Genomic DNA, 66293 nt, shown 5'->3' on the forward strand with positions numbered 1-66293 from the left:
TAACAGTGAATAATGTAACGTTGACAAGTTGTGAGCTGCCTTGAGCAGATTATTATGGAAAGGTGGCATACAAATAACCATGATGATGAACTTCCTGAGATTAGATTTAACCTTTTACATAAATTTTATGTATTTTACATACAATTTCATCTAAAACTAAGGGATAAGGAAATGTCAAATGTGTAAAAGTCTGATTTGGCTTGCCCACGTTTTGCCTCTGGTCTTGCCCAGCACTGAATGCAGCCCTGGAGGGTTTGAGTCTGGCCCTTGGATTGAAAGTAGCTTGCCACCCGTCCTACATCATATATTTGATGAAATGATCTCTGGCCCACAAAAAAACTGCTACAAATCTCACAATTTAAAATGCCACAGGAGTAAAGTGGTGTTATGTTTTTATTTTTGCCATTTGAGACTAAGCAGCCTTTATTAATACTTTTTTGGAATCTAGGCCACACCCACACCATACATTTAAAGCACATGGCTTCCCCCAAAGAATCCTGGGAACTGTAGTTTCTTAAGGGCACTGGGAATTATAGCTTTGTGAGGTGTAAACCACAGTTCCTAGGATTCTTCAGGGAAGTCATGTGCTTTAAATGTATGATGCTGGTGTGACCAAAGATATTCCTTCTCTTAATCTGAAATAGCAACCCTCGTTTACCAATTGTTACTAACAGAGCAGGCTGACATAGAACACCTCCTGACAGAATCAGTTTCTAGTGCTCTGTTTACACACTGAGAAATATTAAGGCATACAAGCCTATCTAGGAACCATGATCTCTGTGCTATATAGGAAGTGCTAATGATACCCAATAAGGAGGGAAAGGTATGCTGCTGCAACTGACTTAGAGAAATGATTTCCTAAATGTCGCTCAGGACCTAAATCAGGGATGGACAACTTGTGGCCTTCCATATGTTGTTGGACTCCAACTCCCATCATCCTTGACTGACTGTATTGGCTGGAGCTGAGTCCAACAACATCTGTAGGTTCACCATCCCTGATTTAGGTCCTCTTCGACAGTCACACCAGTAAGTTAAATTGTGTAAGATGGTATTTAGAGGAAATCATTTTCTTAATGAGGGTGAGTGACACTAACCAACACCTTTGAAGGAGATAAGTCTCTCCCTCCTAAGGCCCCAGATGCCCAGTTCCACACTCAATATGGATTAGATTGTAAAGGGGCCAGCAGGGATAGGGAAAATATTTTCAAAACAAGAAAACATCTATGTTGAAATGTGGCAAATTATTGTAAGCTTCAAACCTTCCATTTCTGGGTAAAGTTACTTGAGAACATGGTGGCTATGTAGCACCATTCATTTTTGGATGCTGAATATTTGCTTGTCATGTAAATATTAAAAGTCCTCGTAGTAGACCAAGAAAGAAATAGAAGACAGGGCTTGCTGTAAAGCTGAAAAATTGCATGCTTTTATGTTTAAGGAGCTGGCTTCTGCCCTCCCTGCAAAACGCTCTGCTCCAACTGTGAGTTGCCCTGGGGGCTGAAGCAGCGAGGGGGAACACAGTCTAGTCTCTACCATTAGTCAACTGCAGGACCTGTACCCAAGCAAGACCACCAGTGTGGCAAGATCAGCATGGCCCCAACTGGATGTATTATAAATGCCTGTTTACACAGCTCATCACTTTGGGTTGTGTCCAACACAGCAAGTGCAACTTATACAACGGTACTTCCTCTTCCTCTCTTCTCCCCATGCACCCCCCAAATCTGCTATGGATGGTCCCCCACCTCTCTGATGCAAATTCTGAGGGTGTGTAGGGGGCTTGCAAGGGCAAGGAGTGGGAAAGTTCTGTTGTGCAAGCAGAAGAGTTACAACCCATGGTTCTGATGTTGTCAAACTTCCCTCCCTCCTCTACCCCCCTGCTTGCCTTTCCCTCCCCTCCTCTCCCCTCTCTTATGTAAGCCTGAGAGCAGGGCCTCTCCTTTTTTTAGATAACGGAAGCTTCTTTGGGATACATTATTTCCCTGAAAAGCGGGATTAAAAATGTAACAACCAAACAAATCTTTTGTTTTAAACAAAGATGTTAATTATTTCAAGTTTGTTATTTTCTATTTTTAGATTTTTTATATATATAATAGAAATAAAATGAATAGAGATTTGGAGAAAGTCTGTAGCTCAGTGGCAGCTGCCTTGTATGTAGAACCAAGGTCTCAGGTTCAAACTCTGGCAGGTAGGGCTAGGAGAGACCACTGCTTGAAATCCTGGTGAGCTGCTGCCAGTGAGTGTAGAACAAGGGTTCCTAAACTGTGGCCCACGAGCCATCAGCTATTTTCAACTGGTCTGCGGGGAAACAAATTTGGGAACTACTGGTGTAGATAACACAGAGAGGTCAGTAGTCTGACTAGGTATAAGCTAGCTTCCTACGTTCCTAACTGGATGTGACTCTTAAACACATTTTCTCTCTCTCAACAACAAATTCTCTCTTTAAAAGCTACTAAAATATTTCAGATTTTGAAATATAACAGAAATAGAATCAACTGGAATAAAATACAGAGAAGGGGATTGGTTTAGTTTTAATCATAACGGAAGTTTGGGCTTTAGAATTTTGGGTTTAGTGTATAGCTTGCTTTTACAAAGTCCCACAGTACACAAGCCACATGAACTGAGAGATGCAGAGATGGAAAATCTGGACACATTACTGTACAGTTAATCTATTCTACTTGCAGATATTTTTCTCTCATCTGTGCCAAAAAGCAACGAAGTATCCTGATATTTCTCTGGAAAAGTCATAGCTTTCCTAAACTTTTTCAAACTCAAGTACTGCAGAAGTCACTTTGGCCCAGAATTACACCTGATAAAAATGTATAAGCTCGGATGTAGCTTCCATGTAGTTTTCCAGGTGTTGTTTGTGCCCTCTAAGCAAGGGTGTAGTCTTGCAGGGTCTCAGGGGGTCTTACACACCTTTTTTGGGAGCCAGGTCTCAGTAGGGTTCCTATGTCTCCAGCATCCTGTGAGCCAGTCAGCATGAAAGGGGAGTGTGCTAGCCACTGAGAAGAGTCTTCTAACTTGCTTCCTAGTTGGTTCTTACTGATTGGAGCCACAGTGAAAGGCGTTCCTATTCGTTCCTACATCAAAAAGCCAAGTTGTAGAGAGTGAGAATTCTGTAACGGCAGAAGTGTGTGTGTTATGTGACTTCAAGTGGATTATGACTTATGGTGACCCTATGAATCAGTGACCTCCAGTAGCATCTGTTGTAAACCACCCTGTTCAGATCTTGCAAGTTCAGGTCTGTGGCTTCCTTTATGGAATCAATCCATCTCTTCTTTGGTCTTCCTCTTTTTCTACTCCCTTCTGTTTTTCCCAGCATTGTCTTTTCTAGTGAATCATGTCTTCTCATTCTGTGTCCAAAGTATGATAACTTCATTCATCATTTTAGCTTCTAATGATAGTTCTGATTTAATTTGTTCTAACACCCAATCATTTGTCTTTTTTGTGGTCCATGTTATGCGCAAAGCTGTCCTCCAACACCACACTTCAAATGAGTTGATTTTTCTCTTATACACTTTTTTCACTGTCTAACTTTCACATCCATACATAGAGATCGGGAATAGCATGGTCTGAATGATCTTGACTTTGGTGTTCAGCGATACGTCTTTGCATTTGTAGAGACATTTAATCCTGATGATAGCATCCCATCTACACCATCACGTAGTTTGATAACAGCAGGAGATAAATGTGTAGACACTGAATTCAGTAATTCCAGCAATATCTCCGACAGAATGGACAGTCAAATGGTGACAGTGACAGAGAAGTAGAAAGCAGTATTCAAGCCTGGCCAGATTATTCTATAATCTTAGAAGGGCGAGTGGCTGCGAGGGGGCATGGCGGTGACTATTATGAAGGGACCCTGCATTTCTGAATTTGCCACTACACTGCTGCCTCCAGACGTCAGCTAAATATAGGATAAGGTTTGGAACAAGCAAGTGACAGCACAGGTTCCTCTTGCAGACTTCAGGTTAAACCATTTTAACTGAAATTCACTGCAATGTCCTTAAGTCCCATTTGCTACTAGTATCAGCCGGGCACCTTTGTTGTACTGTTTGACTCCTACTATAAAAAAAAAAAAATTAGGCAAAGCCTACCAGAGTTGTAATTTTATTAAGCATACTTATTTGCCATGTTACCTCTATTTTGATCATTTTATTGGGCTGTTTACTCTTAGGACTAGCATCATCACCCATTATGTCTATTTCTTTTTAAAAGCTTGTTGACTCAATTTTTAACTGTATATCTTTTATACTATTATATGTAAACCTCTTAAATATTAAGCAGTCTATACATTTTGTTAAATAAAATATATTTAAAAAGAAGAGAAATACTGGGCTAAATTTGGGCTGGAAGATGCCTTTGGGCAGCATTTTGCATCTCCGCCTTTCTGCAGGCAAGTCCCCTCCATATAATGTGTTCATTAGCAGGAGAAGACAGGCAAGATGCTTGAATTCCCATTTGCTTCTGAATGGGGAACAGCTGGTATAGCACAGTGGGGAGGAGAGCTTGGCTGGGAATCCAGAGTCTGTGAATTCAAATCCTGCTTGAGTCTCCTGGGTATCAAGGGCCAGCTAAAGATCACCCCCACAGTGAGTGGCTTAGGGGTTATGTGCCCTGCCACCTGGGCAGCCATGGGCAAGCTGCATAGTCCCAAGGAGCCCAGTTGCCCCCCAGCTGGCAGTTGTGGACAAGGAAGGGGCTGGCTTGTGCAGCTGTGGCAAGCTGAGCAGGCCCTAGCCAGCTGGGAAGGACTAACCTCAGAGGGAGGCAATGGTAAACCCCCTCTGAATACCACTTACCATGAACACCCTATTCATAGGGTAGCCATAAGTTGGGATCAACTTGAAGGCAGTCCATTTCCATTTTTTCTGAATGGGGAAGGACCATATCTCAGTGGGAGAGCATCTTCCTTACATGCAGGAAAGTCCCAGGTTCAATCCCTGTATCTCCAGGAAGGACTGGGAGAGAACCTTATCTGAAATCCTGGACAGCTGCTGCCAGTCAGTGTAGACAATTCTGAGCTAGATGGGCTCGTTATAAGGCAACTGCCTATGCTTGTTCCTGGTGATTAAACCCGACTGCTCTTACTCCTTTGTTGCCAAGTTGTTCTCCTGCTCTTTGTTCCTAGGTCAAGATGATTTAATCAACATCAGCGTGGACACAAGAACCATTTATTTTTTACGGTGATCACCAATGGTTTACTGAAGCAAGCAGAGTGTCAAAAGCTTGCAAAGGTTTTCTAAGACAGCAAAGAAGGAACAGTAATTTCACAGGGGGTGAACAGGCTGTCTGGTTTTGGAGCCTAGTTTTGGAGTCATCAGTCTTTGACCCCTCTCTTGAGCCAAAGCAAAAAAAAAAAAAAAGGTTTTTGGGGACATCCTTACTCATCCTGAGTTAGTGGACAGATGCAGGGTGTGTGTGTTGCCTCTCTCTTAACCTTCAGCAATGACCACAACCCTGCTATGACCTTAGTCTGAACAGCTTTCCCAGTCAGTTTGGCCTCAATAGCTTTAATATCATTACACTGCTGCACAAGCTGAGCCTTTGTATTTCGGGAGGTGTCTTCCAAGTCAGAAATCCTATGTTCAGCCTCATCTGTACATCCAGAGAGACTCCCTAGGGCATTCTGGATGCCAGTTATTGAGGTGTGCAGGCTTGAGACTGCAAACTTAATCTCTGCAGTATCTGCAGCAACTTGCTCTAGAACAGCCATTAATTGCGCCAGAGTAAGCTCAGCCGCCATTTTGTCTAGAGTTGGGGATCTTGGCTCAGGTTTCTGTCCTTTGGGGTTAAGAGAGGAAAATGCAGCCCCTGAGGTCATTCTGAACATCTCTGGAGTCAGATGCAATGCTTCATGAGTCTGGGGGTTGTGCTTTAGGGATTCCCTGAGTCCTTTTCCCGGTCCGAGAAGCCTGCATCTGCTTCGTATGTAGCGGCCCTTGTCCTTCCAGGTCAAACATCTGTGAGATTTGCCTCCTACCAGGATTCTTTGATGTGCCCCAAGAACAGTCTCGACACTCATGCTTTTCCCATTAAAATACTTTCCTCTTTTGTAACATCTTCTGCGTTTTATAAAAGCCAAGAGGCCATTGGGCTTCTCCCCTGGATCAGAACAGCCAGATTGTGTGACAGGATCTGAATTTTGGGTGAACTGTCCATCAGACTTGAGACTTTTATACAGGCCTTGCCTGTGACCTATTTCCTGATTACCAATGCGTTCTGAGGCTTGATCATGCTCCCTACAATGACCCTCCAGTCCTGGTTGGGCATCTAGTTGAAGCATGCCTTTTGACAGATCCCGCAAACCATTTCCCAAAAGAAGGCATTTCCCCTGTCCTTCATTTCCTGAGCTGCTGTTCTGATGGCTCTCCAGAATGTTCTGGTTTTCACCAACTGAAGCTGCAGTTCTACACTCACTTACCTGGGAGTAAGCCCCATTGAAGACAGCGGTATTTACTTCCGAACAGACATGTTTAGGATTGTGCTGTAAATCTGCAGTCTCATTCAATTCAGCAAGGCTCCATTTTGTGCAAACCTGCATAGGTTTGGGCTGCAAGTCCTGCTCAGGACTCTGAGAAATTCCCCCCTCTGACATTTCCAGTGACTCCTCACATAACACCACACATTCAGAATCTTCTCTGCTTTGGATTTTCTGATTCCTGTCAAGTGTTAATGATTTCTCTTCTGCAGCTTCAGCGCATATGCACTCAGGCTTCAGACCTGATTTAGGGTCTTGATGAATTGGGTCCCTCAAGCTGTTTGTAAAAAGAGTGGATTTCTCTTCCTCTTTCCCTGAGTGGTTTGTCTGTAGCCTCTCCATATTGTTCTGGTCCTCTTTAATTAAGTTTTGCTCAAGATTCTGGGGGTTTTTCTTCTCAGATAATGCATGTAACTTCCCAGATACATCCACAGGCTCAGGACCCTCCACACTGGGGCTATCCAAAGTAATGATCAGTGCCAAGGATTCAGCTTGGTTCTCACAATCAGCACATATACACCACGTCTCCAGCCCTAGTTCGGTACCAGGATGTCCCGTGTCTCTGACTAGTTCCCTCAAACCCTTTCTAATGAGAGCAAGCTTTTCTTCTTCTTTTCCTGAGCTGATTTTCTGCTGCCTCTCCTGACAGTTCTCCCTCATCACGTCTTGTTCAGGACTCTGTAAAATTGCCTCCTTGGATTTTTCCATCACCACCAATTCAGGGGCTTCCAGCCAAGGATCCTCTCTTTTCCTTTTGCTGTTTGTCACATCACCTGCTGAAGCAAAGAAAACAATTGTATCACCCTCTAAAAACCTGTAAGGATGTGTCCTGCTGCAACAGATGCTCTCTATTACAATTAAATAAGTAGTCATAACGTTACATCTTATCTACTCAGAAGCAAGGCCCATTGACAAAAATATTTCTATACTGGTAACTCTTATAGAAAATATCTAAGCAGTGTAAATCACAAGAAATGCAAGAAAAATATAAAAGCAGAAAATGTCATAAAGAGTGACTCAATTGCATAAAATTCATCTAATTGAAAATGCCTGTTGACACAAGAAACTCTTTAAGACGTCTAAAAATAAGAAGCGAGGATGCTGGACAAATTTCCATCAGGAGGGCATTCCATATTGCTGGACCACCCACGCTAAATGTTTGATTTCTCATAGCTATCAAGCGGGCCTCATTTACACGGGATTTACTCCCAGGTTGCATAGCAAGGATGGAGGACCTTTTATTGCCTAAGGGCCACATTTATCCTTGGTTTACCCTCCAGGGGCTACCTCACACGTGTCTGTGTGTGTGCGTGTGTGCACGCACAAGCATGGTAACGCACATGCGCGCACGCGCACACACACACACACAGGGTCACATGCACACGAGACAGGCACATACATGACAACCCCTCCCTTTCCTTAGATGATTTGGGCAGATCAGCTGAGGTGGGAGTTATCATATCCTCTGCTCATAAAATGATCAATCTGATGGGAGACAAACTGTATCCCATCAGAGTGCTGGACTCTGACCACCCCTGGGCTGTTTCTACTTTATAATTGTTTTTACTTCTTCCTGCCGTCAAAGTTTATGGGGTATGGGGTGGGGGCAGAAAAAGTAGCTTGAGCAGCTGCATCTGATTTCCTGAACTGGGTGGCAGCCTTAGTATGATTTATAAAGCATCTCAGACACGAGGGCATTATTCAAGCATTTGAGTTAAAGAGATTGAGTGGAATCCACAGGATAGCGTTTTATCTTGTGTTGTACTGCATTGTTCTTGAGCTGCTCTTGGTGTCTTAACAGCAAAACAGCAAAGAGCAGCACAGGCAAAATATGCCATTCCAGATAGACGAGAAGCAAGAAGAGACAAGCCAAACCCAGCTTGCAATTTATTTATGCATGGCTTCCTAGCCAGCAACTTCCAAGGAGCTCAGGGCAGTATATATGGATTTAGGGTTAGGACAAACAACAGGCCTATGGTTAGGGCAAACAGTGCCACTTTTGTTGAGCTTCACAGCCATGCAGACATTTAAACTCACGTCTTGCCAGTCTGAAGTCCCTTTCCTCTTTGGCACTTCTGTCTTCCAAGGTACACTGCCATACTAATCCACAAAAATGTCAGCATCTTGCCACTTGAAATGGCATAGGAATATAAGATTGATTCATCCGCCTCCATAGAGTCGACACTGACTGAAATCCTGGAGAGTCACTGTGACGCAGGGGACATTTCCAACTCTACCTGGAGGTGCCAGGGATTGAACCTGGACTTTCTCCATGCAGCGCAGATGCTCTACCACTCAGCCACAGCCCTTTGCCTATTGCACACTGACAACTGAAACAGCAGCACACTTTGAAGGACAAGGACAGGGAACCTGTGGCCCTCCAGATATTGTTAGACTTCAACTCCCATCATTCCATGGGGGCTGGGGGCTGAGTCAGGGAGCTGAAGACCAACAACATTTAAGGCTTTATTTATACAAACATAATTTGAGTTGATTGTAGTAAAACCTCAAAGCAGGCTACAAAAAAACCACACACGTTAAAATTATCAATAAAAGACAGTAAAAAAGTATTTTAAAAATTCAAAAACTAATTAAAATCAACAATAAATTAAAAGCAGATGAAAACACATATAACTTCTACATGTCTGGACAGACTCTTGACATGCTTGCACAGAAATAATATGGCACACATTCTATTCCTTAAACCACAGATCCCCTGCACTAGGATTTTCGAGGAACACTTACCCAGCCAGGCTACATTATCATAATTCTGATTTGTGACATTCCAGTAAAGGGTTTTCTCTCTACGGTCCAGCAGAGCCCATTCTTCCTCAGTGAAATGCACAGATACATCTTCGAAGGTTACAAGACCCTGAAACAGCCGGAAAGATATACTGTTGACATGCTATTCTGCAAGGCTTTGGGGACAGGAGTACTGAGCAAATCCTTGCTATCATAGATTTCCTTCATCATCTTGGGACAAGTCCACTTTCTTCAGTCACAGTCCTAATCTGTAAAATGGGAATAAATGATGCAGCTCACACAGATATGATAGATATGAATGTTGGTTGCACCTTAAGCCAAAGGGAACAAGAGTGATGATATAAATAACTGTATAAATAGTAGTACAATGCAAATTTAAAGAGAAAGAGAAAATTGCAAATCTAATTCTATTGCCATCTAGAAAATAGTTCTATTCTGAACTATATATAGTCATACACCTCACTGATATAAGCGGTAGGTAAATCTACGTCCTTTTAGAACTGTTTTGCTACAATATGTAGCGATGGCCACTAGCCACTAGCTTAGACGGTTTGAGAAAGACTCAGACAATAGATCAACTGACATCTATTGGCCATGATAACTAAATGGAACCTCCATGTTCGGTAGTATACCTCTGGATACAACATGCTAGGGCAAACAAAAGAGCAAGGGTATTTTCTACTCATACTCTGCTTTTGAGCCTCCTTGATGCATCTAACAATGCACTGTTATAAACAGATGTTGACCTAAATGGACCTTTGGTCTGATCCAGAGGACTCTTATATTCCTCTTAGCCATCAATCGTTTTTCATTACTTTTTAAGTGAGGGGCATGGGCAAACCTGTTTGAATGGGGAAATTTTTTTAGAATACAGTCTAAGGTAAATCAAGTGACCAAATAAGGCCATTTCCTTCTGCTTTTAGGGAACCCAGCTCCAGCCCCTGCCAAAGCTTGCATACCTTTAAAGCTTGCCCTCCAGACATTGTTGGACTTCAACTCCCATCATTCCACGGTGGCTGGGGGCTGAGTCAGGGAGTTGAAGACCAACAACATTTAAGGCTTTATTTATACAAACAAAATTTGAGTTGATTGTAGTAAAACAAAAAGATGTAGTAAAACAAAAAGATCTCACACTAAGATTATTTGATTTATCATTTTAAAACAATTTATTATTTTTATCATTTGATAAAAAGCCACAAGGGTTATCACTTTTCCCCCCTTTTGCTTTTGTACTTTTTACAAGAGCCTGACAACACAGCACTTTGGGCACATTAACTGTACACACAGCTTTTTTGATTAATCAAGACCCAAACCATTTATCATTAATTTCTGTGAGATTCCGTATCACAGCACCTTGAGAGCCCTCTTCATCTTAGTTTCCTCCCACATTTATCTCTTAATCACACTGAATGAAAGTAAAGGGAAGAACAGCACGGGGCTTCACATTTTTTTTTGCTTAAGGGTAGAGGATTCACCTTACGGGCACATCTATTTGACAAAAGGCACAAAACTATATGCATCAGTCAAGATGCTAAATCAGCAGCCTTCAGACTAGTGACTCAACCAGATTATGAATAATAATTTGCAATCTGTGCATGAGCCAGGAAGTACTGGCTAGCTTGTATCAACATGGAGAGACCAGCAAGCATTTTCTTCCGAAAGGGCTGTCATGCTCTTTAGTGCTGCATGACCAGCAGGAAAAGCTCTTCCATCATGACGTCTGCAATGTTTACTAGGAACAGCTTTATCTCTACCTCATACACATTTTAAAAGGAAGAAGCCTTACCAGCAAGAAAAATAAATGAAAAAAACAGGAAAAGACAGAAAAGACAAGTGATGTTGTATGATGTGTCTAGATTACCAGACTCCTTTTTCAATAGGCTCCAAGTAAAACCTTTGCTGCAGGGCAGGCCCAAACTAATCACTGCTATGACTTCACCACCAGTTCATAACCCTTTGACTGAATGCATTCTAGTGGATATTCTAGCTATCAGAAAAAGATTTCCCCAGACACCAGTTTCTGGCCAGGGAGACAGGACTTATTGGTCTCTATGGCATACGGCGGGGAGCCTTTTCCAGGCCAAGGGCCGCATTCCACCATGGACAACCTTCCAGAGGCTGCATGCCAACGGTGGATGGGGCCAGAGAGGCAAGCGCAGGTAAGGCAACAGATATGGCTCTAATCTTAGCGCAGGAAGGATCCTTACAGGTCCAGGAGACATCTCAGCTGGGCAAAAGCACTCGAGGAGGGCATGGAGCAGGACTGGTGAGGGTTGTGGCCTGGAGAAAGTCCTGAGGGCCAGTTTGAGAGGCCTGGAGGGCCACATTTGGTCCCTGGACATGAGGTCCTTCCCCCTCCTAGCTGCCATAGCAGGTCTATCTGCACTGCTTGCTGTTGGTCAAAAGCACTCAAGGGCAACACCCACCAGTACCAAATTTTCCAACACTACTTTAGAATCAAATACATAACTGCTTTCCCTTCTTAAGCAAGGTCCACTCAATGCTCCTCTTAGCATATCCCATCCCCAGCACCTGAACACCGTTGGCTTGCTCCTGTTCCCTACAACAGGCCTCGATCAGTTGAACCGCCTCCTTGCTGCTGACGGGCTCCCTGGCTCTCACCCACACCTGCACATTCACTGGCAGCACAGTCAGGAACTGTTCTAGGATGACCATGTCCACAATCTGGTCCTTGCTGTGCTCCCGAGGACACAACCACCGTTCAGCTGCCTCACTCAACCGGGACAGAATCTCCTGGGGGGCGTCTCCAGGCGGGACAGTACCCAAGCGGAACCTCTGACGAGCAGCTTCCTGACTAGACTGGGTCATGGATGCCTTTGTCTCCTTACAGAGACCAGGGGCAGCCACAAAACTTCCATCCACAAATCCATCAGGCAGGTCAGGAGATGTCAGAGATGGCGGATCTTCAGCAACTGTTTCAGCAACAGCAGAAGCCACCTGCAAGCCAGGTATACCTTGGCGTGTTGCATTCAGACGTGCTCTCAAGAGCTGGATTGTCTGTTTTGGATTGTTTTGGATACGGGGCTTCTTAAAAGCAGCAGGCCCTGGCAAGGCATCACAATCCAGCGTGGCCACTTTGTGGGTTGGTTCTTGGCTAGAGGAGGCCATTTCCGTCATGCCATTCCCCTTGGCTTCTACAGCTGTCTTGTTGGGAGGATGACTATGTGGCGAGTACTTTATAACTTTGCCATTGCACGTATGGGCCCGCCCTGTGCAATGGTACTTTTGGTAGTCAGCGCATTTCCAGAAAATCTTGTCCCCACTGGCCCGCTCTTTCTTATGCAGGTATCCTTCATGGAGCAACTGGTCCCTACATTTCTGACTCTTGACGTATTTCAGTGGCATTTTCATGAAAGGAGGATAAAATAAAATAAAATGAGATGGATAGATTCAAAAAGGAGAAAAATGCCAACCAGGGAGGAAAACGAAAAGTCGTCCAACGAACCCAGAAAAGATTTATCTTGAGGAGATGCTGTGCCCAAACGGCTCCTTCTGTGAACAAAATCCTGGGCTACCTAACAATTACCGGAGAAGACAGGGTCGCCTTCTGGTCCAGTTAAGCTTTTCTGGTTCCGACGCCGATCCCACGCACAAGTCAAGCTACGCCCATTTTCTTCACGTCCTCTTCACGTGTTCCGAACGAAACCGATTAGTCAGCATCCGTCTGCTCCCTCTAAAGCCAACGAGAAAGCTGTGTAGCACTGAGAGACTGGGTTGACTCTTTCCCTCATTGTGGCCCAGCCCTTTTTCTTTCCGGCGTGAGCAGCTCTTAAAATGCTAATAGGAGATAAAGAGCCTGGAGCCGTCTGGCGGCGCTCTGACAGATAGTTCTCTCTCCGGTCTGAATAGGCGAGGCCTTAACCTACAAGAACGCCAGTTCACGGTTGACGAGGAGATGCTGCTTGGACTTGCCTCCTTTCATTTATAACGGACTAAGGCGGAGTCAGCGTCTGATCAAACAGGGCTTCGATTGCACAGGCTCGGTCTGTGGTCGACTGGAAGTAAAACACATGCAAAGAGGAAGGGATGGGGAAGACTCTGTTCCTTTCGGATAGAGATGCTGTCCTAGAGCCCTCTAGTGGAGGAATCACGCCAACTAACAGGGCAGTCCTATACATGTCTTCTCAGAAGTAAGCACCACGAAGTGCTTACTTTTGATGTTTTAAAAAATGCTTTGTTTTTTAAGATGTTTTAAAATTTTGTTAGTGTTTTATCATTTGTTAATGAGAAATGTCTGGTGCCCTACGCTCCAATATTAAATATACATTTAGTATTACATAATAATAAATAAATATAATTTAATAACAGTTTAATAAATAAGCTGTTTCCTCGCAGGTCGGACTAGGACTGGGGAGACTAGGGTTCAAATCCCCACTCAGCTATTAACCTCATAAAGTGACCTGAGATTGATTTGGTATAAGCCTCCTATGTTCCAAAACTGACATAATTTTGTTCCGGCAGCAGGACATGAATTTTAAGGGCTGGGAAAAGGGCAGAGGCTGGCTTCCTTACAATTTGTGATGGCTCACTTAGCTGCTGTTTTTAATAAACTACCAGGGGTAGGGGCTGATGTGGCTCAAACTGGAGGTAATATGGGTATGCAGACTGAATTTCATTAAGAGCCCTGTATCTTCCACTCCATAATTGCAGTGAATTATCTATGCCCTGGTGACCTCCTGTCTGGACTACTGTAATGGGCTGGATGTGGGGCTGCCCTTAAAAACACTCTGGAGGCTGCAGCTGGTGTAGAATGCTGCTGGCAAGCCGGGCAGCCCAATAGGACCATGTGTCACCCATCTTGAAAGCACTGCACTGGTCACAAGTAAGCTACCAGGCTCAATTCAAGGTGTTAGTGGACTGCCTTCAATTCGATCCTGATTTATGGCTACCCTATGAAAAAGGGTGTTCATGGTAAGTGGTATTCAGAGGGGGTTTACCATTGCTTCCTTCTGAGGCTAGTCCTCCCCAGCTGGCAAGGGCCTGCTCAGCTTGCCACAGCTGCACAAGCCAGCCCCTCCTTTGTCTATTACTGCCAGCTGGGGGGCAACTGGGCTCCTTGGACTATGCAGCTTGCCGACGGCTGCATAGGTGGCAGGGCACGTAACCCCTGAGCCACTCACTGTGGGGGTGATCTTTAGCTGGTCCCTGACACCTAGGAGACATGAGCGGGGATTTGAACTCACAGACTCTGGACTCCCAGCCGGGCTCTCCTCCCCACTGTGCTATACCAGTTGTTTCAAGGTGTTAGTACTAGCATATAAAGCTCTAAATGACATGGTGCCCAAGTACCTAAAAGAGCACCTGCCTCAGTGTCAACCACCTCAGACCTATAATTGGCAAGCAAGGCCTTGTCAGTGGTGCTGCTGCTGGAGGCTGCCCAGTTGCTGTTGACTCGTGACAGGGCTTTTTGCAGTGGCAGTCCCCCATTTGTGGAATATCCTCCTTGGTGAGGTGTGTCTGTCGCCTTCATATTGACCTAAAGGAGGAATTTAAAAAATTCCTGTTTTACCCAGGCATTTGATGACTGAATGACACTTCCTGGCAACTCTGAGATTACTGGTTGAGAGAATGTTCTTAACTGTTTATAAAATGTTTTTAAGTGTTTTAGAATGCTTTTCTAAGAAATGTATAACTATTTTAAAAAAACACTTTTTATTAAATTATCCAAACATGAACAACAAAACTATGCAAACTACATGAAGTGCCCTCCGGCAGAGTTTCAAAATTCTCACTGCTTGGAAGCTATTGTCAAAATACATGCTTTTATGTACATAATTTTAATAGAAGTTGGAGTTAAAAGCATTAACTTTATTGTTTTACTACATATATGTTCATGCAACATACAAGTAAGTTGCTCAAAAACACTGCCTTCGCAGAACCTCCTTTCCTTCCCTTGCAAAACCTCTGATGCCGCCCCAAGCTCTGGAAGTTTTTGTCACAATGAAAGCATGTCATCTCTTTCCTGTGGTTGTTCTGATGCGCAGTAAAATAGGCTTGGGTGCTGACTTTTCTATGTGGTTTTTCCTTTGTCCAGAGTACCCCAAGCAGCTGCTGGAGACTTCTGTGCATTTGGGACGTTGTTCAAAGTGATTGTGGGTTGCCTCCAGGTGCCCAATGCAACTTGCATATAGGTCAAAGCTTTTCCTGCAGAGTGGACACCCAAAGGAGGTTTTGCAGCTTGCTTGATGACCAATAAGCACAGAAGGACATTTAAAGGATTGTCCACATTGAGTGCATATACAAAAGGCACTTTCTGGTTCAATATTTATCCCTTTCCCATAATGAGTCAAATTCCCCCCTTCTTCCCTTGGCTGGTTCCCCATGGACTGCTCCTCTGCATTGTGCCGCACCTTCCCGAAAAAGAAAGCGGGCTGGGGAAGAACTTTTTTTTTTGCCGAATGGGGTAGTCTGTAGGGACTCACAGACCTCTTAGTTCCTTCCTGAGAAACAGCTTGGGCGGAAGTCGATGGCCCGAAGACCCTAACCTGACCGGAGACAAGTTTCCACCTTGGTCGGATGCCCTATATTACGGTAGCAAAGACTTTCCGCTTTAGGGCGCGCGATTGCTGTTCAAATGTCTCAAATGTCCAATCATCACGCTCAAAATATTTTCTTCCACTGTGGCACAGATGCAGGAGCAATGATTAATTCCTTGTCCAGTAGGTGGCGGTCAAAAAGCCCATTCTGACTGCAGCAGAAAAAGAAGCCCGCGTCCCGTTTCCTCCTCCTATTCCTCATTGTTGCATAAGCCGGGGGAGGCTGGTCCATTAGGGCGAATGGGGCACTGCCTCACTAGCCTCAGTCTGCCTTCAGCTAGTCCCCACGTGCTTGCCTTCTTACAGCCTGTCTAGAGGGTGGCATTGGCTGTCTCAGTGAGGCATTTGTAGAACTTACCAGGGAACAGGATGGGAAGAGAACTAGAATTAGTTGCCATCCTGTTTTCCACTCTACCGTGGTGTATAACCACCCTGCAAACAAATCAGAACAAATGCTCTGTAGAGACCAGATATAATCTAACCTCCATGTAAATTTTGTGCAAGTAAATTAGGATCAATGCTCAGTCTGGAGGAGCCTTGCATCAGTCTTTCTCTGGATTTTTTTTTCATATTTATGACCATACCCCACAAATCAGTAGTGTAGTGGCAAATTCAGAAGTGCAGGGTCCCTTCATGATAGTCATGCCACACCCCCTAGCAGCCATTCCCTTTTCCACTTTCTCTCATCTCTGTTGCTCTGTGTCTCTGTGTTGTCTCGCAAGTCCACAGTCCACTGCAACAGGAGCCAATCAGCATGAAAGGGGAGACTATGTGTTGGCTACTGAGAAGAGTCTTCTCAGTGGCTGACTCGCCTTTCACTCCGATTAGCTCCAATCAGCATGAAAAGGCAGACTGTTTTCAATGGCTAATACACTCCCTTTTCATGCTGATTGGTTCACACATAGGGACCCGGTTGGGACTCTGCTCCCCCAAAATGAACAGGTCTGAGACCCCCCACGGCCCAGGATGGCTACACTACATGATACATCTGATGAAGTGAGCTTTAGTTCACAAAACACATGCCATAATAAAATGTACTATGCTTAAGGTGCTCCAAGACTATTTTCCCTCTTGTGTATTAGTTGTTTCAGAATGCTAACTTATTATCATTCTCTGAAGCCATCTGGTGATGAGTTGACTTTTGTTAGGGCCTTGTTCCAATATCTTCACTTGATACACCGAAAACCCCTGCAGATAATTGTTAAAATAGCATGGGCAGACTGAAAAGTGCTTTGACTTGTTCCTTAAGCAGTTGTGGAAGAGGGAATTCAATGGCAAAAGACACTAGTTGAAATTCCCTCCTGTACACAACTAGTAATCGTACAAAGAGTCCTCTTCGCTTTGCAATTGGACACTGTTAAGTAGATTTCAGATGATGCACAGGGTGCATGGAAATTTTATTTAATTAAAAAAATTGTATTCCACCCTTCATTCAATCAATTCCAGAGTGGTGAACAACAAGTAAAATAACTTACAGTATTGGTAAGACACTAAAAAATACAATGAAATCATAACAATAATATGAGGCAGCAGCTAAAAATATACAGCAGACTAAGGAATTTCACAAATTAAAATGCCTTGGAAAATAGGAATGTTTTTACTTGGTGCCAGAAAAAATTGTAATGGAGGTGCCAGATGCACTTCTTTGAGGGAGGACCTGCCATAACAGGTGCCACTTCCCCCAATGTCCTCTCTATAGTTGTTACATAGCACACCTGTGATGATAGAGAAGGCATTTGGAGCAGAGCATCAGCAAAAGAACTCAAGACACGGGCAAGCTGGCACAGGAAGAGGTGCTCCTTCAGGTTTTTGGGTCCCAAGCCTCTGAGGGGTTTAAAGACAAGTCCAACCACCTAAATTGGGCCAAGAAGTGAATAGGCAGCTAATGCAGTTCAAGACTGGTGTAATATGAACAAACTTGGCTATAAGGTTCTGGCACCTATATTCTGCACTACTTTAACATTTTTTTTATTTATTTAACAAAATCTATGTACTGCTTGATTGTAAGAAAACCTCTAGGCAATTTACAATAACTTTCTGAGTCATTTACTGATTTAGACATTTCTAAATGTTCAAAGTGCTTTGCATGCATTCTCTCAGTAATCTGTACAACACCCCTGTGAAGTAGATTAGCAATTTCAGGTTTGGTTTGGTAAGCAGCTAAAATTTGTGGTTACCAAGACTCTACCTCTTCCAGCTCAGGGCAGGGGTGGGGTCTGGCCTCTAATGTCACACTTCTTGCGATGCTCAGAGCACCTCCAAAATGTAGACATAATGAATGATCCCAGAGTCATCTGGGGACTTGGGGTGGTGGTGTCTTAGACACCTTACTTTTTTGTGAGCAAGGTCCCAGCAGGGTCCCTATGTCACCAGCATCCTGTGAGCCAATCAGACTGAAAGGGGAGTATTTTAGCCACCGAGAAGAGTCTTCTAACTTGCTTGCTTCATTGTCCTTTTCTTGGAGCCAATCAGAGTGAAAGGAGGTCAGGCAGCCACTACTCTTCTCAGTAGCTAACACTCTCCCCTTTCAAGCTTATTGGCTCCTAGGGATGTCTGTTGTTGTGGGAGAAGGCATTAACAAGGATCTCATTCTCAACCCAGCAGCGCAAAAAAAAAAAAAAAAAGGATGAGAGGGGATATGGCTGTGACTATCATGAAGGTACCCTGTACTTCTGAATTTGCCACTACACTACTGCCTGCTGCCAGATGTTTTGGACTACAACTGCCATCATCCCCATCATGCTTGCTAGAGTGTCCAAAATTATCTAGAGGATACTGGATTGGGGAAGGCTGATAAATTTACTAGTAAATTAAATTACTAATTAAATTTATTAAATTACTAAAATACTAAGCTAGAGGGGCTAATACTCTGACTAGGTATAAGGCAACTTCCTTTTTTCACCATCAGCATCCAAACATCATTCAGTGGTCTGACCCAGTATACAAGGCAGCATGTGTGTCTTGCACACTTCCAATTGAGGAGCCAGACTTTACATTTTCTCAAATAAAATGTTAAAATAGATTCAACATTATTTTATTAACAAATATCTGTCAAGATTATTTTCCTTTTCACTTTTTATTTACAACTCTCATGGACAACCTCTCCCCCAATATATTTTACAATTACCTACAAATTTTAAATATTTTGCAACTTGTCAGCCCCAAAGAGGAACTCAAAACAGCAGCAAACACCTAGTTTTGGCATTACAGGGTGTTACCTCAATTAGGAAAATAAAATCAGTTTTGTTTTCAAAGGAGGGTTAAAAGTTTAAAACTTTTAACTTAAGTCTGTTTTAGAATGAAACTATTTTTAGTTGTATTTCAGTAAATGGCTGTGGGTTAAAACATTTCACTAATTTGATGAAGATGAGCCGTAGAATGAAGCCTCTTGTACTCTGTGTTGCTAGAGATGACATCTTTCCCACTGAACTTGGCTTCAGATTATGCAACTTTCCTGGTTGAAAACAAGAATTGTTAGCGCATTAGCTTTCTGTTGATCACCAAGGGAGTAACCAGGAGTCTAGCTGAGCATCCTGAATCCTCCGGAAAGCCTGCAAGCCAAGTATGAAAGCAACAGCCCTCCCCTCTTCCCAGTCCCCAGCATATAGGTATACTGCCTTTGAACATAGAGGCTCTATTAAATTCTCATGGCTAATCACTATAAGTTTGTCTCTGCAACCCTGAGACTAGATATTTAACTTTCTTTAGATCCATGCCAGTCATGCTTAAGTCCACCTGAAACCCAGTAAGATTTAATCACTCATGACTAATTTGTCTTCTCAAATTGTGAGATTATTTTATGACTGAGATGAAGAGATATTACTTACCTAATTATGCTGTGTTGAGAGGAAGGATTCTAAAGCCCTGTCACTTGCTGATAAGATTGAGGGCTAATGTTGATTTCAGTTTGGCAGACATATGAGACATCTGGACTTTTAAACCAAATTCATTTATTTACCACACTCTTCTTCCAGTGATTTGAGAGCAGCATATGTGGAGGTTTCCCCACTTAGCCAGGGAGAAAGTGACTGATTCAGAGTCACCCAATTACTCTGATTGCAGAGACATAATCAAAACCTAGTATGAGGAATTCAGGGAAAACCAGACAGGGCTGTGTGATATTTTGCAATTCTAAGCAAGTGCACAAAAATCACAGAATTCAGCTCCAACTTTATTTTAAAATCTCGTGGCTGAAAAATCTAGTGTATGTGCAATGTCTGGTAAAGATAGACAAATTCATGGAGGATATGGCTATCAATGGCTACTAGTCATGATGGTTTATATACCACCTCCAGGGTCAGAGGCGCCATGCTTATGAATACCATTTGCTGCAGATCAGCAGCAGGAGAGACTTATTGCCCTCAAGTCCTGCTTGCGGGCTTTCCATAGTTTTCTGGCCACTATGAAAAATAGATGCTAGACTAAATAGGCCTTTGATCTGATCTAGCAGGGTTGCCCGTATGATCTCTCATGTCTCTAAAGCAAGAAGAGCTGCTGAATAAGATTGCCAGAGGGTAAGACTTCAGTCCTCCCTATAACTCCTTCTCCATTCCCATGGTTAGCAGAAGCACAATAAAATTTTGAAAATCAAAGCAATGCATATGTGCAGAATTTATACCGGTTGCAAAACTCAGTTTTCAGTGTCAAAATCTGGGTTAATCCTAGTTCAGGATTTAGACTTTTATTTTGTGCATGGTGCACACAAGTGATATATTTGCAGGGTAGCTGAAAACTCTTTGTATGAGATGCTACCCCTCAGATATGCAAAATACATTTTGTTCTTTGTTGCAAATGCAATTCCAGAGTGGCTTACAACTACACAAGACCACAATTCCCAGGGTTCACTCTGTGTGTGACTTAAAATGGTGAAGTCCATAGGGTGGGCTTAAATCTGCACTCAACCATCATTTCATTATGTGCCTGGCCTTCTCTTTCAGCCATGAACTCTCCATCAATATGGGAATTACAGTGCTCCTTCACAGAACGCTCCAATAAACTGTGAAGAAAAGGCAATGATAATGTGCTTTGCATACTGTACATGCTGGACCACTATTTCCCAAAATTAAGATAGCTAATACATACTTATTTTCTGAATGCAGTATTATAGGAACCATTTCCGCCATACACCTCAGGAGACATGCTCAAAGAAGCAGCTTGTGCAGAGATGCAGTACCCTCCTTTGAGTGAAAACAGGCAATCACAGCTGTTGCAGCAAGAGCAGAATTACTTATCCTCAGATGATGCATGCACAGCGCCTTACAGGAGTCTTTCAATGAATCTATCTTATGGCAGCCTAGCACTTCTTCTGGGTCAAAAGTAGGAGTGAGCTAGACCAATAATTCCTAAATCAAGGACGCATGCAATCTGGGTCTCCTCGAAAAGGTAGATCCAGACTCCTATGTTATTTATATGATTATCTTGACATTTTCATCACGGGATTTCTTGCCTTGAGACAGTCGAGAGGAGGAACAAAGCTGCCTTGCAGTTATTGCCATGTGAGATGGCTCATCGGAATCTGCCCTGGATAATGAAGCTCAGAGAGTTTGCAGGCTGCTGCTGCTGCTGCTGCTTTTCATCCTAGGTTGAAGGACAAGAATATCCAAAAAGAAGCAGGAACATCGGTTCCAGCCCAGAGGTCCCTGAATACGGCACATCAGGAATGAAAAGTCAAGAGTGCCGCAAAGGCCAGGATCCCCCCCCCCCGGTATCTAGATAGCAATTTTGTTTTCTTCAAGTTTTGAACCACAAATTCCCTCCTGCCAAGTCCTTATTGTTAGAAAATTCTATGAGTTATGGCAAGATGTCTCCAGATGATAAAGAAAAAAACGGCAGTTTCAAGCTGGATGATGTGAAACATCTCACTGGCTGTGGAGAACAGACCAGTGAAGGCTAAACTATTAGCGTCTCACAAAATAATTAAAGAGCTGTGCAAGCTAGGCAGGCATGGAAAGCGGCGATAGCCAGAACAGTGTGTATTTTATAACAATACATAAGCAGAGGAAAAAATGCAGGGTGTGGAACTGGCTGCAGAATCTAGTTTTCTGAGAACTTCAACTTTCAATAAAAATAACCACAAAATTCTTTCTAGCCTCTATGCATCAACAAGGACTAGAAACTTGCTAAAAAAAATAGGGTTGAGAGTCGGTGGGCAGTGCCTGTGGAGCCCCGAAGCATAAGATTTCCAGCAGCTGGGGCAGGTCTGAATTGCCCTGTACAGCTCCTTGCCATCTCCCCAGAACAGTCCATCTCCAAGACTAGCAAAACATAATTTTGTAAAATAAGTACATAAAGATGTGCATAATTTATACTGGTTGCAAAATCAGCAGAATTTTGATATCTTTAGCACACAATATCTCCAGCTCTGATCACGGTTCTATAGCAAGCCCATACCTTGCATGTTCAAGGCCCCTTGTTTGGTGCCTTGGCTCTCAACTAACATGATCTTAGGCAGCAGGACTGGCTTTCTCAATCATATCCCAGAAGAAACACAGACAAACTGATCAGTTTGATGAACGGAAAAAAGGGGAAAGGATGGCCACATGGGACACTGGCATCTTTTAAGGTTCCCAAAAGGAAAATGATTTAAAAACAACAACAGGACACTACACATCTTTCATCATCATCAGTCCATGCAAGCTAAATCCAGAGCTATTATCCAAGCAAAGTGAGAACTTCAGAGGTACGTGTAGTAGCTATCCAGACCTCCTTAGTTCCTCTCATACTTGGAGTCTGAACAGAGGTTTGGGATCCAATCACCACAAAGTTAAAACTTCCAAGGGATTCCTACTGGACTACTCTTACTCATCATGTAACTAAGTAACGCTGAGCCCACAACTGTCTTGTGTTGCAAGTACTGAGTCAAAAAGGAGCTGTGCTGAAGAAGTGTGCTTGGTGAGACACTGCTACCTGGCTTCAAGGCTTTCTGGACCCCCATCTGGAGTCTCAGTCTTGCATCCTTATTGGTACTCTGCAACTGAGAATAAGTCCCCAGAGTCTATTTACGTTGCTAACAGGATTTGCCAGGAATCCTCTTTGCCATTTTGCTTCTCGATTAGCATAGTCCAATTACTTGATTGTGACTGCGATGACAAGGGCAGACTCCTCCACTCTCCTCTCTGTGTTGCCAGGCTGGCTCTGGATGGGGTTTTCCAGCTGCTCCATAGCAAGTGGGTGGCCCAGGACTGGAGGCTCCTGCACAGGCTGGGGAGGCCCAGTGACCACCTCTGGGTGACTCTTGCTCTTGTGCGCAGTGACGTTGTCTTTCTTCTCAAACTTCTTGCCACAGAGGTCACAGGAAAACTGATAAAAGGAGTCTGCATCGTGCTTCTTCATGTGCCAGTTCAAGGAGGCCTTCTGGCGGCAGGTGAATCCACAGATCTCACACCTGTGCAAAGAAAGGAGGGCGTTTAGCAGCATGAGAGATTTAGGGCCAAAACAAATGGGGAACTGGAAACTTATGACTGGATATCCCCACTCCCACCCCCACATACTTTAAAGCAGCTCCATGGGGCTCCAATTTTTGTCCTAGCAGTAGTGCTGGGGGAGAAATTATTTCCTTGTGCTTTTCCTCAACATAAACCACCTTCTGAAGTTTTCCTCCCTCTTGTTAAACTAGAACTTGGGGCCATCCTATTAAACTGATGGATAGACATTCCAGAGACCAATTAAATAAGGTGTTTTTTCACACAATGTATACAATTCACTGCCACAAAATGTGAGGGCCACATATTTTCAGGATGGTTTTCAAAGGGGATTAGACAAATTAATGGACAATGGCACTATCAATGGCTACTAGTCATGACAGCTACATGGCAGGAGCTGTTGCTTGGAAATTGCCAGCCAAGGAAATCGTGGCTTCATCATGGACGCAGTGAGGTCCAGCTGCTTAGCCTCAGTCTGCAGTGGGCCTGCTGCTGGCAACACCAGGAAGACCAAGAAATGCTGCCTGAATAAATCTGGTGCCATGTTATTTCTGATGACATGTGCAAATCTTTGTGAATGTGATTTTACTGAGCAAATATTTTGGAAACGGCTTTGAGCCTCTTAGGGCTATAAAGCGGGGTAGAAGATTTCAAAATAAATAACTATATGGAACCTCCAAGTTCCAAGGCAGTATATCACTGAATACTGCTTGCTAGAAGGACAGCAGGAGAAGACTACTGCCATTGTGTCCTGTTGGTGAGCTTCCTGGAGGCATCTGCTTGGGTCACCATGGGAAACCAGGCTCTGGACCAGCTGAGACCTTGGTCTGAACCGCCAAGGCTCTTCAGATATTATTGTGCCATTATTGAGAATGAAACATGATGCAGAAGCACTCACTGTAAGGGCTTTTCTCCAGTGTGGATTCGTCGGTGGATGATCAAATTGCTGCTAGTTCGGAAGGAGCGAGCACAGAACTCACATATGTAGTCCCTTTTATCTGCAGGTAAGAAAAATGCATCTCATTGGTTATTCTGGGCCAAAGGTAACACGGGTATTCTGCAGTGAGTGTACTCCATAGTACATGCTAGTGCCACATCAGCTCCCTTCACGCATTATCTTTGCAACAACTCAGTGAGGGAGGTTCGCCTGAGAGGCAGTGACCTGCCCCAAGCCCCCAAGTAAGCTCTCTTACTGGGCAGGGACTTGAACCCATTCAAGATCAGTCTAAGACCCAACACTCGAGCAATTATCCCACACTAGCTCTCAGACGGAACCAGGGGGCACTAAAAAGGGTGTGGGCTGAAAGCAAGTCCAAAGCACTTAGAGAACTGGGGTGGTAGTGATCCTACAAGGTAGGATCTTAGAAGGCACCCTCTGCTATCCTCACCGCTATGCAGTTTCTCGTGCTCCTTAAGGTGTTTCTTGAAGTTGAAGGACTTGCCGCAGCTGGGTTCAGAGCAGGTGAATGTTTTTTGGTGAACGTGCTGATATTTCTTGTGGTGCTGGGATAAAAAGAAAATAGTCGAAGTGGAAGAAATATCTACCTTTTGTGGCAAAAACACAAAAATCTTCTTGAATGGACAATCTGTCACATAAACAGTGAGGACAATTTGCACTCTCTGAAGCATGCACATCTGCTGCCTCTTTGCATGGCTTTTACAAAGCAAGGCAGGACTTTGTTGCATTACAAACACTTTTGCATGCCCACCTACTCCAGCACTTTGGGTGGGTGCCAAACAGGGACATGGACAAGATGGAAACAGCCACGCTGTTGTTTGTCCCTGGAATATGGCCTTGGAAGTTCGAATGGAATGTGCTCAGTCACTGAACAATCCTCCATGTTTCTTTCTGCCCAGATCCCTGGGGCATGCAGCCACTGAATGCATGCAAGGTGTGGGTTCCCATGGAAAGTTTCTGCAGTAAACTGGTGATGGAGTTTATGTGGACATAAGCTGCTCCTCAATTGGTGGGCCAAAAGGCCACACTAAACCTGTCAATCCTCTCTAATCAGAAATCAATATGGTTGCCTTTCCTCTTCTATTTTATTTCTTCCTGCTGCTGATAATCATATAGTTGTTACCTTTTTCCCCCCTGAAAAGATTTCATAGAATTACAGAATTTTAGAGATGGAAGTGACCTTGGAGGGCATCTAGTCCAGCCTCTTGCTCAATGCAGGAATCTGCAAAAGTGTCCCTAACAAGTGGCGATCCAGCCTCTGCTTAAATATCTCTAGCAAAGGAGACCTCACCACCTTCCGAGGCAGTTTGTATCACTCTCTTAACAGTCTTGGCTACTCAAGTCAAGTTGCTCTGTTTCTGCAGGATTCCACAGATATTAAATACTATCAGGAAACATGGCACGCAGAACTGAGATTCTAGCAGCCACAGGGAGCAGGAAGCGACAGGCCAAGAAGTGGAGATGGCCTGCCCAACAATCGAACATTGCGCCAAAGCATTCAGGTCTGTTTTCAGAACGAGAAAGTGTTCCCCTGTATGGGGAAATGCTTCCTGCTACTAATACATCACTTACATTCAAGTATTGGCGGTTGGAGAAAATCTTCCCACAGCCATCGTAGTCACAGAGGAGGATCTCTCGCTTGGCTGCTTTCCTGTGAAGAAAGGCAAGGGTGGGAATGAGGGGATGGACGAGGCAACACACAAAGCCTCTGCCTTCAAAGATTGCAAGGGAGAACTACAGAACTACACTAGATTGCTTCCATCTCAGTACAATCATGGGGAAGGGCCATAGCTCAGGGGTAGAGTGTCTGCTTTGCGTGCCAAAGGTCCCAGGTTCAATCCCTGGTGTCTCCAGGTAGGAGTTTGCTGTCTGAAACCCTGGAGAACCACAGCCAGTCAGTGCAGACGATACTGAGCTAGACGGACCAGTGGGTCTGGCTCAGAATAAGGCCGCTTCCTCTGTTCCTATCCCTCGGGTTGGGCACTTGATTACTCAAAAACGATTTGCTCAAATGTTAAATACTGGCCAAGTATCTTTAAAGCATTAACTTCCTTGGTACAGCAAAAAATATCCTTTAAGCAGATTTGATACTTAGGCTTATTTTTAAAAAAGAGCTGTGGGTGAGATCCAGCATAATACAAGTGGGTGCAAAGGAACCCCCCTTTCTCCCCTCCACATTTCCTGCTCTGCTTCCTGCTCTGGAAGGTCCCCCAACTCTCCAGAGCACATGTTGGGGACATGCAGGGAGGAGAGGGGAGGGTTAGGGTATGTCCCCATTTGCACAAATACACCCTAATTGGATCTTACCCCTTTATTGCAAATCAATCAACTTTTTAAAAAACCCAGGGTACTTAACTATTATAACTTTTAACAACGTTAGGTAAGGTTTCTATAAATGGGAATGATCCACAACAGTCCTTCCCCTTGGCTTTTCCCCTGGAATACCATGGTCAACCTTCAGTTCCAAAAAGTAAAAAATATGACAGAATTAAAGCAAAGAAACAATGTTTGAAAAACAAAAGGCAGTTTTTAAAAGGCATTTGTGCTTAGTAGGCAGCAGGCCAGCTCTTCAAACATCATCAGACTCACAGCTTCATGAAATATTTGACCCTGAGCTATTCTCAAATATAAAGAGGTAAAAAGACTCCAAATGGGGCAACTGCCCTTAGCATCAGCTAGGAGTTGATGAAATGGAATGCAGTGGATATTTGTCTAGGGCAGCCTTTCCCAACCGGTGTGCCTCTAGATGTTTTTGGACCATAACTCCCATCAGCCTCAGCCATTGGCAATGCTGGCTGAGACTGATGGGAGTTGAGGTCCAACAACATCTGGAGGCACACTGGTTGGGAAAGGCTGGTCTAGGGTATTCACTACCCTATTGGTTCTCAGACTCCCCTGGAGTTTTTTGTGGCTTTGAACAACAAGCTGCTGACAGGTCAAGACTTTCCACTCCTCCAAGGCATTTTAGCATGCGTTTTTAAATGTTTTTTAAAAAATATGTTTTTAAATTTGTATATTAGTTTTTAATGTTTTTAATTGTTGTAAACCGCCCTGAGAGCTTCAGCTATGGGGCGGTATACAAATGCAATAAAATAAATAAATAAATAAATAACACATGTTCAGTCAGGATCGTTAAAACAAAGGGCAGAAACACACTAGTTCCGGTGTGTCTCTGCCTCTCTCTTCTGAAAACCAGGGCACACAATGCTACTCAAACCCCACCCCTTTTTACAGTAAAACATGGTGGGAGCCGCCTTAGGGCGTTTTTTAAAAAAATCGCAAGTGATTTCACAACTGATTGGAAGATCAACCCGTTCCCCCTCTGGGTGTGGCTAATGGAAACGCTTTAATCTAGCAACTGATGTGTTTACAGCCAAGCAGGGATAGCAAAGAGCTTCAAAAAGACCTCTCCAAACTGAGTGAATGGGCAGTAAAATGGCAAATGCAATTCAATGTAATTAAATGTAAAGTGGTGCAGCCTATCGGGGCAAAACAAATTCACATACATACTTATGAGGTCTGAACTAGTGGTGACTGGCCAGGAACGAGATATTGGGGTTATAGTTGATGGCTCGATGAAGATGTTTACCCACAAACTTCATGCTAGGGATCATTAGGAAAGCAACTGAAAATAAAACTGCCGCTATCATAATGCCTTTATACAAGTCTATGGTGTAACCGTATTTGGAATACTGCATGCAGCTCTGGTCGCCTCACCTCAAAAAAGATATTGCAGAGTTGGAAAAAGTTCAGAAAAGGGCAACCAAAATGATCAAGGGGATGGAGCAACTCCCCTATGAGGAAAGGTTGTAGCATTTGGGGCTTTTAAGTTAAGAGAAAAGGCAAGTAAGAGGTGATAGAAGTGTATAAAACTAGGCATGGTATGGAAGATGTGGATAAAGAAAAGTTTTTCTCCCTCTCTCGTAACACTAGAACTTGCATACATTCAATGAAGCTGAATGCTGGAAGATTCAGGGCAGACAGAAGAACGTACTTCTTCACACAGTGCATAGTCCCAGGCTATGGTCTGAAGGCACATAAGACGAGCTCCCTGCTGAAGCTAAGCAGGGTCAGGTCTGGTCAGTGCCTGGATAGGAGACCACCTGGGAACCATATGTAAGCTGCCTCGTGTTTCTATCATGAAAAGAATGGCGGGGTATAAAGGTAATAAATAATAATAATAAATAATAATAATAATAGTTAAACTATGGAATTTGCTCCCACAGGAGACAGTGATGGCCACCAACTTAGACAGCTTTAAAAGAGGATTAGACAAATTCATGGAGGAGAAGGCTAAATGGCTACCAGCCATGACATCTGTGCTCTGCCTCCATAGTTGGAGGCAGTATGCTTCTGAATATCAGTAGCTGGAAACTGCAGGAGGGGAGAGAGTGCCCTTGCACTCAGGTCCTGCTTGTGGGCTTTCCACGGGCATCTGGTTGGCCACTGTGAGACCAGGATGCTGGACTAGATGAGCCATTGGCCTGTCCCAGCAGGCTTTTCTTATGTTCTTAATTGATCAATTTGTCTAGCATGAGCACCCTAATCTAGCCTTGAATTAGAGACCCATGCTTCCTACACCTTCTACCTATTGCTTATTTCTAAGGAAGTAAACAATGTGCCCTTCAGGCTTGAAAAGCCAACACACCAGCACCTACCTGATTCTCTTTGGACCAATCTGGGCCACATCCTCATCACATGGCTGGGCCCGTTTCTTGCAGCTGTACAGCAGGAAAAAATATGCTTGGTAAGAGTAACAGTGAAAAATGTTCCCCAGAAGGACTCTCAGGCTGCCATTGTGGCACGGATGAGGGAAGCAGTTGTTTTGAAAAGTGGTGGGATAATGGAAGGAGCAAAACTTGACTGGTTAGTATTTGAGTCTAGAATAGCTTCTCTGGTCAACCTGGAACCCAAACCAACCTTACAGTGAAGCCTAGGATGCAACTCTACCCTAATACTACTGGACTCTAAAGGAATGGGCTACATATCACAAGATCTGATCAGCTGTATGGAGTTTGGCTCTTTAACCAGCATTGTGCAGTGGTTAAGAGTGACCAGGACCTGGGAGACAGGGGTCCAATTCCCCACTCAGATATGAAGCTTTCTAGGTGACCTTGGGCCAGTCAATCTCTCAGCCGAACCTACCTCGCAGGGTTGTTGTGAGGATAAAATGGCAGGGGGGGAGGGAGAACCATGTATGCCACCTTTAAGTCTTTGCAGGAAAGGTGGGATATAAATGTAAGGGCCATAACTTAGTGGTAGAGCATTTGCTTTGCATGCAGAAGACCCCAGCTTCAATCCCTGGCATCTCCAGGTAGGAGTGGGAGAGGCCCTTGTCTTAAAGCCACAAGAGCCACTGCCAGTTAGTGGAGACAGTGCTGAGCTAGATGGACCAATGGGCTGACTCTGTATAAAGCGGCTACCTATGTTCCTCAAGAGGCTTGTAACTCAGAGCCACAATCATTGGTTATGGTGGTAATGCAGAGAAGTAACTGGAACATTCACAAGACTAACTCTGGTAAAAAAAAAGGCAACTCTTGGGTTTAACAATATGATTTAGCAGACAAATCTGGGAGGCAGAGGGAGGTAAAGTCCTCAGCTCCTGCACTAAATACTAAATGTCACTGTTGCTCAGGGCCAAAGTATACAAGGGAGACACATGTCGACAATACTGAGCTAAGCAGATCAGTGGTCTGACAGTGTAAGGCATCTTCCTATGTTTCTACATGATTCATTTATTACATTTACAGCTCATTTTTCTTTCCAGGAGCTTAAACACAATTGTTTCAAATGATTTTAACATTGCATTTTTACACTGCTATAATCTGCCCTCGGACCTTACGGTGGGTAAGAAATCTAATAAATAATAATAATAATACAAACTGCCCCCTGAATGCCCCCTAACGTTCATTTACCTGTCTAGGGAAGGATGATAATTTTCATCTTGCAGGTCATCTGTGTACACCAGATTGTCTTCCTCTGCCAAATCCTCTCTTTCGTCATCTTCCTGCTCTGGTGGCTCAGGCACTGATTCAGGCATCCCCTCTGGTGGAGTCAAGATGCTGCAGAAAATCCAACAAAAATAATAATGCTAAGAAGGAAAGGAAGGGGCACAGAGCACAAAAGTCCTTGGAATTCATCATCAGTTCATCCCCATAACTAAGCAATCACTGACAGATGCCTATCCAATCTTTTTTCTCACCTCCTTCCCCCTTCCGCACAAGTGGATGTGGTGTCAAGACTGCTACAAAGGCATGTGACTTTGCTCTCAAAGTGCCTTGCGCATAAGTCACAACAGGCTTCCAAAGGATATAAAACTCCATTGCTTAGAGCAGGTGTCAACAGACCCCCAAACAATGTAAAAACACTTAGAAAATTAAATAAATAAATAATCAAGAGATACACATTTCATCAACATATATACATATCATCAGACAATCATAAATGCTACAAGGCCCAGCCAATCAGCATTCTGCCCAGTTGGCTGGGAAGCATGACAATTTTGTGAATGCCAGAAGGGCCAGCCAGTCTCCAATTTTGCTGGCCCCTGTAGCCAGCTGCTTCTGTCAACTAGGAAAAGGTGATTGTTCCTGAGCTCAGTCATATGAAGAAAGTTGTACATCTGACCAAAGAGGGCTGAGTGGAGATCCACAGTGAGATTATCATTTAAGGGTGCCCAGAGAGGCAGAAATGAAGACGCTCAAGCCAGGGAGCTTAAGCCATCTTGAGAGAACTCTCTTGTACTACATTTTGTAACGTTTGTTTGCTGTAGTACTTTAAAATTGTAAACCACCTTTTGTATCTAGGCAGAAAGATGGTATAAAAACTTACCTTACAGGCTCTGTGACTTCTGTGCTAGCTGGAATCTCTTCAGAGGAAGAATCTGGAAGAGAAGACATGCACAATCAGAATTGGGTGACAGAGCCACAGAATGTGATCAGCAGTATGGCAGGCTTTGAAACCTGGGCAATGAGGGGGCGTCCAATTAGTGAACCAAAACAAACAGGATTTAAAATAACCCATGGAAACCAAAGTATAAACTAGCAACATTACAAAATTATTTCCTTTATTGAATAGAGGTGGTTTATCTGCTATCATGCAAGCAGAAGGCTTTCTATAAAGAAAGCCCCACCTTAATATCAGCATTTCCCCTTTTTTGTATCCTATAATAAAAAGGTACAATATATTTTCTAATAGTCATTGCCTCTCTTCTTCAGGCTCTGATTACAATTAACGCAACAAGTTTGACTGATCTTGCATTCCATCTTCAAATCAAAAGTAACACTGGTAAGAATAATGGGGGTAGATCACACACAAACAATGACTATTTTAAAAAGCGTATCTAGATAGAAATTTCATGACCGATGCTCTTGGAGGTCGCTGATTCGTAGGGTCGCCTTAAGCCGTAGTCGACTTGGAGGCACGTAACAACAAAAGATAGAAATTACATAGACATGGTATCCAAACCTAAAATACTAATTAAGATAGCCTCTCTGGTATGTGCCTCTGGAATAAAATGAGATGTTACATTTCTCTTTGCTCCAGCATCCTACAGACCGCAAGCTCCCTCACCTGTTTCATCAGCGTTGTTGCCACTCAGCAATTCCTCGCACGGGCCTGTTCCACTGCCGGGAGACAAGCATGCTGTTCTCTCTCTGTCTGCACTGCCCTCCCCATCCTCTTTGGAAGGTGGCTCTGCCTCGTCCACTGGACATGGTGAGTTGGAAGCAAGCGCTAAGGAAAAGGCATGGGCTGCTGCTGCCCTGCGGAGGGAGCGCCGGCGTCTGATGATGGGGGAGGGTGGGGGGCTGGGCTTGGAACTCACTGCTTTCTCCTCTTGACATCTGGAGGCTGCTTTGCGGGGAGGCAGCGTGCAGGTCTGTGGGGTGGGGGGGCTCCAAGAGAAGGTGTGGCCAGCCAGGCACTCCCAGACCATGCTATCTGGGATTCCTTCCTGCTCCGGCAATGCGGACTTCACGTTAGGGATGAAGCCACATTCCTGGCTGTGATTGTGAGAAAGGACAACAAGGTGCTGCAGTGCATCAGAAGGAAGAGGGCTGGGGATAACATTGGAGATATTCGGTCCTGGGAAAAAGAATAAAACCAATTTAAGACTGGCCTGCTTAATGGGATGCAACATTCCCCCATAGAAATTTCCCACGCGCACACATGCATGGTTTTTATTTTGTAGTATTCTGTATGAATGCTTGATATTAGGATGTTTGGGCATCAAACTACACCACAGCTCAGCTTAGAAAAAGTAAACCATAGCTGCTGGAACTTCTGCTAACCCATTCCCCATCCCAAGAGGTCACCTTAAATGAATGTAAACATTATAATTCAAGCCAAGTGCTTTGTTCAGCCACATTCAGCACCTAAAGGCCAAGAGGTCTGAAGCTAATCTGCAGATTTGTGTGAGACAACTTAATTTACATAACTTTTTAATGAACCCAAAGGATGCTACAATGCAGCAGTGAACACTACTATTATACAATATTTACATTAACATTTATACTAGAAATAGGGCTGATCTACAAATCCAGAAAAAAAGTCTTCCTGGAATTGTAGCGCTTCAGAAAGCAGGCGAAGAGCTCTATCCTATTTTTCCCCAGGGGGCCAGTTTTCAATGTGCAGGGGCTTCATATATGGTGGGAGTAGTCAGCTGGATAACATATGTCCTATACACTTGTGGGTGTAGAAAAAATCAAGCAAACAGTGAGATCAGATGGACATTAAATGCCCTGCAACAATTACATTAAACCTCAAATGTATGCAAAATAACACAGTGACCATGAATTCACGACGACAGTAATTGATAATAAAACAAACATTCTAGCAGTGCTAAGTTAATAAACACCTGTAGCAAGATAAAAGTCTGCTATCTCTATCCAATCCAGAGGTGATAGAATTGGTTTTCGCCATCTCGTAGGAACTTCAGCTATTCCTGAAGACATAAGTTGTTTTTTGTCCCAGTTTCAATGAAGCATCACATGTCCGAAAGCTAAAACCTGCTCTTTCTGTTTTTAAGTTGCTCTCGGCACAAATGTGGGTTTTAAAAGACCTACTCATCTTTTGCATATCTATGACTATGAGCCTTTTAACAGGCTGAGCTTAGTCTCCTTCCCCTTTTAATGCCATATTGTAAATGTTTGTGCAGCTTGTCAGAACTTTTGAGATAGCCTCTCCTATGACACATCTTACAATTAACATTTGTCCAGTTGCTCCAGTAAGTAGCATCCCTCAAGCTACTGTGAAATATTCATTAAAGTGGGCAAGAAGGCAATCTGGTTTAAAAACCCACCTATTGTTGTTATCTGCAAGACTGCTAGAAGATTAAATTAATTAATACTAATAACTGGCCTCTTCTGATCTACAGAGAATCTGCGATGGTTCTTACCTGTTTTCAGAGCTGAGCCTTGTGAACTGTACCTGAATGAGAAACAGAAGAGGCAGGGAGGTAAGCAGGCAAAACAAAGGGGCCTGCACTTGGTTCAAAATAAGATATGTAGTTGCTTTTAGCACTACTACTAATAAGGAGAAGCATTTATTAGAGCAGGGCAGAGGAACATCTATGGTCCCCCAGATGTTGTTGGACTCCAGCTCCCATCAGCCCCAGCTAGAATCCTCAATGGTCAGGGATGATGGGAGTTGAATTCAAGTGACATCTGGAGGGCCATAGGACCACCATCCCTGATGTGGAGCATTAGAAGTGCTTCAGGGATTTTATCTGGGGCACAATTTAAATGTGACGCTAGATGTATAAATCAACTTCCCCATGTGGGGTTGTTTGTGCCATATTAGCAAGCTACAGAACCTTGATATGCTTCTGCCACAAGTGTAGGCACCAGCAGCACTATTTGAATGAAAACATCATGCGGAGAGCCCTGCACAGCTAAGTATTTTGGTACACCTGGCATCACATTTAAACTAGGCCTCAGTAATCCCTAACACAATCACATGAGTTAGGTCCATATTATCTCCATATTGCACAGTGGTGAGGATGCTAAAACTAAGACATTGTAGCTTGCCTAAAGCTAACCATATTATTTATTGATTAAATTTATATCCTGTCCTTTGTCCCAAAAGCAGCCCCATCAATCTCCTATAAACCTGCCTCCCTACCCCTTGAAAGGTTGCCATTTTTCACCTGCCCATATCAAATTACTTTAAATGCATGCAGATCTCATATTTGACCATCATCTAATAAGTAGACAAAACTAACACAGAAATAGGCAGGTAGAAGTAAAATCATTTGGGAAGCAAAGGTCTGCAGACATAGATTCCTCACCTGTCAAGCAGGTACTTGGCAAGCTGGGAGTGCAAAGAGAAACCCAGTTGCTCCTTGAGCTGACACCATTGCTCCAGGTGGCTGCCAATACGGATGCGGCACTTGCTGCGCCGGGCATCCAGCTCCTTGCGTTTTTGCTTGCGAATCATTTCGGAGGCCCGCTGACGGCCCTGGCGCCCATGTTCCATCATCTCAAAGTCACCTTACTGGAAAAGACTACTGAGTTATGATCCACAAGGAACCCCACCTGAGCCCCACAAGCAAGTTACATACTAGACACTGCCAAGAGAAGAAGACTTGTTTCCTCCGTCATCGGCTGAGCAAATCATGCCGCTTCATCCCACTCCCTTGTCTGAGGGTTCTCAGAAGGCGCTGCTGCCTGAAAAGTGGTCACCAAAGTACGACACCAAAGCATTTCAGCTGGGGAAGAAGGCAGGAAACTCTCCTTGCATGTTCCTGACACCACACAGAAACCACATTGTTTCTATTTTGGATACTAGTCTTGAATAATGTGATTTTAACCTAAGAGGTTTTTTTTTTGGTTAGCTGCTTTTAGAGCTCATCAGGGCAGAGACTTGTCTTCTAGATGTCCCTCTCTAAAGTGCTATGTTCATTGATAGCACTATTATTAATTAATTATGATTAATAATAAACATTAATAATTAATAGTACCCTTTGGCAAAGGATCTTCACCAACCCACACTGGATTTGTAATAGTGACTGCAGTCTCACACACACACACCCGCGTTGTCATCACAACCTGATCTGGGAAGAAGGGAGCTCAGGAATTCTTGCTGCTTCATCCTTATGATAGTTCTCTGTGTGTAGCTGTAGGAAGAGAACAGAGATGTACCTCCAGGACTGGGTTAGAGCCTCAATCTCACATGCAGAAACAAGGCAAGGAGATATAGACATGTGAATCTCTCCATGTTTACTTGTGGAAAACATGATTGATGTTGGGTTGTGGCGGGCACAACACAGAGCAGAAAGGGGTGGGAGGCAAATCCAAGAAACATAATGCTGTGCTCAAAGAAATTTGAGAAACGCTCAGTCAGATGAAGCAGGGGTGGGATGGGGCTTCAAGTTAGAAGCAGGCTTGATTCTAAATGGTGTGGGTGCAGATTTAGTCCCCACCCCTATGTTTCCCAGAGTGCCTTTCATATATATGAGTGAATGGTTGCCATTCACTCTCATAGCACTTTATTTGGGGACACTGTTGAGGTATGAGCCAAACTGGGTGCCCCAACTCTTAGTGATAAGGAACCCATAAGTGGAAGTGCTGCGTGCATTCCCAGGTATTCCTGAAATACTAAACATCGCTTTACATATCTATATGTATATCATCTCATTGGGAGGTCCATTCCACACAACATAGAAAGAGGATCATTAGTGTTGTGGTACCTACCCCTTTGGAATTCCCTCCCCTTAAATATTAGACAAGCACCCTCTCTGTTGTATTTTCGGTGCCTACAGGAGACCTTCCTCTTTCAACAAGCCTTTTTAGTAGAGACCTTATCCCAGTCTGCATCTGTACTGGAATCGTTTTTGAACTGTTTTTTAAAACATGTTAAAAATATTTTTTAAAGTTTTAAAGATGTTTTGTTTTAAAGATGTTGTTTTTATTTTTATGTTTTTAGTGTTTTATCATTTGTCGTTTGCTGTCCTGAGTTCCTTCTGGGAGGAAGGGCGGGATATATATCCCGCCCTTCCTCCCCCAGGACAGCAAACAGCAAACAACAAATGATAAAACACTAAAAACAAAACAACATCTTAAACAAACAAACAAATAAATAAGGCTTTAGAAAACAAAATAGTTCAAGCTTCATAAATATTGTGGAAGATCCAGGTTTTAAAGGACATGTTAACTGTGTTGTTTTTAATTAGCAGTATCAGCTTTAGTTGTCTATGGTTCCTATTGATAGAAGGAAAGCTACAGAAGTTTAATCCTGATGGGCAAACTGTCTGTTAGCTTTGGAGACAAAGTAAAATGAAAACTCATCTTGAAGTTTCTTTTTCATTTCATTTGGTACTGGGAGAAAAGTAGCCTGTTAATGTATTTGACTGAATGTTCAAATTCCTCTGTAGATATAAGGGGCAGCTGGTTGAGGGGAAAATGTACATAGGTCCTAGAAAACTAGAAGGACTGACTGAGTGTTATTGGAAAGAAGGAAAGTCAGAGAAAGAGGCGCTGCAGGGCGAGATCTGAATGACTGATAGCCCTAGATGGCACAGGAACTAAATTAATCTCTCAAGAGCCCTGTTAGGTAGACTTCCTTACTCCCACTTTCCACATGATAGAATAATAATGAGAGATCTTACTTAGTCGGCACAGTGAATGTGCGGAGGAGTGTCCCGTGCACATTAACAGTATAATATTCAACATCTAGCATTCTTTTAGTATCTTGACCAAGTTACCCTTTGGGGTACCAGGACCTGGTGCGAGATGTAAGTGTTGTTGAACCGATTGGGAGCAGTGACCACAGTGCTATTAAATTAAACATACATGTAACTGGCCAATTGCCAAGAAAATCCAACACGGTCACATTTGACTTCAAAAGAGGAAACTTCACAAAAATGAGGGGATTGGTAAAAAGAAAGCTGAAAAACAAAGTCCAGAGGGTCACATCACTCGAAAATGCTTGGAAGTTGTTTAGAAACACTATATTAGAAGCTCAACTGGAGTGCATACCGCAGATCAGAAAAGGTACCGCCAGGGCCAAGAAGATGCCAGCATGGTTAACGAGCAAAGTCAAGGAAGCTCTTAGAGGCAAAAAGTCTTCCTTCAAAAAATGGAAGTCTTGTCCAAATGAAGAAAATAAAAAAGAACACAAACTCTGGCAAAAGAAATGCAAGAAGACAATAAGGGATGCTAAAAAGGAATTTGAGGAGCACATTGCTAAGAACATAAAAACCAACAACAAAAAATTCTATAAATACATTCAAAGCAGGAGACCATCTAGGGAGACGATTGGACCCTTGGATGATAAGGGAGTCAAAGGTGTACTAAAGAACGATAAGGAGATTGCAGAGAAGCTAAATGAATTCTTTGCATCTGTCTTCACATTGGAAGATATAGGGCAGATCCCTGAACCTGAACTAACATTTGCAGGAAGGGATTCTGAGGAACTGAGACAAATAGTGGTAACGAGAGAGGAAGTTCTAAGCTTAATGGACAATATAAAAACTGACAAATCACCGGGCCCGGATGGCATCCACCCGAGAGTTCTCAAAGAACTCAAACGTGAAATTGCTGATCTGCTAACTAAAATATGTAACTTGTCCCTTGGGTCCTCCTCCGTGCCTGAGGACTGGAAAGTGGCAAATGTAACGCCAATCTTCAAAAAGGGATCCAGAGGGGATCCCGGAAATTACAGGCCAGTTAGCTTAACTTCTGTCCCTGGAAAACTGGTAGAAAGTATTATTAAAGCTAGATTAACCAAGCACATAGAAGAACAAGCCTTGCTGAAGCAGAGCCAGCATGGCTTCTGCAAGGGAAAGTCCTGTCTCAGTAACCTATTAGAATTCTTTGAGAGTGTCAACAAGCATATAGATAGAGGTGATCCAGTGGACATAGTGTACTTAGACTTTCAAAAAGCGTTTGACAAGGTACCTCACCAAAGGCTTCTGAGGAAGCTTAGCAGTCATGGAATAAGAGGAGAGGTCCTCTTGTGGATAAGGAATTGGTTAAGAAGCAGAAAGCAGAGAGTAGGAATAAACGGACAGTTCTCCCAATGGAGGGCTGTACAAAGTGGAGTCCCTCAAGGATCGGTATTGGGACCTGTACTTTTCAACTTGTTCATTAATGACCTAGAATTAGGAGTGAGCAGTGAAGTGGCCAAGTTTGCTGACGACACTAAATTGTTCAGGGTTGTTAAAACAAAAAGGGATTGCGAAGAGCTCCAAAAAGACCTCTCCAAACTGAGTGAATGGGTGGAAAAATGGCAAATGCAATTCAATATAAACAAGTGTAAAATTATGCATATTGGAGCAAAAAAATCTGAATTTCACATATACGCTCATGGGGTCTGAACTGGTGGTGACCGACCAGGAGAGAGACCTCGGGGTTGTAGTAGACAGCACGATGAAAATGTCGACCCAGTGTGCGGCAGCTGTGAAAAAGGCAAATTCCATGCTAGCAATAATTAGGAAAGGTATTGAAAATAAAACAGCCGATATCATAATGCCGTTGTATAAATCTATGGTGTGGCCGCATTTGGAATACTGTGTACAGTTCTGGTCGCCTCATCTCAAAAAGGATATTCTAGAGTTGGAAAAGGTTCAGAAGAGGGCAACCAGAATGATCAAGGGGATGGAGCGACTCCCTTACGAGGAAAGGTTGCAGCATTGGGGCTTTTTAGTTTAGAGAAAAGGCGGGTCAGAGGAGACATGATAGAAGTGTATAAAATTATGCATGGCATTGAGAAAGTGGATAGAGAAAAGTTCTTCTCCCTCTCTCATAATACTAGAACTCGTGGACATTCAAAGAAGCTGAATGTTGGAAGATTCAGGACAGACAAAAGGAAGTACTTCTTTACTCAGCGCATAGTTAAACTATGGAATTTGCTCCCACAAGATCCAGTAATGGCCACCAGCTTGGATGGCTTTAAAAGAAGATTAGACAAATTCATGGAGGACAGGGCTATCAATGGCTACTAGCTGTGATGGCTGTGCTCTGCCACCCTAGTCAGAGGCAGCATGCTTCTGAAAACCAGTTGCCGGAAGCCGCAGGAGGGGAGAGTGTTCTTGCACTCAGGTCCTGCTTGCGGGCTTCCCCCAGGCACCTGGTTGGCCACTGTGAGAACAGGATGCTGGACTAGATGGGCCACTGGCCTGATCCAGCAGGCTCTTCTTATGTTCTTATGTTCTTTCATTCAAACCATGAGGTTTACTATTCATGGAATCATTTAACTGTGCAATTGTCGTAGAAACTACAAGGAGACAACAAAAAGAATATTGATTCAACTCACAAGTCAGGGGAGGACAATAAAGCATATGGACACCTTTCAACCAGGGACCGATGGAATGAACGCAGGTTTGTCTAGGATGAAAGAGATCGGTGCTAACATAAAATAAAACACTATAAAGCCTTGATAACTTTCCCAACCTGGAATTGCTGGATTCAAACAGGAAGCCAATCCAAAGGCTTCACATGCTGTAGAACTCAGTCTTAAAATCTTCTGTGACTAATTGGTATAGATTCAATACAGAACTGATCAGAAAAGCTTTCATTTCAACATCTTACTTTCAGATCCAAAGTTTTATTTTCTTTAGATCTCCACATCATCCAACTAGAATTCATACTTTGAAAACTGTTTTCCTGCAAGCTCTAGGGCCAATTTCAGATAGCCCCCATCTTGCAATATCCCACATGTAGTGGGAGAATCAAACTCAGCATGGCTTGTGCTTGTTATAACTAGTATTGCCTAACAGCAACCTAACACACTGTATCATAAAAAGCTTCGCTGGCTTAATGTTTGTATGCGGCTTGCAGTTAGGTACAGGAGGAAGTCATTTAAAAAAAATGGCAACCCTACCTTTGGACCATTATATGTGTCCTCCTGTACACACAAACCCAGGAAACTCCTCCCTCTCACCACACCCAAGAGTATTACTAGATATTGCACCCTAAACCTGCTGGCATTAATTTTTTTATTACTGGAATGATGCTGGAATTCCCATCATACTGGAATTTGATCATGCCACTTCACTGGTCTATAAAATAGGTAGGTGGGCAGAATCTACTGGAAAATCCCATGATATGGTTCATGGGCTGCAGTAGGTAACTGGTTCTGCCCCTGGACATTTTGCATCTGGCTCCTCTCCCGTCCAATATTTTGCATCAGGCTCTGTTCAGTGGACCTTCGGTTCTGGTAAAACCAAAGTAGTAGCAGTGAAAACACAGAAGGCTGAATGTTATCTTGCAGTTTATTATTCCTGAAAAATAACAATACTTTTCTTGATAAAACTTCATCTAAAAATATAACGATTCCCTCACCAGCACCCCGGAATAATAAGCTTCAGAACAACATTCCTCCTTACATAGTCTTCTCAGTGCTATAACCTGTCTGCTTTTCTAAACAATGTAGAGATGCCAGAACTCATTGCTGGGGCAGGAGGGGGTTAATGAAAGAAATCGCACATTCTCCAGCACCCAAAATTTATGAAATTCTCATGCATCTGTCTATAATACAGTATGTTGGCTATGCCTCAAGCCACGCCCCTTCCAATCATCATCCTCCAATCTAGACTCCCACCTCCTCTCGCTCCCTTAAGCCAACGACTACCAGCTCCTCTTGGGCTCTGGCCAATCAGAGGCCAGCGCGCCGTGGCAGGCAGCGTTGGAGCGTAGCTTTCCCTCCGTTACTCACGCGCCCCTCCTCCCCCACCAACCGTTTTGCTCAGGCTTTGGTCTGAAGCACAAGATTTCTCGTCGTCAACGACTCCATCCTCGTTGGTGCGGACAGCGCTGTTCTTACAGTTGCGGGTTCCCGATTGATACAGGGAAGGTGGGCCCACCCCATGGCACCGTGGCCCCTTTAAGAGTGATAATTTCTCCCCCCGCCCCCGCTCGCTTACACACAGGAGTCAGAGCAGCGAAATATGGCGGAGGAAAGTGGGGGAACCTTCTTGCGCTCGTGCGCGTGCGCCGGTGGCATCTTCGCCCGTAGTTGGATCAGTGGGTCCCCGGTGATTCATGGGAGTTGTAGTTCAACAGCTATGAGAGTAGGGCGGGCGAGCCGCTTCACCTTTGGTAGAACCACGTAGGAATGCAACGATCTGTTGGTGGTTTTAATTCACAGAGCCTTTTTCTCTCTCTTCTAATTAATTTTTTCGCAGGTCTTGTGTCTACCACCGCCTAAAATAAATTCGGGCGGCAATCCTATACACACTTTACTTAGAAATACATACGTTTGAACGTTTGGACTTACTTTGGAATAGGAAGAGCATTCAGTTGTCAGAATCTGGCTCATAAAACACTAACTTTCCAGATCATTAGGCGCCTCATTGCTTCATTAATCCATGCAAAGAACTTTCTCATAGCTAGAACCATCTAGTGAATTCTCAGATTTCCGAGAAAGGTAATTTAATGCAGGTACAGCACTGTGGTTAAAAGACAATATTCTCTCTTTTGAGAGGTTCGTCGTCAGGAAGTGAGTGATATTCAATTATATACAAATGAGAAACAGTATTGAAAGCACTAATGAAATATGACCCAAGAAGAAACTTGATAGAATTTGAGAACTAAATATATATGAAATAGTAACTGATTCAACAGATGGACTGATTCCATAAAGGAGGCCACAGACCTGAATTTACAAGATCTGAACAGGGTGGTTTATAACAGATGCTACTGGAGGTCTCTAATTCATAGGGTCTTCATAAGGCGTAATCAACTTCAAGGCATATAACACCAACAAAGTAACTGATTCAGAGATGGTAGTGGAATTTTTTTGGCATAGTTGGGAAAAATTATTTACAGCTGAACATCTTTGAAACTGACTGGAGACACATTTGTTATGGAGGACGGGTTATTCCTTAAATATTGCTATTAAAGAAAGTATATTCAAAATATATCATTGGTTTTCTACAACAGTCTAGTTTTGTTTTTTAAAAATGCTCCGCTTAATTCCATGAAGTGCTATAGATGTGATTTTCAAGTTGCAGGCTTTGAGAATGGTTGGTTGGTGCGCTTTGGAATTTGTTTTTGGAAAGCAATGGAATGGGTTATTAGACAGTAGGAGCTAATTTTGTATTAACACAAAAAATGGCTTTCACTCTTCCCTCTCCCCCCCCCCCCCAGATTGTACAGGCAAAGGTCAGAAAAACATCCTTCTTGTTATCAATATAATTATAGCATCTTCTAGGAAGTGATTGCAAAATTTTGGATATCTGAAAAACCTCCCTGTAAAAGGATGGTGTGATGTTTCTGTATGTGAAAATAATGTATATATGGTAAGTGCAGGTTTATTATAGGAAATATGGTAAGTGGAGTGAGTGAGAAGGGGAAGTACCTGGGCTGTAGAATGCTGGAGGATGATTGGCTGTGTGTTTTGAATGGCTGAAGGTATAAAAGGGAGAATGACAGTTGAGTCTGGGTGGTTGAGGTGGTGTTTGGTGTTTTGGTGGGTGTTGAAGGTTGTTGTAGAGAGATTGGATTAGGAGTTCTGAGGCAAATATTAAGAAGTATATAAGAGTATCATATATGAAACCATATGCTTGTCAACAAAATATTTAAGTAATCTTGTTATTCCTAGTGTGAACAATAAACATTTTCTTGGTTTACTTAAAGCCTGATTCCTTAGCTGGAGTGTACAGACCAGGAGGGTAACCAAGGCTGGAGAAGAAATTGTATCTAATGGTGGTAGCGGGTAAGGAGGATATTGTATCAGCATTCAGTACCACAGAACAACCCAGAGCTGTGAGCTTCATAGGCAAGAGGCTTCAGGCGGGTTGGGAATTACCGATACACACAGACACAAAGTATCATATAGCCAGGAAGAGACTAAGGCACAGTCTAGAGGCTATATTGAGTACACAGAGTGTTGGGTAGTGTGGCCTAGCAGAGGGATCTTTTGAGATCTGTGCTAGAGAGGAGAGAGGTAAAAATAAACACGACGATCCTGACTGCTGGTAGCCCCGAGTGAGAGCCTCACAGGTGATGCTAGGGGAAGGACGTCACAGATGGCTGCAGAAAATATGAAGTATAATAAAAGGATTATTTGTCAACTCACTTTAATAGTATATACTAGATTGTGAAATATGAATGCATTTTGTGTTAAATACTTTACTAACAATTTGAAGCTTTTACTTTCCTGCTGGAATGAGAAACTTAAACAAAATAATATAAAAAACAATTGGTAATTATTTAATCTTTAATAAAATATCTCAAAGTTGTGTACCAAAGAGTATGATATACTGTATCTGAATGTTCATTTATTATTTCATTATTACATTTATATCCCACCTTTTCTGCAAGGAGCTTAAAGTGACATACATGGTTCTCCCCTTCCCCATTTTATCCTCAACAATCCTGAGACGTAGGTAGGCTGAGACATATGTCTCATCCAGACGGCTGTATAATGTGTGACATGATCGCTTGTGTATTCATTATTTTTCGGTCGTCCATATGACGCCGTGCACTTTTGCACATTTTTGCGCAGTTAAATCTGCTTTGGCATTACCGCGAAAAATGCGATTTGCTTTTTTAAACCGGTAATCATCCACTGCAACATTAGGGGCTCAGATGCAATACCGCGGTTTAGAAAGATGTAGGCGGTCCATGGGCGGACCTTAGGCATGTCCCAGTACCCCTTCTGTCATTACCATCCAATAATGGATTTTCACTTGTGCACATGTGTACGAATGTGCTTGGAAAAGCCCAGGAAACTGAACCAATCAAAGCCATGTACTTCCAAGATGTGGAAATGCGCATTTCCGCATCTGCACAGAAGCAGGTAGTGCAGTGCACTGGGGAAGGTTTGGGATAGGAAGCACCGTGATGTAGCAAGCTCAGCGCGGCAGGAGGTGGCGGTGGATACATTTCCCCCCCTTCTGGCAACATTGTTAACAAGCCAGGGCTTGGGGGAGGGGGATCTCTGCCTCCCCCCCTCGCACCCCCTCCCACCCAGCTCCCAGCAGCCTTTCCTAGCTAAGGAACCCCGTGAGGCTGCTGGATCCCTTGATTCTTGGGGGCTGGTGGTGGTGGTGCGAGTCCAGGGCCTCTGTGATGTTTTTGTATTAATGTAAATATGGTAAGTGCTGTTTGCATAGAAGAAATATGGTAAGTGGAGTGAAAGAGGAGGGGGGAGTACATGAGCAGTAGAATGCTGGAGGATTGGCTGAGCGTTTGAATGGCTGGGTGTATAAATGGAAGAATGACAGTTGAATCTGGGTGGGTGTTAGTTGGTGGATGTGAGAGGAAGAAGGTGTTTGGTGGTGGATGTCAGGAGAGTGTGGAGAAAGAGGGAGTGGGAGTTCGGATTAATAATAAGTCAAGTACCACAGGAATAGATGAAACCATACGCTTATGTAACACTATAAAAGTAATCTTGTTATTTCTGATATTTAATAAATACTATTTTGGTTTACCAAAGGCCTGATCCTTGGCTGGGGAATATACAGACCAGAAGGGAGAGCAAGGTAATTACCAAGGCTGAAGGGAAACAGTAACGAATGGTGGCAGCGGCGAAGGGAGGAATAATAACATTTCAAGTATCCAGAGCAATCCAGAGTTATATGTGTAATCTATATAGATACCAAGGGGTTGGGAACAGCATACGCACGCAGTCACAAAAGTAACCAGATAGAGAGAGACTCAGGCAAAGTCTCTGGGAATATTGGTTACAGGACATGACTGGTGGTGCTGCCTAGCAGGGGGATCTAGTGAGATCTGTGCTAGAGCGGAGAGAGAAACCATATAAAGGACAGTCCGGACTGGTGGAGTCCCTGGTGGTGCCTAGTGAAAGGCAGTAGCCACAAGCAGGTAGCAACCTGACAGGGAGAGCCAGGGAAGGGTGTCACAGCCTCCCCTTCCCCCTTTTGTGCGCACACACACACACACACACACACACATTTCCCTCTCCTCCCGCTGCTGCTGTTTCTGCCGGGCCTGGGGCTGATCCTTCCCTCCGGACTCTTTTGCTCACGCTTGGACCTTTGCGCTTGGACGCAAGAGCGCAAAATTTGAATTTACGAGCGGGCGCAAGGCAAGGGCAGAGGTGGGAGCAGCTGCAGCGATCACCTCTTTCCCCTCCTCCTCCGTGTCCCCTCCCTTTCCAGAGTTTTGGAGGGTCCCCATTAAAAATTGGTGCTGTTAGAAGGGGGGTGCTCCCTATTAACATGACACATCCTTGCTTGCTTGCAGTTCCATGAGAAATAAGTGGAATTGCCGGGCGTGTTTACCCCCAGTAAAATACATACATTTTTGGCGGGAAAATGGCATCCGGCAGATAACATCAAGTAAAATTGCTCCGGATCCCTGATAAATTATAAAACACTAAACCAAATTAAGGGAATTAGTTTCCATTCTACTTACTTTGTTCCTGTATGGGGTATTTCCTTGGCTGGTTGCCTGGATTCTGGTGGTTTGTCTCCGGTTATCTCCTTCGATGTTTGTTTCCTGTTGTAGTTTTTAAACGGACTTTCTGTGAAAGGACAAAGACAGCAGCTGTTTAGAAAATAATGAGACTGTGAAAGTAAGAATCTGGATTAAATCCAGCAACAGACAAGTGGAGAAGGAAAACAAAGGGAACTCTCGGCATTGGGAAGGTTTTGGAGAAACTAAAAAGTGAGTAGAAACCTAATTCACCTTTAACCTGAAGGGCTTAAATCCAGATAATCCAGTTGCTGTCTGGGTGATATCCTAACATGGTACATACGAGAAGGGATTACCAGACTCAGGGGCTTGATATTTTAGAACTGTTACCCGTGGAAAAAAAGCCCAAACAACTGAAGATTACCCAGTACTTTTCTCCCCAAAAACAGATAAATCCAGCCGGGAGAATGGAGGAAAAAGGCCAAGAACCTGTACTGGAGGATAAGGATCATGAGTCTGTAAAAACTTGGGTTACTGCTGAAAGCAGTAACATAAGGAAAGAGACTGATAAAGGCCTTCTTTTAGATACACCTTTAGATTGGTCCTTGGATTTAAATGGGGTACTCCAAATAGATAACCCTGTTTTTCTAACTCCCTCTTTGGCTCAGGAGATTGCTGAAGCAGAATATCCGGTTTGCTCACTGATAACAAATAAACCACAAGATAAAATTATAGACTCGAGAGATATGGATATGGGGTCACCCGGGACTGGTTCTGACAGCTCACACCTCACATCAAAATCTCCTGTGATTACGTCAAGTCCCGCTAGATCAATTGGAGGAAAAAGTGCACTGAATACAACCAGCTATTCGCCTCTAGATTGTTGGCTTTTCACTTTGACCAAGGACATCGAGCATATCAAAAACTTTATATGCGAGACGAATAAGCTTTTAACTACACTTGTGGAGGCGTATAGCAATCACCTCCCCCTCTTTGACCCTATATCTCGACCTAACCTGACTCAGTCTCAACAAATGTCTCAAACAAATTCTAAACAAAAGGATAAGCGAAACCTGGTGACTAATTTAAGAAAACGACATGGTAAGACGATTAGACCATCTAAATTGAGTAAACTTAGCAAAGTATTAAGTGCCCTAAATTTCGACAATATGTTAAAATGAATTTTTCTAAACTTTTTAAAATTCTAGAGTCACTTGTTGAATCTAAAGGAAAACAGCAAGCTAATTACTCAAGTCAGCCTAAAATTAGAGATCATGTTAAAGGGATTATAGACACAGATTTTACGGGTGCCCGCTCAGTTAAAGGACCCAAAAACAGCTATACATAAACAGACTACCCCAAATCAAACATGTTCACATACTGATACTAAGAGGACTAAAACGCAGACCCCTACTTTAAAATGGCAATTAAAACTTGTCCGTAGGAAATTAGTATTAATAAATTACCCGAAACCTTCTGGACATCTTACACAATGGGAACGTAAAATTCACCTGCTGAAACTACTCAACAGTGTCCTGCCCGATTGGTTTTTATTATCAAATATATCTTCAGTGGAATATCTTTACTATAACTGATCTATGGCGCGAGCAGTAGTGATGTTCGACTCTTGGGAGAAAGCGGATCTACTGCTGCAATGCAAAATGAGTTTATGGCATTATGGTATTGAAATAAAAAGATTTTTTATGAATGTAGCATTGCCACAAGCCCTCTGCTCGTATTTTCCAACTAAAAACTTGAAAGAAAATGTTGACGCGAAGCATCTAACAAAACAAGCAGAATCAAATTTAAGTCAGGATGTTCCCTTGCATTTGGACCAAACAGTCCATTCTAGCGATTCCATAAAAGAGCTTCCACGATTTGAATTGACCCAAATGTCCAAGATTGAGGAAGAAACTGGCCCATATATTGATGAAGAAGTAAGATTGTTGGAAGCTTATATAGATCTTTCAAGTGGAGCACAATTTGACATAGTGCAAAGACTACAAAATCTGACATCGTTATTAATTAGTAAATCTTCAGATGATGTCCATCTTAGCCATCCTTCAGAAGGAAGGTGCCCAGCAGAAACCTCCTTACCAAGATTAGATAGAACTTTGGAACCTATTGAAAGTGGCGATGTAATTATGATACAACCGGAGAGATATAAAGAAAGCTTAAAGACGGCCCCAAAACCGATGTTACAGTTGTCCAAACCATGACGGAGAAGTATCCATCTTTCTACTAATCTTCACCTCCTCTCCTGGAATATTGCGGGAATGAAATCTAAAATCGTTGATCCATCTTTTTTGAGCTATTTGGAAAAGTTTGATGTGATTTTGCTACAGGAGACTTGGGCTACAGACTCAGTTAATGTCGATGGATTTACGACCTATACCATGTCAGCAACTCCTAGTGACAAAGGAGGGCGTCCAAAAGGAGACGTCTGTATAATGGTTTCCACCAAAATAAGACTAATGCTAAATGATCTACCGTGTTTGCCAGGACTGGCTATGACTTTGGTACTTAAAGCGAAGGAGTCATGTCTGTTATTGATTAATGTTTATCTTCCCCCCTTTAGACAGAAGAAACAAATTAAATCTATCTACTCTCTATTAGAGGAATATATAATCAAGCTATCAACACTTCACCCAGAGGCCATGATATTAATAGCTGGCGATTTTAACGCCAGATCTGGCCCTAGTGATGAGAAATTATATGAGCATTACCGACAAACTCCCCCTACAATATACGGGGATTATAAAGTTCCTTCTCGCTCCTCGAAGGATAAAGGGGTAAATTATGCAGGCCTTTCCCTTATACAGATGAATTACAGATTGAATCTTACCCTGGTAAATGGGACTGTTGAGGGTGATTGGTCTGGAGAATACACATACCTTTCGGGAGCGGGGTCATCCACTATTGACTATTTTATAACCCCCAAGGACATGCTTCATAGGGTCGCTTCCTGCTCTGTTGATATCCGAACAGAAAGCGACCACTTACCCCTTTCATTGTCATTGATATGGGGATCACAAGAAATTCGCCCCTTAAAGTCCCCAATTTTAAATTGGGAGCCTATGGAGTCTATTTCACGGGTACGTTGGTCAATTAAACTAGAAAAATACTTTAGAGAGATAATATACTCTCCAACTATAGTTCGGCATCGAGAAACATTGCTATCAGCTACACAAGGAGAGCCTACAACTCTGGCTTACCAGAATTTGCTATCTGAGGTTCAAACAAATTTAATTGTAAATTCTTCTGTAAGTGGGAATAACGGTTTTAAACGTCATAAACAATGGTTTGACCAGGAATGTCTGGATCACAAGAATCTTTTGATTTGTAAATATAGAGAGTATAGGTTTCAGAATCTCACAGAAATACCGGTGGAATATAAAGAATTAAAACAGAGTTATAAAAATTTAATTAAACGGAAAAAGTTAGAAGCCCAGAAAGTGTATTGGCAACAACTGATTATGGCCTCCAGGATTAAGAATGGTGCACTTTTCTGGAAGTTAGTTGCCAGAGGATGGCCTAAGTTAACACCAAAGCTGGACTCCCATATTTCAGTAAATCTGTAGGAAAGTTATTTTCACAAGGTTTATGCAAGTGATCAAAACAAGTCAAGCCACGTTGAAATATCACCAAATGATTTTCCCAACTGGTCCCCAGTGACTGAGAGCGAAGTGATATCACTTATTAATACCTTGAAGTAAGGGAAAGCCCCTGGTGCTGACAATATCACAGCCGAAATGATCAAAACTGTGCCTAAGTGGTGGGCATCTATACTAGCAACACTTTTTACGAGTATAGATCAGACGATCATCATCCCTGACGATTGGGGTTTAGCTATCATTGTCCCAATATTTAAGAGAGGAAATAGGGCTGATGCAGCAACTTATAGACCCATGAGTCTGTCGGGCGTGATCAGCAAGCTATATGCTAAACATCTGTTAGGAAAACTCCAATCCTGGCTTGAGCAGGAAAACATACTTGAGGATGAACAAGCTGGGTTTAGGGCAGATCGTTCCACGGTTGACCATCTGTTTGTCCTAAATCATCTAACTGATAAATATTCAAAGTGCTCGGGGGGGGCTGTATATGCATCTTTTATAGATTTTAAAGCTGCACTTGACCTTATCCCCAGAGATAAATTGTGGGCAAAATTAGAATCTGCAAACATTGACAAGAGATTGTTACTACTCATACGCAGACTTTATTCAAATACCTGCGTCTGTATTAGATGCAATAAAGCTGGCAATTTAACGGGGCGTATTCCAACGATAAATGGAGTAAAACAAGGCTGTATATTAGCTCCAACGTTATTCAATTTTTATGTGAATTCTTTAATCAAAAGCCTTGCAAAAACTCCTTCTCACCATCCTACGATTTCAAATAGGCCAATTTCAACATTACTATATGCTGATGACGCCGTGTTGGTCTCTCTTTCCTCTGTCGGTCTTCGGCGTCTTCTTTCAGCTCTTACCACTCATTGTAAAAATGAGTCATGGGTAATTAATTATGAAAAGACCAAGGTGATGGTATTTACTAAGAAACACATAAAACACCGATGGAGTTTGGAGGGTAATATTATAGATCAAGTGACTACCTATAAATATCTTGGTATAGTGTATCACTCTTCGGGCAACTGGCAACCCCAGGTGAAATGTGCACGGATAAATGCCCAAAGAAGTGTAAATGCCCTTCTCTCTTTTTATTACACCAAGGGAGGCCAACATATCCCATCAGTTTTAAAAGTATTTACATCTAAAATTGTTTCACAACTATTGTATGGTACTCAGGCAAGTGTATATACTAACTTCTCCTTATTAGAATCTATACAGACTAAATTTCTTAGGTCCATTCTGGGAGTCCCTTCCTGTGTTCCAAACAACGTTTTACATTTGGAAGTTGGACTCCCAACATTAAAAGCACGTATTTGGATCCTTAAATTAAAATTTTGGTTAAAATTAGTGTTCCTTCCAGTAGGACTGGCTCCTTTAGTACTCACTGACTCCTTCCAGTCGGATTGGAGAAATTCTCTAGTGCTAAAACTTACATCTTTAGGCCTTTCCTTGCCATTGCTCCTGTCTATGGGTTTCCAACAAGCAAACCTATCAATTACTCAAAGAATTTTGGATATGGAAATACAAAAACAACGTACCCTTAAGTATGTAAATATAAACGGGGAACCACATAGTTCTCCCTATCTGATTGCGAACCATTTGAAGATTCTGGACAATTATAGAATAAGAAAAGCTTTTACTAAGGCCAAATATAACGTTTTACCTTCTGCCATATTAATTGGCAGATACCAGAAAACTCCTTTGTTAGAACGAGTCTGCCCGTGTGGCAGTGGCTCTTTAGAAAACATTGACCATGTTCTTTTAGACTGTGAGTTTTATAATGAGTTAAGACAGCGTTTTATCACCCCCCTTCTCCAACAACTCCCTGGCCGAGACCCGGTACTATGTACAAAATATCTTTTAGCAGATGTGAATTCCTCTGTTACATTTCCAGTTGCAAGGTTTTGCGGTGCAGCTATAAAACAACGCACATTAGCGGTCTCATATGGTGTCTTATAATTACATGATTTGATAGTTTTAAAATATTTTAAAGTTGAACAAAACCTATGTTCATTTTAACCAAATGTATGATTGTGTATCATTGGATATTGTGTATTGCTGGTCTTTGACCGTATTAATAATTAAAAAAAATAAAATTTACATTCAGTTTAGTGCAATATCGCAAATGAAAGCAATAATGCAGCAATTATTGTCAGTTAAGTGGTTTGCAGGTCTCTTTTATCAGAGGGAACACTTCAAAGCGGAGAAAGGGGAATGGATGTGTCCAATGCGTGTGTGTGTGTACAAAAGGGGGGGAGGGGAGGCCCTGGACTAGGCACCACCACCAGCAGCCCCCAAGAATTGAGGTATCCAGCAGCTGCGTGGGGTTCCTTAGCTAGGAAAGGCTTTTGGGGGCTGGGTGGGAGGGGGTGCGAGGGGGGGGAGGCGGAGATCCCCCTCGCCCAAGCCCTGGCTTGTTAACAGTGTTGCCAGAAGGGGGAAAATGTAGCCACCGCCACCTCCTGCTGTGCTGAGCTTGCTACACCACGGCGCTTCCTATCCCAAACCTTCCCCAGTGCAGCTGCTGTGAAATAGCCTCCTCCACCACCACCCTGCAGGAGCCAAGGAAGCTCGGCATGGCTCGGGCACTGCTCGGGCTCCTGCTGTTCCTGGGCTCCAGGGTGGCACGGGACCCTGTCCAGGTGCCCGTTGGGCTCCGGCTGCCCTCAACTGCACAAGGCAGAAATGTAATAGCTGTAAGTGGAGCTGTAAAAGAGCCAAAAACTCGGTCAACTCCATTACAGCCACTATTACCAAATCAACAGGAACTTCAAACTTTTACGTTCAAACATTTTTTGCTACAGCGTCTTGGGCACCAACAACCATAGAGACTGGTGGTCTACCTTCCTAGACATGACACGCAGTTGTGGAGAAATAGGTAGAATTTCCAGCCGTGTGTATCTCCAGAATGTTTACTATGCATAAAGGCAAAAACACATACATTCGTTTTTGTGTAATATCGCATGTAGTGAAAGCAGGGAACTCTTCCCCGTCTGCTCTCACTGTCCCGGGAGTCAATCCCCAGCGTTGGGCAATTGATCCCAGCAAATCCCGGTTCATCAAGGTTGTGCACACTCACACCAACCCTGCAAGGTAGTAACTGCCACCACCCTTCTGACTGGTTAACTACTCTGGGGCGAAGGGAACTCCAGAGCCCAGTTAAACAACAGAGCTTCTCAGGGCAAGAGTCTGGATACACTCCTTGCCCTTTTTTTTTATTTTAAAGATGAAATTGATGTTGGCCATCTGTCAGCCACAAATCATATTTATTATGCAACAACTTCATTACAAAAAATAATGCCAGTAATTATTCTGTACTGTTATGATTACACTATGTGAATTTACTATTTGTAATGTTGGTGAACTGGTATATTTTACAGCATTCTACATTAAATTCATGTATTGTCATTTGTTTTTTGGGTTTTTTTTAATATGTTTTTTATTTGAAATATATAAAGAAAGATTAAATATTAAATATTCACATAATACAGAAGCCATATATGCAAAGAATAGTACATTACATATAAAAGTACTACTCAGTCTATCACTATCCACATACAATACAAATTACTCAACATTGGTTATTAGGCAGTTTTAGATAATAATTAATTAACAAGAGGACAGATCCCAGATCTCCAGAGAAACTATTGTAGCCATAAGCTGTTAAAGGCAATTGGAACCTGTATTGGTGCTGATGTTTTGTTTGTACGTGTAATAAAACACGACCATTCTGTAGCAAAACTATCTTTTTTCTTTTGTCCTCTTGCCACTCTCAAATGTTGAGTAAGTTTCTCTGAGAGCGCTATTTCCCATACTATGCTATACCATTTCCCAATGTTTAATCCTGTTGCCTCTTTCCAGCATTTAGCTATCAACATGCGTGCTGCTATTAAGAGATACTCAATTTGCTTTTTATGTGATATGGTTTGGTTTTGGCCATCAAATTTATTAAGTAATGCCAATTCTGGTGTTTTTATTACTTTCATTCCCACTATAATGGATATTTCTTCAAAAACCTCCATCCAGAATCTTTGAATACGTTCACAGTCCCACCACATGTGAACATAGGATCCGCGGACCCCACATCCTCTCCAGCACAATGGTGAGTAAGACTTGTCTATCCTTGCTATTCTGGATGGCGTTAGGTACCATTTTTGTAAGATTTTGAGTGATATTTCTGTGTATTTAGCTGATATGGCTTTAAAAGGAAATTTCCCCCACATTTTTGTCCAGTATTCTTGATCAATTTTGATAGCCCAGTCAGGTTCCCAGCAAGTTCGTAGCCCTTGTTCTGATCCTAAATCCTGTTCAAGTAGCAATCTATATAGGGTAGTTCTTTGCCCTTTATCTTTTTCTGGTATGTTAACTACCATTCTTTCAAAATCTTTCAGCCCATATATCCATGGGCAGCACACCTCCGCTCAGCTGGCTGGCTTAACTCTCCATACTCCGTCGGCTCCATACCGGGAACGACGCCAGTTCTCCTTCCTGGGAAGCTGCTTGTAATGCCTGCACCTCAGCGCTGCCTCCTGCTGCTTCCAAACTGCTTTGAGGTAACAAATCCGTTTGTTCCTCCTCACTACTTTCCGCAGTGGCCTGATCTTTCTTTGCCTTAGATCTCGTAGACATCCTGACTTACACAAAATAACAAACCTTTGTGCCAGAAACCTCCTGCTAAACCATTTCCAATTGTTCCAAAATGCACCTTTAAAAGTATGTTCACCCAGAGATAGGTTCAGTCATTTTTCGATCCCATAAGCTGCCACCATGTAGTGAAAGCGGGGAACCTTTCCCGTCTGCTCTCACTGTCACGGGAGTCAATCCCCAGCCTTGGGCAATTGATCCCAGCAAATCCCGGTTTGTCAAGGTTGTGCACGCTCACACCAACCCTGCAAGGTAGTAACTGCCACCACCCTTCTGACTGGTTAACTACTCTGTAGCGAAGGGAACTCCAGAGCCCAGTTAAACACCACAGCTTCTCAGGGCAAGAGTCTGGATACACTCCTTGCCCCTTCTAAAGCCTCAGGAAAACGTTCCTCTGTTACACGGTAGTTGTAGTCGAATGGCAAGGACTGAATTTAGGAACTGACCCCCCTCTCTGGAATGAACACATGTTGGTTAAAGTAATTAAAGTTTATTAAAAAAGAAAAATAAGAAAAGCATAAAAATATTACAAAGAACAAAAGAGGTATACAAAAATAAGTTTTAGCAGCAAATTGAATCCTGTTACCATACACCTTCCACAGGGCAAGGTTTGGTAAGAAAAAAAACAGTAAAATAAGTTTCTTGGCACAAATCAAAATAACAAAGCTTTCTGGCCTGAGCTATACTTACAGACCATAGGATCTCTAACTGGATAGCCTTCTCCCCTCAGGGAATTGAGAGTCAGGATGGAAAATGGAGCCACAACAGAGCATCACCAAAGAGGTAAGGTGGTGCTCCGAAGTGAGACCCCTAACCCCGAGTTCTGAGTTTCTTCTTATGGAAGAAAATCTTCCGCTCAGCTGGAGACAATTAACCAATTAACATTTTCATCAAAGGGATGAAAAAACTATGTTCCCACAGCACCTGGCGCCTCCTCTTGGTTTCCCATAACAAAGCAAGGACTTTTACGGCCTTGATGGAACCAGGCCCCTTCTGCTGATAAGAAGGTGCAAAGCTAACTGTAAGCTGATACAGCTGCGTTGTAAAATCACCAAGTCACAGTGATGAGGGGGAACCAAATATTTAACTGCTTGCTAGCAGGTTAACAAAAAAGATGTCAAGGGAAAAAATCCCCACAAGGCTTTGGTGTTCAGCCATTTTAACTGCAGGCCAGGGTAAGGCTGGCAAGCTGGCATGACATTGCAAGTACAAGCAAAAAAAATATACAGCAATTATTGGCATATAAGCACCTGGAGACACACACACAAACACCCCGCCGGCCCTGCTCCAGAGTGGTGAGCGGCAAGGAACTCCATTACAGCCACAGGAAATTCAAACGTTCGCGCTCTTATTGTGCTTCGTTGCAAAGGGGGAGAGGAGCATACGTCATATTTTGTGGACCAATTGGCTGATAGGGGGGAGTGTTATGGGTGCTGGGAAAAAGCGAGAAGTACGGGTCCTCCCGCTGCATGTGCGGGTGCAAAAAAAGCGTTTTTTTTAATTGAGAAAGAGCGAACAAACAGGCAAAGTGAGGACTGTCAGATGACAAACCAGATATGGAAAACATGGATTAACCCGCTCCGTTTGGATGAGCCCATAGTTATTGACCCAAAGTCTTCCAGTAAGCCTGAGGGACAAATCCTGGGAATTTGAAATCTTGCTCATTATTTTGTGACATTTTGATTAGCCCTAATAAAGGTACTGCCCCATAGATTTTTATCACTTTCTAATGGATCAGCATAGCTATGCTTTCTTTGTTTGGGCCGTTGATGTCTTATATTTAAAAGAATTTTAATCTGAATATTGCATACGGAAATGACCCGGGCAGTTGACACAATCGCCCCGGTGCGCCCTCTCCGTTGCAGAGCTCAATTGGCTCCTTGGTTTACCTCGGAGCTAAGAGTGATGAAGCAAGAAAGGAGACGGCTTGAGTGCAAATGGAGGCGAACTCCCGACGGCTGTAATTATGCTCTTGTGAAGGCCTCTACCAAACGTTATGTGAAGGCGGTGAGGGCAGCAAAGAAGCAGTACTTTGCTGCCTCTATTCAGTCATCTTGTAACCGCCCAGCGGAACTTTATAAAGTTGTCCGGGGACTTCTACACTCTGGTCCTCCGGATGCAATACAACCATCGATAGCCCGCTGTAATGAGTTTGCGAGGCACTTCCAAGATAAGATCACTAACATCCGCCGGGACCTTGACTCCAATATTGTAGCAGTTGAATCTAATGAGGTGTCCAGAACACAGTCTTGTCCGGTTTTATTGGATGAGTTTTAGTTGGTACAGCTCGAGGATGTGGACAAGGTGCTCGGACAGGTGCGGGCGACCACTTCTGCTCTGGACCCTTGCCCCTCATGGCTAATAAAAGCTAGCAGGAACAGCCGGTTGGGCCAAGGAGGTGATTAATGCCTCTTTACAAGAGGGAGTGGTCCCACTCTGCCTGAAACAGGCAGTGGTGAGACCGCTCCTAAAAAAGCCCTCCTTGGACCCTGATAATTTTAACAACTATAGACCGGTAGCAAATGTTCCATTTCTGGGCAAGGTTCTAGAGCGCGTGGTCGCTCACCAACTCCAGGCTCTCTTGGATGAAACTGATTATCTGGACCCATTTCAATCGGGCTTTCGGCCGGGGTTTGGTACAGAAACGGCCTTGGTCGCCCTGTATGATGACCTCTGTCGGGAGAAAGACAGAGGGAGTGTAACTCTGTTGGTTCTCCTTGATCTCTCGGCGGCTTTTGATACCATCGACCATGGTATCCTTCTGGGGCGACTCACGGACTTAGGAATTGGAGGCACTGCTTGGCAGTGGCTGCACTCCTATCTTGGGAATCGCCTCCAGAAGGTGATGCTTGGGGAGCATTACTCGAGTCCCTGGGTACTCCAATATGGGGTCCCGCAGGGTTCAGTTCTGTCCCCCATGCTCTTTAATATCTATATGAAGCCGCTGGGTGAGGTCATCAGGAGTTTTGGAGTGCGTTTTCAGCAATATGCTGATGATACGCAACTCTACTTCTCCTTTTCATCTTCCTCAGGTGAGGCTGTCAATGTACTGAACCGCTGCCTGGCCGCGATAATGGACTGGATGAGAGCTAATAAACTGAAACTCAATCCTGACAAGACTGAGATGCTGTTGGTGGGGGGGTACTCTGCCCAGGTGGTTGATGTCAGACCTGCTCTGGATGGGGTTACACTCCCCCTAAAGGAGCAGGTCCGTAGTTTGGGGGTCTTATTAGATCCGCTCCTGTCACTTGAGGCTCAGGTAGCCTCGGTGGCACAGAATGCGTTCTATCAGCTTCGGCTGGTAGCCCAACTACGACCCTATCTGGACAGGGAGAACCTTGCCACAGTTATCCATGCTCTGGTAACCTCGAGATTGGACTACTGTAATGCACTCTATGTAGGGTTACCTTTGAAGACGGTTCGGAAACTTCAGCTGGTGCAGAATGCTGTGGTCAGAGTTCTTACTCGGACTAAAAGATCTGATCATATAACACCTGTCCTGGCCCAACTGCACTGGCTACCAATACGTTTCTGGGCCAGATTCAAAGTGTTGGTTCTTACCTATAAAGCCCTTAACGGCATCGGACCGCAATATCTGATGGAACGCCTCTCTCGCTATGTACCTACCCGTTCACTGCGCTCGACATCTAAGGCCCTTCTCCGGGTCCCAACTCATAGGGAGGCCCGGAGAACAACAATTAGATCTAGGGCCTTTTCAGTGGTGGCCCCCGAATTATGGAATGCCCTCCCAGATGAGATACGCCTGGCGCCTTCTTTGTTATCTTTTCGGCGCCAGGTAAAAACCTACCTCTTCGCCCAGGCATTTTAAACGTTTAAACTTAAATTTAATTTTATTTTAAACTTAACTGTAATTGTATTTTTATTTTATTCGTATTTTAATTTTGTTTTTAAATATGTTTTATATTGTATGTTTTAATCCACACTTGTTCGTTTTTTAAATGTGGTTTTATTTTGCTGTACACCGCCCTGAGAGCTCGTTGCTATAGGGCGGTTTAAAAGCGTAATTAAATAAATAAATAAATAATAAATATTTATATTATTATTCTATCCCCCCTTTTTGTGCCTTTTGTTGGATTTATGTTCTTATAGAAAATGAATTAAATTTATAAATGAAATAAAATTGAACTGCCTTGGCAAAAAAGTAGTATATGAATGCAGTAAATAAGTATATAAAGTGGACAGACTAGTAAAAAATATATGAAGTAACCTATTATGATTACGCTGAAAGTCAGTCACTGTATAATTATGAAACAATGAGATAAAGTCACAACTCCTGCTCAAGTTTTGCCTTGATCCTACCCATTGGCCAGTGAGGAAATGGTGAGTCACAATCTCTTCTGTTAGCATACAGGAGTTGTAAGGATCAGAGATACACATTATGATGTGCCAGAGTCTGATTGGGTACCAGTGCTACATCACAACTTGCAGCACATTTTCCAGCCAGATCAACAGTAGGATGAAGAGGAGGCTCCTCATTTGAGCATCAGCCATTTATGACAGTCAAGCTCAGAGCAACTGTAGCATTCTCAGGTGGAAAATAGAACAGAAGAGACAGTAAGGACAATGGGTGCTGCTTATAGAACAAGGAGAAGGACCCAACTTCCAAGGAGAAGGAAACAGACAACCCGTAGAAAAACTGTGCGTAGGAAGCTTCTACCAAAGCGGAAAAAGCAAAATTTAAATCGAGGGAGGCAGAGACAGAAAACAGTGAACAAGGAAATGAGACCTCCAAAGCAGGGTCTGAAACATCCTTGTGATGAGTTTGTCTCTAAAGTGTTGCGTCGGCTGCACCGGGACAGGGTACCCATATCAACCAAGGCCAAGGGAAAGATGATCTCCTTCATAAGAAGGTTCTACAATAATGTGTCTGAGCATGCCAAGTGCAGCAAGAGAGTCCAGCAGAGCAGCACCATTGGCTCCAGAGAACTACAAAATGCACTGAAGCGGGTGATGCGCAAGAAGCAAGCCATGGAGTTAGTGAAAACTATCCACAAAGTGTCACGGCGCCGTTAGAACAACATTCCTTCTGGTCTCTATTGGCTGGTGCAAGTGAAATCTACAGAAGAGAAGGGAAGGGAAGAATGAGCCAGCCTATGAAACAAAAAAAGAGAAAAACCCAGCTTCCACCTGATGAAAAGTCCTGATGCTACCCTAAAGATGATGATAAATTCTTCACTTTAAAGGAAACAACATCTTGCATAAGCACATTGATCAACAATTATCCATCCTTGATCAACTAAGGGATCTGAGCTGCAGAAGAATCCTTGCATCTCTAGAAAATCTTTGGGAGAAGAAACATCTTATTCTTAGGAATATAATAAAATGGGATTCTACCAGGTTCTTTAGATTTGATGTGATTTCCTTTCCTTTAAATAATGTCAGATCTTGGAGTTACAGCAGAGGACATTTAGAGGTAATATATTCATCTAAAACAGGGATGGATAAACTAGCAGTAAGATGTTGGACTACAGCTCCCATCTTCCCTGACCGTTGGCCATGTTATCTGGGGCTAATGAGCAACTGGAACATCTGGAAAGCCTCAGGTTCCTCATCTCTGATCTAAAGTGTGTGGCAAGAACAGATAGAGAAAAGTGGATATAGGACAGGTGGCTTTTTATTCCTGTTGACTAATAACAGTACACCTGACAGGGAAGAAAGAGCCAAGAGACATCTGATGATTGTAAAGCCCCCAGATATACACTATTATATCCCACATGCTCATTTCAAAGGTTCCAGACACTAGGGTTGGGGAAAAAATCAGGCATTTTCTGCTATTGCCCTATTGTACTATGGAATATCCTTCCCTGTGCTATATATAAAGCAGCAACCATTGGTTGCTTCAGATGTCTTGTAAAGATTTACATTTTGCCCAGGCTTTCCCCGATCCATAAGATCAGGGTCTTTGATGTATTTGGATTCCCTGAATTCCTGTTTAATTTGCTTTTATATGTTTAATACTGCTATATTATTATATTTTATGTTGTATTTGTTTTAAAGATATTGTTGTTTTATATTATACAGTGTTTAGAGATGTTTGAAATATTACGTGGTTTATAAATGCTTATATATAAATAAATCCTTCAAAATTTGCACTTTTCTTAATTAGGCATATTAGTGAAAATAAAGTACAAAATCACATTGTATTAGGGGCAATAGCTTGCAAAACTGTACAAGAAAAAGTGTAGACAAAAATGCATATGAATTTCTGTGTGAACTTTAAAAAAAAATTGATGTGGACATAGAGTGAACTGAACTTAATACTGGAAAAATGAGCAATTCAGAGAAACAACATTTGACAGGTTTGTCCATCCCTACTGGTCATTGGACAAGAGAGGTAGTACGTGTATCGCACAATTCCAGAATCTGTTAATACTTTTATATCCTCCTTTTCTTCCATGATGTAACTCAAAAGCTCCATACATTGGTATTGTGAGGCTATGAGTCAATACAGACCTGTTTAGCTTCAGCAAGGTTGCTGCATCATGTGCCTCCAGACCATGCCTTGGTTGGGACTCATTTAGCACATCTACCGTCTAACCTGCAGAGGATGAAAAAAGAGAGTTGCATGTCATCATAATTGGAGTAACAATGTGCTCCAGCACTCTGTATGATACCACTCAGAGGCTTCATGTTGACGTTAAGTAGCATGTGAACAAGACTTGACTCTAATGAGACCCCATATTGGAGAACCCACTGCGCAAAACAATATTCCCCATGCACCACCTTCTGGAATTGTCCATTCAAGTAGTGGAGCCACTGCAAAACAGTGCTGTCTGTACCTAATTCAAATTTCATTTCATTTCATTTCATTTTATTAAATTTATATACCGCCCATAGCCGAAGCTCCCTGGGCGGTTCACAACAATCAGCATAAAATACAATGAAACACATATTTAAAACAGTTTTTTTAAAAGCTTAAAATTTAAATTTAAAACATAAACATTTTACACATACTAAAATGCCTGGGAAAAGAGGAAAGTTTTAACCTGGCGCCAAAAAGATAGTAATGTTGGCTCCAGGTGTACCTCGTCAGGAAGACTATTCCATAATTCGGGGGCCGCCACTGAGAAGGCCCTCTTTCTTGTCGCCACCCTCCGAGCCTCCCTCTGAGTAGGCACCCGGAGGAGGGCCTTTGATGCGGAGCATAGTATACGGGTAGGTTCATATTGGGAAAGGCGTTCCATCAGGTAACATGGTCCCGCGCCGTATAAGGCTTTGTAGGTTAAAACCAGCACCTTGAATCGGGCCCGGAAACATATAGGCAGCCAATGCAAGCGGGCCAGAATCGGTGTTATGTGTTCGGACCGCCTGGTCCCCGTTATCAATCTGGCCGCTGCATTTTGCAAGAGCTGCAGTTTCTGAACCGTCTTCAAAGGCAGCCCCACGTAGAGCGCATTGCAGTAATCTAGTTTAGAGGTTACCAGAGCATGGACAACTGAAGCAAGGTCATCCCTATCCAGATAGGGGCGAAGTTAGGCCACCAAACGAAGTTGGTAAAAGGCACTCCGTGCCACCGAGGCTACTTGATCCTCAAGTGACAGTGAAGGTTCTAAAAGAACTCCCAAACTACGAACCTGCTCCTTCAGGGGGAGTGTAACCCTGTCCAGAACAGGTTGAACATCCACCATCCGGTCGGGAGAACCTACCACTAACAGCATCTCGGTCTTGTCTGGATTAAGCCTCAGTTTATTAGCTCTCATCCAGTCCATGGTCACAGCCAGGCAACGGTTCAGTACATTGACAGCCTCACCTGAAAAAGATGAAAAGGAGAAGTAGAGCTGCGTGTCATCAGCATACTGATGGCAACACACTCCAAAACTCCTGATGACCGCACCCAGCGGCTTCATATAGATGTTAAAAAGCATGGGGGACAAAACTGACCCCTGTGGAACCCCATACTGGAGTACCCAGGGTGTCGAGCAGTGCTCCCCAAGCACTACCTTCTGGAGACGACCCGCCAAGTAGGAGCGGAACCACTGCCAAGCAGTGCCACCAACTCCCAAATCAGCGAGTCTCCCCAGAAGGATACCATGGTCGATGGTATCAAAAAGCCGCTGAGAGATCAAGGAGAATCAACAGAGTCACACTCCCCCTGTCTTTCTCCCGACAAAGGTCATCATACAGGGCGACCAAGGCTGTCTCCGTAGCAAAACCAGGCCTGAAACCCGATTGAAATGGATCTAGATAATCGGTTTCATCCAAGAGTGTCTGGGGCTGGCTGGCAACCACTCGTTCGAGGACCTTGCCCAGGAATGGGACATTTGCTACCGGCCTGTAATTGTTAAGATTTTCTGGGTCCAAGGACGGTTTCTTCAGAAGTGGTCTTACCACCGCCTCTTTCAGGCAGCTAGGGACCACTCGCTCTCGCAATGAGGCATTTATCACTTCCCTGGCCCAGCCGGCTGTTCCATGCCTGCTAGCTTTTATTAGCCAAGAGGGGCAAGGGTCCAACTTAGAAGTGGTTGCACGCACCAATCCAAGCACCTTGTCAACGTCCTCAAGCTGTACCAACTGAAGCTCATCGAACGAATCAGGACAAGGCCGTGCTCTGGATACCTCATTCGATTCAACTGCTGTAACATTGGAGTCTAAGTCCCGACGGATGCAAAAGATTTTATCCTGGAAATGCCTAGCAAATTCATTACAGCGGGCCTCAGATGATTCCACCGAGTCCCTAGGGCCAGAAGACAATAGCCCACGGACAACTTTAAAGAGCTCCGCTGGACGGCAAATAGATGCTTTAATAGTGGCAGCAAAATATTGCTTTTTTGCTGCCCTTATTGCCTCTGAGTATAACTTAGTATAGGCACTTACCAGTGCATGATTGCATCCATCAGGAGTTTGCCTCCATCTGCACTCCAGCCGTCTCCTATACTGTTTCATCGCTCTCAGCTCCGGAGTATACCATGGAGCTGCATGAGCTCTACAAAGGAGAGGGCGCGCAGGAGCGATCGTGTCGACTGCCCAGGCCATTTCTGCATTCCACAGTTCAACCAGGGTTTCGACAGGAGCACCAACCCTGTCAGCCGGAAAACTCCCCAGAGCCCTTTGAAAATCATCAGAAGTCATAAGTCTCTGGGGGCAGACCATCTTAATAGATCCCCCACCCTTACAGAGGGGAAGAGCCGCTGTAAGTCTAAACCTCAACAAGCGATGATCTGTCCATGACAGAGGAACTGATGTAAAACTCCCTACCATCAGATCATCATCCCCATGTCCAGTTGCGAAAACCAGATCTAGAGTATGGCCTGCTACGTGTGTTGGGCCAGTAACATATTGGGACAGCCCCATGGTTGTCATGGAAACCATGAAGTCCTGAGCCGCTCCAGATAAGGCGGCCTCGGCATGGATGTTGACATCCCCCAGCATCATCAGTCTGGGGGATCTCAGCAGTACATCCGAGACTACCTCTGTTTCAGCTCAGGGAGTCCGTTGGGCAGTGGGGTGGGCGGTACACCAACAGAATCCCCAATCTGTCCCACTGACCCAACACAAGATGCAAACATTCCAGACCAGTAGTCACATGGACAGCGTGCTTGGAGAGGGGGATGGAATTCCTATAGACCACAGCAACCCCCCCTCCCCAACCTTCAGATCTACCCTGATGCTGAACCGAGTATCCCGGTGGGCACAGCTGGGAGAGGCCAACTCCTCCCTGCTCGCCCACCCAGGTCTCAGTTATACATGCCAGATCGGCAGCCTCATCCACAATTAAATCATGGATGAGGGAGATTTTATTATGTACCGATCTGGCATTTAAAAGCAGCATCCGGAGATCTGAGGGCTGGCTGATAGGGCAACCAGTGAACCTGTGGTTGTGGGGAAGACTGGAACGAGGCACAGCCGTTAGTTGTCTGGTAACAGTTCCCCCAGAAGGATATCATGGCTGATGGTACTGAAAGCTGCTGAGAAATCAAGGGAAATTGGCAGGGTCACACTCTCCATGTCTCTCTGCTAACATAGTTTGGCAGTTTCTGTGCCAAAAGAAATTAATTTAATCAAAGAGTGCCTGGATCTGGTTGGCAATCACCCTACAAAGAGCTTGTCCAGGAAGGGGACATTTGCTACTAGTTTAAAATTATTAACAACTATCATGTCCAGCGTAGGTTTCTCGAGGAGATGTCTTAATGCTCACTCAGGTGTCCTGGGACTACCCCCTTTTGTAAAGAGACATCACCGTTCTGGCCCAACCAGCTACCACCCTGTGAGATTTTATTAGCCAAGCAGGGCAAGTATCTAACTCACGAGTGGTTGCACCTTGCAGACCTGACATAGCACCTTGTTCAGATCTTCATGCTGCATCAGACGAAACTCATTTAACAAAACTGAACAAGACCATGCTCCAGGCACCTCACCGAATTCATCTGCAGTAATGCTGGTGTCCAAATCCTGGTGGATGCAAACATTTTTATTCTCAAAATGCCTCACAGCAGGTTTCAGATGGCTTCACCACCTCCCTTCAGATAGCATGGGCCACTCACAAAAAACTCTGCCATACAGAGGAAGTAGTGGAGGTGAAGCTTCTTTCACCGCCTTCACCACCATGAATTAGACTCGAGTATGAGTATGTACTAGTGTTCAGTTGCATTCATTGTGGGTTTTCCTCCACCTGTGCTCAATGTGGCTACCTTACCGCTTTATTGCTTGAAGCTCCAGGGTGTACTGTGGAGTTCTCTGAGCTCAACCATGTGGGAGAGGGTGCATAGGAGCTATCGTGTCAACTGCCCAGATCATCTTTGCATTCCACAGATTAACCTGGGCTTTGATAGGAGGGCTAGCTATGTGAGCTAGAAAACTCCCAGTGTCCTCTGGAAACCATCTGGATCCAACAGTCTCAAAGGGTGGATCATCTTAGTAGGCTCCCTACTCCTGCCAAGAGAAAAGGCCACTGGTAGTCTAAACCCCACGAGGAGGTGATCTGAACATGACAATGGAGCCTGTGTAAAGTTTCCCACCTGCCAAACATCCTCTCTCTTCCTGGTTAAAAAAACATATCTGTTTGCTGCCCTGGGCTCCTGCTGGGAGGAAGGGCGGGATATAAATCAAATAATAAAATAAATTTCCAGTGCCCTGCTACATGCATTGGGCCAAGGACATGTTGGGATAAATCCACTGTTGTCATGGCGGCCCAGAAGTCCTCAGCCATTCCAGACAAAGTAATCTTGTTGGCGTGAATATGGGTATCTCCCAAAAAAGTTCCCCAATACCATGACCAAGATCACCTCCATCAGCTCAGATTGGGCAATAGGAAGGATAGTGCATGAACAGAATCCCTAATCTGTCCTGCTGGCCCAACACAGGATGCAAACACTCTAGATTTGCACTTGAATGAACAAGGAACCTAAAGAGAAAAACATTTTTTTTATTGACCTGTAAGTCCACCTACCTGGCCCTCAAATCTACCATGATTCTGAAACAAATGTCCAGGTGGTGACAACTAGGAGAGACTAGTCTCTCCCTGTTCAACACACCCAGATCTCAGTTTCACATGCCAGATCAGCCACCTCATTCTCAATTAAACCTTGAATGAGTGAGATCTTATTGTGGACCAACCTGACATACAAAAGCAGAGGCCAGTGGGCTGGCTGAAAGGACAACTACAAGTGGGGGAGGAATCAGAACACAGCACAGATTTCAATTGTGTAAACTGAGTTCCCCCGACTTGGCTTATCCTTCCCCCTTACATATGACCACATTCAAACGCCTGCCCCCCCCCGCTTCACCCAAATGGTCCTAATTCCTCCTTCTCAGGCCAGTGAATAGGCTCCCCCAAAAGATTACTAAATACCCACAAAACAATGCTGCCCAAAAGGCCATAAAACATGTTCAATTTCCCAGCAACCAAAAATAAACAACTCAAACACAAAAAATACAATCTCCCAACAAAGACATTAGAGGAGTAACCCTTGCCTGTATGCCACCCCCAACGTGGATCTCCCATATCTTCCCCTTTGGAGCTGCCATGGGCTCTGACCTTTTGGGCCAGCTGATGGCAATCAAGTGAAGGGTGGGTTCTGCTGGTAAGAACGTAAGAAGCGCCTGCTGGATCAGGCCAATGGCCCATCTAGTCCAGCATCCTGTTCTCACTGTTGCCCGTGTGAAACCTGCAAACAGGACCTGAGTGCAAAGAGCACTTCCCCCTCCTGCAGTTTCCAGGCGTATAGCAACAAACACAGGAGCCACACTCCTCTAATGGAGTAAAGCAGGCACACCAGCTCTGCGATTGCCCTGGCTGCTGCTCTCTTTCTTGCTGGTGGGTGTGGTGTCTACAGAAAGAGCTTCCAGGTACTTGCTGTATTCTCCTCCCTGAGACCTACTATTAAGATGAGGTTAGAATCCACCCCCCAAACATTTAGCTTTGGCATTTTATCCGACCAAGGCATGGCAGTGTGTGTGTGTTTGGGTAGAAAAGCACACTCACTGTTCTGCCAGTTTCAGTGCGTTTCCACTTCTCTCTTCTGAAAATGGGGACACACAACGATAGTCAAACCCCACTCCTTTT

General features: G+C 43.6%; 2 protein-coding genes across 15 annotated transcripts; both read right to left on the bottom strand.

Annotated features, from left to right (window-relative positions):
- Nucleotides 1–2516: 2516 nt before the first annotated feature.
- On the bottom strand, nt 2517–13278 carry LOC133380850 (zinc finger protein 394-like). 4 transcript variants are annotated; one of them, XR_009761560.1, is made up of 4 exons: nt 11774–13268; nt 9224–9350; nt 8516–8995; nt 7199–7254 (listed from the first exon to the last, which is right to left on the bottom strand). XR_009761560.1 is itself a non-coding variant. In XM_061618979.1 (3 exons), exons 1-3 carry the CDS (start codon nt 12611–12613, stop codon nt 5381–5383), a joined length of 2838 nt encoding a protein of 945 aa, XP_061474963.1. In that variant the 5' UTR covers nt 12614–13278; the 3' UTR covers nt 2517–5380. The 4 variants fall into 4 exon arrangements, 3 of the variants coding, with proteins under 3 accessions (XP_061474963.1, XP_061474962.1, XP_061474964.1); XM_061618979.1 differs by lacking the exon at nt 8516–8995 and having other exon boundaries at nt 2517–7251; nt 11774–13278; XM_061618978.1 differs by lacking the exon at nt 8516–8995 and having other exon boundaries at nt 2517–7254; nt 11774–13278.
- Nucleotides 13279–18793: 5515 nt separating this feature from the next.
- Nucleotides 18794–60277, bottom strand: ZNF692 (zinc finger protein 692). 11 transcript variants are annotated; one of them, XR_009761564.1, is made up of 14 exons: nt 40856–41066; nt 39433–39503; nt 35226–35293; nt 34466–34671; nt 33575–33606; nt 31750–32262; nt 31009–31060; nt 30093–30239; nt 28836–28898; nt 25750–25828; nt 24608–24722; nt 24118–24217; nt 20881–23182; nt 18794–19252 (listed from the first exon to the last, which is right to left on the bottom strand). XR_009761564.1 is itself a non-coding variant. In XM_061619005.1 (13 exons), exons 4-13 carry the CDS (start codon nt 34654–34656, stop codon nt 22864–22866), a joined length of 1611 nt encoding a protein of 536 aa, XP_061474989.1. In that variant the 5' UTR covers nt 34657–34671; nt 35138–35293; nt 39433–39503; nt 40856–41066; the 3' UTR covers nt 18794–22863. The 11 variants fall into 11 exon arrangements, 1 of the variants encoding a protein (XP_061474989.1); XR_009761563.1 differs by having other exon boundaries at nt 35208–35293; XR_009761561.1 differs by having other exon boundaries at nt 35138–35293.
- Between the last annotated feature and the right edge of the window lie 6016 nt (nt 60278–66293).

This window comes from Rhineura floridana, chromosome 3, assembly GCF_030035675.1.
Source record: "Rhineura floridana isolate rRhiFlo1 chromosome 3, rRhiFlo1.hap2, whole genome shotgun sequence".
Lineage (NCBI taxonomy): Eukaryota > Metazoa > Chordata > Lepidosauria > Squamata > Rhineuridae > Rhineura > Rhineura floridana.

What these genes read in the sequence shown, in the direction of transcription:
- LOC133380850 (XM_061618978.1), bottom strand. Translation starts at nt 12,613, where the DNA reads ATGAAAATGCCACTGAAATACGTCAAGAGTCAGAAATGTAGGGACCAG. An exon ending in AGCAAGCCAACGGTGTTCAG is followed by an intron (nt 9,351 to 11,773) that starts GTGCTGGGGATG and finishes CGGCTGTTTCAG; the next exon opens with GGTCTTGTAACCTTCGAAGA. An exon ending in TGATAATGTAGCCTGGCTGG is followed by an intron (nt 7,255 to 9,223) that starts GTAAGTGTTCCT and finishes TCTTTGCTTCAG; the next exon opens with CAGGTGATGTGACAAACAGC.
- ZNF692 (XM_061619005.1), bottom strand. Translation starts at nt 34,656, where the DNA reads ATGATGGAACATGGGCGCCAGGGCCGTCAGCGGGCCTCCGAAATGATT. An exon ending in CCAACCGCCAATACTTGAAT is followed by an intron (nt 24,723 to 25,749) that starts GTAAGTGATGTA and finishes TTTTTATCCCAG; the next exon opens with CACCACAAGAAATATCAGCA. An exon ending in ACTGGAGAAAAGCCCTTACA is followed by an intron (nt 23,183 to 24,117) that starts GTGAGTGCTTCT and finishes TTCTTTGCACAG; the next exon opens with GTGTGAGATCTGTGGATTCA.